The sequence below is a fragment of the Arachis hypogaea genome, chromosome 17 (assembly GCF_003086295.3).
Source record: "Arachis hypogaea cultivar Tifrunner chromosome 17, arahy.Tifrunner.gnm2.J5K5, whole genome shotgun sequence".
NCBI classification, from domain to species: Eukaryota; Viridiplantae; Streptophyta; class Magnoliopsida; order Fabales; family Fabaceae; genus Arachis; species Arachis hypogaea.
Window position 1 is genome coordinate 41,398,806 of NC_092052.1, and position 72,089 is coordinate 41,470,894.

Here is a 72,089-nt window from a genome sequence, read left to right on the forward strand (position 1 = left end):
GAATCAGGGAGTTGTATGGGGATTGCTTTTTAGTGGGTACCCATTTTTTCCTCATGTCCTCTGAAGTCATTTCTCTTAACCAACTGGAAGGAAAGGAAGAAATAGCAAGAACCAACCATCAAGCTAGTGACGCTAAAGAAGTGCTTGTTGGGAGGCAACCCAACGTTAGGTAATTTCTTTTAACTTTTCTTTTCATTTTGCATCATGTTGCATATGTATTTCATGGATTAAGTTTGGTGTTGCTACACCAAATGATGCTTGCATTTCACTGGATACTTGGCCCAGCCTCTCATTGATTGTGTCACACCAAGTTTGGTGTTCTCACACCAAGTTTGGTATTGCCACACTTTACCCATACAAGGTCCACTCCTCCCGTGCTAATACATTAGCAACAGAGTTATTTTGCTTTATTTTGTATTTTCTTTCATTTTGTTTTTAATTTTGTTTATTTTATTTGAATGAGCTTCTACCTTACTTCCTTATTTCCACTAGACAATCATGATTATTCCTATTTCTATCAGCACTATTTTTCTTTGTTGCTTGAGGACAAGCAATCGTTCTAAATTTGGTGTTGGAGGATATACTCTACATAGCCTAAAAGGATGATGAAGATGATGGCAATGAGAACTAAGGTAGTTGAATTCTAATTGCTTCCTTCCTTTTTAATTATATGCATATGTTATCCTATTCTATCCTATATAATGCATTTATGAGTCCTGTTAGTCAAGTGCATATCATTACTTATCCATCACAACCCACAATTATAATTGTGCTTGCTCCTAAATGTGGGTAAGGATCATGTGCTAAGAAATAAAAAGGGCGTGAACATAGAGAGCATGACAATGTAAGTTTGGAAGGCCTAACTAATGAAGAATGTTCAACACAAGTTGAGCTAAATTGTGTGGGGCGTTAGTCTAGAGGATTATTATGGGGTCTTTACACTTGACAAAGTCTTGAAGGAGCAATATGTAATGCATAACAATTAATAAAAATGGGTTGAAAGAGAAGCCAAAGCCTTTGAGTACCATTGACAAAGGATCCGAGTGAAGTGGTTGTGGTGCTTATGTATCAAGCAAAAGCTTGAACACAAATATTTAGAGTCACGGCTAGGCTCAAGGTGAAAAGCACCCTCCCCCTCTCCCTCCAAAAGAAGAGAAAGCCAAAGGCTCTGAGAATTAATGATGGGGAATGTTAAAAGGACATTGTAAGCTCAAAGAGCTCCCCAATCAAGTGCTTGTGGTATTTCTGTGTCGAGCAAAACTTGAGACAAAATATTTAGAGTCACGGCTAGGCTCAAGGTGCAAAGCACCCAATGAAAATAATCTATGAAAGGAAAGTAAATAAGCTTGCTTCAAGGTGATGATTCAAGGAAGGATTCTATAATCTAATCTGGACAGAGGCCTTGAAAGATTATAACGAATTGTGTTGAATTGTGCATAAGTGAAACGGCTAACTAAACTCATTTGAATTGCAACCATTCACCCTTGTATTTTAAGGTTGGAAAGTTTGATGACTAAACCATGATTCTTTGCTTGCTTGAGGACAAGCAAGATCTTAAGTTTGGTGTTGTGATGCATAAGCATCTTAAGTTGTTTTTAGTTATTATTTCATTGAATAAAGTTAGTAATTTTCTTATTTTTATTAAGATTCTTATGCTTTTAATCTATATTTCTTGGAGTTACTTTGAGCTTTGATTTATGTAGAAAAGTGTTGAAAACTTAAAGAAAAGAACAAGGAGGAACTAAGAATTGAAGACAAGTGCAAAGAGAATTCGTAGATGCTGTCAACCCTGACCTCTTCACACTCCAACAAGCATAACTTGCTCTATAGAGGTCCGAATGATGCAATTTTAGCGGCATTAGAAAGCCAACTTCTAGATATTTCTAATGATATATAATAGTCCATAACTTCTCTCTGGCTTCATGGTGCTAAACGTCAAATCGCGTCCCACTCACCATTCCATGCGGGAGGAGCGGCATTGAACGCCAGAAACTGGCGCTAAACGCCAGATCCTGCAGCAAGTAGTGCGTGAATTGCATCAATTGTGGCATTTAGCACCACCAACGCCAGCAACGACCCAAGCCCATGATTACACTGATGTTAAGCGCCGTTTCTAAATCCTTTTGGGGGACCTTCTCTTCTCCCCTTCGTTCCTTTTTCTCGTTACACACAAAATTAGGATTTTTATTTTTTGCACCATGAGCAACTAAACCTCCATTAGGAAGGTTACGAGCTCTATTTATTTTAATGGATTAATACTATTGTTCTTTTATTTTGATTAATTCATTGATTGTTATTCAAGAATTGAGTTTTGTTCTTCATCTTAAGGATGATAGTATATTGAAAAATAACTTTAATCTGATTGAACTCCTCTGAATCTTGGAAAAATTAAAATAATTGGAATTAAGCTTGAGACTCTTTCTCATAATTCTTCAATTGTCTGAAACTAATGTGATAAGTGACATAAAATCAATTAGGATTGGTTCTTGAGAATTGTGTGGCCTTTTAAACCGGAAATTGTATTTAATCTCTTAACATAATTAATTGTTCAGGGAATTGACGGTTGATTATGTTAGGAGAAATTGAATTGCCAAGGGATTGAAGTTCAATTACTTAGGATTTGCTATTAATTATATCTCTGCATGATCAAAGTAGATGATAATAATTATTAATTCAGAAATTTAAATATCTTTGACACCTTAACTTTTCTCTCGTATTATCTCTTTACACATTTACTGTTTACTTTATTCAATTCACTGGTTTATGCTATTTGCTTTTGAAAACCCTTGATTTTGATTGTCTGACTAGAATAATCAGTTGACCATTGCTTGCTTAATCCATTAATCCTCGTGGGAACGATAGCCCACTCCTGTGGTATTACTTGATACAATTCGGTGTACTTGCCGGTAGTTTGTGGTTTTGACAATCCGCATCAGAAAACCATTAATAAGAATGAAGAATAAAGAATAAATAATCTTATTATCCAAATCGAAATCCCATAGTACAACATTTTATGTAGGTTATAATAATTCGAATAAAGAATGAATTATCTTATTATCCATTAAAATCTTACTGATGTTAAGTTAAACATAGAGAAGATTTGACACATATGATTACAAAGAGCCGGCATCATAAGATGATTAAAGATGTTGGTATGTTAGTTGGAAGTGACAAATAAATTAATAATAGGATAGTACCTATATCATAAATACAAATTTTGTAGACGTTATCAGCGAGAAAGGGTTCATCCATGGGGAGAGGAATGTGTCCATCACAATAGCTCAAACTCCTCTTCTCAAGCATCCTAAAATAAAAAAAAAAAGTTGCAAATGTCATGAATGAATATGCGAATAAACAAGAAGGTTCATGCCTCAATACAGAATAATTGTTATGACTTTGTATGAGCATCAATTAGAACATTACATAATGATTTAAAAAATAAAAGAAAAAAAAAATACACAAGGAAGGAGAAAAGGCGAAAAAGAATCAGACACTAGCTTTAACAAAAGTCAATATTAATGCAATCAACTAATCAATACCTCCACTATTTGGGACAGACGAAGATCAGTACATTTCAATATCACTAGTTTAATACTTTCCAGTTCCTCATTTGTTGCTCATAGCATTCAGAGAAGCAGCTGAGAACAGAGAAGGAGTCAAGGCAGCTGGGGCTGCGACGGCTGTAGGACTGAGGAGAAGAATGGAGAGGAATTGAGTCTGAGGACTACAATCATAATTTATCAATTTATCTAATAAGCAAGAATCACTAACAGTCATCTAAATTCATAATCATCAATATATCTAATAAGCATCAATTTATCTAAACCAATTAGCATCAGTGTATCTAAAACTATATTAAAACTGGAAATACTAATGACAGAGAGGAGACGACGATGTGAGGGATGAGCAACGAGGGAGGATTGGATGGAGGTGCTGCAACGGGTTGGAGGGAGGGGATGGGACAGGTTGAGAGAGGGAGACAGCAGCATTGTTAGGGTTGAATGAGTTGAGTGAAAAGATGAGAAGAGCGAGAGGAAAGAGAGTGACGACAAAGGGTAATTAGGGTTTCTGAACACACACACACACACACACACACACACACACACACACACACACACACACATATGGGTAGGAAATGGGTATGCTTTTAAAAGTGACAAAAAAGTCACGCTTTAAAAGCGTGCCAATTGATATCTTTAGGCTATGCTTTTGAAGTGTGGCAATAAAAAGCATGGCGACAGGATTTAAAAAATGTAATCGTAATGTAACTCTATTAGTACGCTTAAAAAGCGTGTCTGTTGCTCTCTATGGCCAGGCTTTTGAAGCGTGGCAAAAAAACATGGCCAAATCTCTAAGCAATCGCCACCCTCATAAAAGCGTGGCCATTGACCCCTTTCCGGCATGCTTTTGAAGTGTGGCAAGAAAAAGCGTGGCCAAATCTCTAATCAATCGCCGCCCTTATAAAAGTGTGGCCATTGACTCCTTTTGGCCACACTTTTAAAGCGTGGCAAGAAAAAAGCATGGCGACAGGCCTTTTTTTTTGTAGTGTACAATTTTTTTTTTTGCTTAAATAAATGAAAGTTGACAAACTTGCTAATGATTCACATGTTTAAACAAATAATTAGAAGCACAATGTTATTATGGAACAAAGAATCAATATTATTAACCCCAGAAGAATGGAGTCATGGAGAAAATATTTGTTATTGCATTAGTAAGCGGGGTTTGAGCTTGCAAGAGGTTGTGGATTTTAGAAAGAACCCTATCACCTGTAATCTAGCAAGCTCATGAGTCCAATAGTTGACTTTTTTGAAGCTTGAGAACTTATTTGTACTCAAACTTTTTACCAATAGGTCATTTTAACAACGTCATAGAAATCTCACTTTTACAACATCCATGTTCAGATAATTTTGTCTCGTTACATGCTTAAATGGATTGGGGGACCTCAATGTCTCATGTTTCAAAGGGTAAGGAATGATTTTATATTTTTCAATATTGAGGGATGAATTTGTCCTCATCTTAAAAAGTTAGGGACGTATATGTCCTTTTCTCAAAATTATTTTATAGAATATATGAGTTTTAAATTATAATTATATTAATGTTCAAATTATTTTTTAAAAATTAACTAGAATATATTTTTTGTATATTTATAGTATTGTTTTACAAATTTTTAATATGTATTTTATATTTTAAAATATATTATATGAATAACTAATTTAATTAGTCTTTTATTTATATAATCTAATAAAAGAAATATACCAATTTAATGCAATATAACTATAACATTAATATCATTTAATTTAGACCTAAATAGTATTTAGAGTAGATATTCTTTTCGGCCTCTGTCCTCTTTAAAAATAGACAAGCAGCTTCCTAATGTTCAGCAAATGATAAATCAACCCCTCTCTATCTCTTTCGTTAGACAATTAGGCCCTTTCATAGCTTTCTCCGTTCATAGTTAATGGAAAAAGCTTACGTGTAACATTATGCTAGTGACGTGGTCTACACACATCTTACGTGGAGACATGCCTATTTGTTGGGACCATTAAGCCCTTGCCTATTCAACTATCTTCCACCCCTCCCCCTTTCTTGAGCCTTAACACAGGCAACAACCATGAGTGATTCAAAGCAATCTTTAACATCTCACAATATAAGCTAAAGTACTATTAAATATATAAAAAAATTACTTTTGAAACTTAAAAAAAGTAGATTGTCTACTTCAATTTGATTATTATTCTAATATACAGCTTTCACACTTCAAAATCAGTGAAATTTGGTAGAATGAAACTTCACTTCTTTTATTTAGTTATGTTGATATAGGATTTAGGTTAATGCTAAGTCATATACATGAGAACATAATTACCATTTATTTTGAATATCTAAAAAGCAATGCCATGTAAAAATATCACAAAACTAGAGCAATACCAAAGCTAATAGAAAATGGGTCTAACCTCCCAATCAAGCATAGCATCTTGGTTGATCCCTTTTCTACCTTGCTTGTAGTACAAAGATGCAACATCATTGGACCCATTCAAGTGCATCCCTCTGGCACTTTGTAATCAAACGAAGGGGAACTCTTCAACGTCTTCCTCTTCCCACCATCCAAATTGGTGTCAGGATGGATTGAAAGAAGGGGAGGAGAGTGACCACTAGCCTCTAAAATGCATGACTCCATTCCCAGTGCCCTCACAATGTTTAAGGAACACTCAAAACCCGCCAAACACTCAGAATTAGAACCCTTGGCTCCACCAACTAGATTCGTCCGATAGTCTTTCTCCAGCCACAACATGTATGAGAGGTTGAAGATTGCTCTGGATCACTTATTATTGTTGCTTGTGTTAGGGTTCAAGAAGGGAGTGGGAGTGGGAGACAGTTCAAAACGCATGTTTCTCTTCCAAAAAAATACGTTGTTTTGCTGAGTTGCAGGGACTTAATGGTCCCAACGAACAAGCAAGTATCCACGTAGATGTGTCTAGGCTATGTTACTTGTTTAACGTTATACATCAGCTTTTTTCGTTAATTCTAAACAGAGAGAGCTACAGAAAGACTTAATTGTCTAACAAAAGAGACAGAAATGAGCCAATTTGTTCTTCTTCAAAATATTAGAAAACGAGTACATGGACTAAAAAAATATTTACTCTATGTTGTGATATAGATGGATGGATGCCCATTTAATAACTTGTGATTTTCTTCAAAGAATGGGCAACTCAATTTTTCTAAAGTGAATGGTTTAAGTTCTCAAAATAAACTACACTTAATGGAGTTTGAAAAAGTAAGCTTTATACGTATATAAATAGAAAAGCATAAGTCTGAGATATACACACCACCAATATATAAAACACTCCTCTTTCTTTCTTTTACATATACACTACTACATATATTAGTAAATGTATTTATGAATCATCTCTACTATATTGAGATAATAATTTGGTGAATATTAATACTAGAGTCCTCTATTTATACTTCTTTATTTTATATTTATTTTTTTTCTTATTTATTTATTTTACAACACGTTATCAGCACGAGGCTCTAATCAAAATTTAGGAAGACTCAAGTAATAAATTTTGATTATGTCAAAGCTCTCTCATCTTGAATTTAATGTTCTTGATATATCTAAAAATAACTACTTATCATAGATATTAGATGCCAAAATTTATCTTGATTCAATGGATCTTGGAGATACCATTAAGGCTGAAAATAAAGCATCCCAGAAGAATAAAGTCAAAGCCATGATCTTCCTTCGTCGTCATCTTGACGAAGGATTGAAAAATGAATATCTCACACTAAAAGATCCTGCAGATATATGGAAAATCTTGATAAAAGGTATAATCATCAAAAGATAGTGATACTTCCTCAAGCCCGATATGAGTGGGTGGATACACTTGCATCTATAGGATTTTAAATCCATAAATGAATACAATTTAGTAATGTTCCAAATTACCTCACGAATGAAATTATATGGGAAAAAGATAACTAATAATGACATGTTAGAGAAAAATTTCTCAACCTTCCATGCCTCAAATGTGCTCCTGCAGTAGCGGTATCGAGAAAAAGAATTTAAAAATATTATGAGCTAATTTCTTGCCTTCTTGTTGCTGAACGTAACAATAAATTGCTCTTAAAAATCATGAATTGTATCCAGCTGGCACTGCCCTATTTCCTGAAGCAAATGCGGCAAATTATAACCCTAGAAGAAGTAAATGGCAAGGCTTTGGTAATAAGAAAAATTATGAAAGGAACAAAAATTATGTTCACAAGAAAGAGTCTCACCAGAAGTGGGATAAAGAAAGAAATAATAGGCAAAATAAATCAATAGAGAATAAATATTTCCGTTGTGGTGGAAAGGGTCATTGGTTATGTACTTGTTGTTCTCCAAGACACTTAGTTGACTTTTATCAAACATCTTAGAAAAAGGATGACAAAGAAAATGAAGCAAATTTTATTTCAAATGATGTTGCTGAAAATTACATTACTCATTATGAAGTATCTGATTTCTTTGAAGATCCTGAAGGAAATATTAGTTATATAATCAATGATGGAAAAGTTTAATATTTTGGTTCGTTAAGTACTTATGTATATAAATAATGTAAGAAACTTCTTGTTAAGTTTTATTTCCTATGTATTTGAATTTCAAGTATGATGTATATAAATAATATTTAATATAATATTAATATTTATGTTTAAGAATTTCAGAATCACTAAATGTGTTAAATTCTATAATAATAATAATAATAATAATAATAATAATAATAATAATAATAATAATAATAATAATAATAATAATAATAATAATAATATTTTTAGTTATAATGTTACTTAGACAAACAGTTCCAATTAGGAATACAATTTTACTGTGTATGTACCTTTATTTATTTTATGATCTTATTATTATTATTTGTCTTTGAAAAAAATGACAATGACATATAATGAAGATGTTTGCCTTGTGGATAGTGCAAGTTTGCATACTATTCGCAAAAGTAATATATATTTACTCATCTTGTACCAAAAGAAAAATGTGTTAATACAATTATTGGCTCAGACAATGTGATAAAAGGCTCCGGAAGAGCTATAATTTTATTTTCTGGAGGAACAAAATTCATAATAAATAATGCATTATTATCTACTAAGCCTTTAAGGAACTCGTTGAGTTTCAAAGATATTTGCCGAAATGGATATCATATTGAAACCATGAATGAGAAAAATCATGAGTACTTATATATCACAACTCATGATTCAAATAAAAAGGTTATATTAGAAAGGTTACCAACACTTTCATCTGGGTTATATTATACTAAACTCAATGCAATTGAATCACATACCATTGTAAACCAAAAGTTTACTAACCCAAATTAATTCATGATCGATTGGGTCATCTCGGAATAACCATGATGCGAAAAATTATTGAAAGTTCTCATAGACATTTACTAAAAAATCAGAAGATTCTTAAATCTAGTGAATTTTGTTATACTGCATGTTCTCAAGGAAAGCTAATTTTAAGACCATCACTAGTAAAGATTGGATTTGAGTCTCCTAAATTCCTAGAAAGGATTCAAGGCGATATATGTGGACTGATTCATTCACCATGTGGATTTTTTAGATATTTTATAGTCTTATAAGACGCATCTTCGAGATGGTCACAGGTGTACTTATTCTCTTCTTGCAAATTGGCGTTTACGAGATTACTTGCTCAAATTATTCGATTAAAAGTATAGTTTCTAGAAAATCCAATCAAAATAATTCGTTTTGATAATGCTGGTGAATTCAGCTCTCAAGCTTTCGATGCTTATTGTACGGCCAATGGTATAAGTGTTGAATATCGAGTAGCTCATGTTCATACACAAATTGGACTAGTAGAGTCACTTATTAAGAGGCTCTAATTGATTGCTAGACCTTTACTTATGAGAACAAATCTCCCAACCTCTGCTTGGGAGCATTCTATTTTACATATCGCAAGACTTATTCGCTTAAGGCCAGCAAGTTACCATCAATTCTCTCCTCTACAATTAGCTTTTGGCCAGTAGCCAAATGTTTCCCATTTAAGAATATTTGGGTGTGCGATATTTGTTCCAATTGCCCCACCTTCTCGCACCAAAATAGGACTCCAAAGAAAATTGGAGATTTATGTGGGATATGATTCTCCCTCTATAGTGAGGTATCTTGAGATACAAATAGGAGATGTGTTTAAAGCTCGATTTGCAGATTGTCATTTTAATGAATCAATGTTTCTATCATTGGGGGAGGGGAGAGGACAAGTCATTTGAGAAAAAACTTAATTGGAATGTATCATCGTTAATGCATCTAGACCCACGATGAGGACAATGTGAACTAGAAGTTCAAAAGATTATATATTTGCAAAGAATAGCAAATGAATAGCCTGATGTATTTTCTGATACGAAAAGGATAACTAAATCCTATATACCAGTTGAAAATTCCCCAACTCGAATTAATGTTCTAGTCGGACAAATGGCCACCGAAACAGATTCACGTCAAAAGCATGATAGGCCTCTCGGTTTTAAAGACAAAAATCGTCGAAAAAGAAAAGAGGTAAATACTATTCCTATTGAAAAAGATAAAGACATAGTAAAGACACCAGCAGTTGTCCAAAATTCTGATATAATTTTAACGCCAGAAGACGTTCAAGTATCTGAAAATTCTGAAAATTGTGAAAATAATGTGATCTCAATAAATTATATCTTTATAGGAGAAAAATGGAACCAAAATAAAATAATTGTCAATGAAATATTTATATATAATGTGATATTACACATCATGCATGAAAGTAAGAATCTTGAGCCAAGAACAATCGAAGAATGTCGACAAAGGAATGATTTGCCAAAATGGGAAGAAGCTATGAAGGTTGAGTTAGACTCACTTGCAAAACGTGAAGTTTTTGAACTTGTAGTCCATACACCAGAAGATGTAAAACTTGTTAGATACAGATGGGTATCTATGGAAAAGCGTAATGAGAAAAATAAAGTTGTATGCTACAAAGCTCGACTTGTGGCACAAGCTTTTTTACAAAGGCCCAGTATAGATTATGAAGAAACATATTCCCCTACAGTAGATGTAATAACATTGCGTTATTTGGTCAGTTTATCCACATACCATAAACTACATATGCATTTAATAGATGTGGTGACAGCCTATTTATATGAATCATTAGATCGTGATATGTATATGAAAATTTCTGAAGGACTAAAGATATCTAAACCATCCAATGAATATTCGCATGGGTTATACTCAATCAAATTGAAAAGATCTTTATATGTTTCAAAGCAATCTCGACGAATGTGGTATATCGTCTTACTGAGTATCTGGCCAAAAACGGATTCAAGAATGATGATATCTGCCCATGTGTTTTCACAAAGAAATCTACATCTAGATTCATTATAATTGCTGTGTACGTTGATGATCTAAATATCATTGGAACTTTTGAAGAGATTTCAACAATTATAAAAGCTCTAAAAGAAGAGTTTGAGATGAAAGATCTTGGAAAGATTAAATTTTATCTCAGCCTGCAGATCGAGTATACAAATAATGGAATTTTTATTCATCAAACAACATACACAGAAAAGATCTTGAAGATATTTTATATAGATAAGTCACATCCATTAAGTATTCCAATGATCGTAAGATCTTTGGATGTGGAAAATGATCAATTCCGTCTTAAAGAAGAAAATGAAGATATCCTTGGTTATGAAGTACCATATCTTAGTGTCAATGGAGCACTAATGTATCTTGCTAATAATATACGACCTGACATATCATTTGCTGTGAATTTACTAGTAAGGTATAGTTTCTCTCCAACCAGAAGACATTGGAATGGAATTAAACAAATCTTTCGACAGTTGATATGGGACTGTCTTATCCATATGAATCCAAGCCACAATTAGTTGGTTATGAAGATGCATGATACTTCTCTGATCCACACAAAGGAAGATCTCAAACAGGATACCTATTCACATATGGTGATATAGCTATATCATGGAGATCCACAAAACAGACGATAGTAGCAACATCCTCTAATCATGCTGAAATACTAGCGATACATGAAGCCAGTCGCGAGTGCTTTTGGCTCAGGAGTTTAATCCAATATATTCTATCATCATGTGGACTGACTAATAGGAAAATAGCTCCAACTATTCTGTTTGAAAATAATACATCATGCATTGCTCAACTTAAAGGTGGATATATCAAAGGTGATAGAACAAAGCATATTTCTCCCAAATTCTTTTTCACTCATGACCTTCAAAATCAATGAACCATTGATGTCCAACAGATCCGCTCAAGCAATAATCTGACAGATTTATTTACAAAGTCACTTCCAAAATCCTCTTTTGAAAGGTTGGTACATCAAATTGGGATGCGCCGATTTTGAGATATTAAATAACGTTGACAAGGGGGGAGACTGTACTCTTTTTCCTTTGGTTAGGTTTTTGTTCTTATTAAGTTTTTCTTGACAAGGTTTTTAAAGAGACAGTCCTCATCACAAATGATATTGTACTCTTTTTCCTTCACTAAAATTTTTTATCCCATTAGATTTTTCTTTAATAAAGTTTTAATGAACCATAATGTTAAATGAACATTTAAGAAGGAGTGCTGTAATATGGATGGATGGATGCCCATTAATAACTTGTGATTTTCTTCAATAAATGAGCAACTCAATTTTGCTAAAATGAATGATTCAAGTTCTCAAAATGAATCGCACTTAATGGAGTTTGAAAAAATAAGTTTTATACGTATAAATAGGAAAGCATAAATCTAAAATATACACACTACTAATATATAAAACACTTTTTTTTCTCTTTTACATATATACAATATACACATTTTTATTTTTAATATTGGATTAACAATGGTGTTTTTTTTAATTGTGATCTACTGTAGTATTTTTCTAAAATGTGGAATGATTTAATTTACGGAGTATAAATCAAACCGTCTGATTTTTAAGTACAAAAACCGGACCGTCCGATTTGTGTTTAAAAAATTAAAAAAATTTGGAGTACACAAATGGGACGGTCCGATTTGGAGTCCGATTTGTGTACTCCAAATATTTTTAATTTTTAAACTCCAAATTCGATTTGTGTACCTTCCATAGTTTTAAAAAACACTAAAAATTACCACACTAAGGTATAACACTCATCTTCCTTCCATATCCAAATTTTTTAGCCTACAATATACTCCTACGTATATTAGTAAATATATATATTTTTTATTTATATTTATTTATTTATTTATTTTACAACAGTACAACACTCTAATATATATTTATTATAATTATACGAAAATTCCAGCGAGTCCTTATCAAAGATATACCAATGCCCAAATTTCATTCAACATCTATCCCTAATTTCTGTCTCATCTGTCCCTGTGGGGACCCAACTCCACTTGACCCCCAACCAGCGGCGCCATTGGTCTTTTACTTAGTTTCCAAGCTTACGCATCTCTCTCTCTCTCTCTCTCTCTCTCTCTCTCCATAAAACCAAAGCAAATAAACATAAACAAATCCAAACAACTCACTCTTACTTTTCACCGCGAAGAGCATTGTGCAATTTTGCCTTGCGAGGTCTCTCTCTTTTATAATCCCTTCTACTCCATTCCCTAACCTTCCCTTCTATTATTCCTGCTCCATACACCATACTTATCTCTAAGCTATCATCAGCAAAAACAAATAAAACTCAAACCACCCTCCAAAACCCAAGCTATTTGCACCAATCATAAACTCTCCTTTGGATCACTTTAAACTTAGTTTATATCAAAAGACGACCCAAAAATCCAAAAGAAGAAAAGAAAAGTAATGAATCACCCAGATCAATAACAGTACCTAAGAAGAATACGGGTTCGAGAAAACGCACCATGTTCTCGAAGCTTCATCAACAGCAGCACACCTTCCAACTCTCCCGAGAATGCCAAACCTCAGAAGACGATGACAGCAGGAGCAGCGGTGGGCCCACTCTCGGCCCGGGCCAAAAGCCAAACGCAACAGACGACGCCACTATCGAAGTCATTAGGCGTCCCAGGGGCCGTCCACCTGGCTCCAAAAACAAGCCCAAGCCTCCTCTCGTAATAACACGGGAGCCCGAGCCCGCCATGAGCCCATACATTCTCGAAATCCCCAGTGGAAACGACGTCGTTGAATCTATAGCTAGCTTCACACGACGCAAGAACTCAGGCCTCTGCATCCTCTCCGGTTCTGGAACCGTTTCCAACGTCACTCTCCGTCAACCGTCCAACGCCACCTCCCCCGGCGCCACTGTTACGTTCCACGGCCGCTTCGAAATACTCTCGATCTCCGCTACTTTTGTCCCTCACGCGCCGCCGCCTCCGGTTCCAAGTTCGTTCTCCATCTCTCTAGCCGGACCTCAGGGCCAGATCGTCGGCGGACTCGTCGCCGGCAAGCTGATCGCCGCCGGGATGGTGTACGTGGTTGCGGCGTCGTTCAGCAAAGCGGCGTACCACAGGCTGCAATCGTCGGAGGAAGAGGTCGCTGGTGGAGGTGGAGGAGGAGAGGTGCAGTCACCGCCGGTTTCTGCTGCGACGGAGAGCGGGAGTGGTGGCGGCGGCGGAGGGGGACACGTGGCGGTTGGAGATCAGTCCTGTGGAGTTGGAATCATGTACAGCGGTCACCTTCCTTCCGATGTGATTTGGGCTCCAACGGCAAGACCACCATTTTGATTTTATACGTCGAAATCACTTTCATTGTGGCTAATTGTCTATTGTGAACTGTTTTAGATTGGACGATTTTTATTTTTCATTTTTTTATGTTTTTACTTTAGTTTAATTGCTAATTGATTTAGTGTTTTTTTTAGCTGGGGTTTTAAATTTCTATTAGAAACAGTTTTTTTTTCTCCTTTTGTGGCTTCTTTTGGTGCACGATCAGATAATCGGTTGAAGTGTTACTTGTTAAATACTCTTTACATCTAACCAGTGATCTTCGAGTTTTCTGCTGAATCCCGAAATAGTTAGATTCTGAGTAGGATTAGTTGAGTGCGAGTATAGTGCTTAATTAATTACTATTACGTAGTATGGAGTTTCTCCTCTTACTCTTATTTGTTATCTGCAGCCTTTTAGGAGCTAAATCTTCGCTTTGTTCTGACGTTTCTATTAAAATAATTCTACTACTGACAAGAAGAAAACGGCACGTTACATGTGCTAAGTTATCATTATTTAAAAATATTTCACGATCGTCTTTCATATTCTATAGTCTATACATATCCTAGTTCATTTAAGATTCTGTAATTTAATGTGAAGTATGTCATGCCAATTGCCGTATTTGGAATGTAGCTTTTTTTAGTTTTATGCTGATATTTCCTAATTTGGCAATCTAAAGATTAATTTTTTACAAATTTAAACTTTATTTAAGAGTATGTTATTTTTTCAACGGATTGTTGCAATTTGCAATTTGCAAATAACATTTTTTTTTTCATATTTAGCTTTTTCTTTTGACAGGTTAAGAAAAGAGATAATAAAATGTTAGACTGTTTTAATTAACTAAATTAAATTATAATTTAAAAAGCAGAAATTGAGCACGGGTTTAATCCAAAACGACTGTGATTCATACATTGATATCGTATTCGTAGCATACTATCATTAATAATTTTGCCTTATTTCCTTCTTTAGATTTTGCTTGCATTGGGTGAAAAGTGAACTGAATAGAAAGTTTTAGCATGCTCATGCCTTAAACATTTAGAGCAAATCTTTCTCCTGGGTATTCCAATGTATTCATATTCTGGTCACAAGCTGGCGACCACAGAGATATTTTGTCATAGTGGGTTTTGTAGTGTAAGGGGCAGAGGGGTAGTTATGGTATGGAGAAAGGCTTCTTTTGCTTTTGCAGAGATCATTGGGACTGAGAATATCTGTAACTACAAGCTAGCATTCCACTGATCAGCCAAGAGTAGTTTTGCTTTTGCTTGTTGACTATGCATACAATTTGCTAGTAGTTGCTAAGTGCTACTATATATGTATATATATAGCTTTCTTGATTTGTATAAAGTGTGTGGCAGTGGAGAACGTGGACGGTGGATGGGGTTGCAATGCAATGTGCTTCCCATTATTATTCTAATTCCTTTTACAGTAGTGTAGCAACATGCCAAATTGCCAACGTGCATTCTATGTATCATCACCATTATTGTTTGTTCAGGACTCATTGGTCTTTATCTCCTGCTATGCTTATGCTTCCTCTGCTGCATTGCGGTATACTTTTGTCCAATAGTCCAATCTCTTCTTGAAAGCTCTTTAATTTAGGGTTTTTAAAGACTCAAAATCCATTTTGGTGTCAAAAGTTTAGTCAATATATTTCAACTATATATTTTTCTTTGGCTTAATCACATTCTTATATGGAAGCAAAAAGGGAAGAGAATACAACAATGACTGTTTGCAAAATAGAGTATAAGAATGTGATAAGATACACTTGCATTGAACACACCATCCGCACGGGAGATTTCTAATTACATTGAGATTTGACCGAAATTATTTTTAATACGGAGATGAAGATGATGTTTTGGTTAAATATTAATATTTGAAGTATATTACAGTATTATAGACGTGCAGAAAATGTTGATACAACATGCAGGGAGCGTGTTATTGCAGTTTGATACATGTACAACACGCACGCATCCTATGTGTTGGTCAGAATGTTGACACATGTTCAACATATACTCTACATACACAGACTTTATGTGTTAATTTTTTACTTATAAAATTTACCAATTTATAATTACATCAAATAATTCTAATTTCAATAAAAATACTAATATCTTTTTCATATAAAAAAAATTAGCCGAAATTTGATCACAAATTTTGAAACCAAATATAATTGCTCTTTTTAAACTAGAAATTAAAGATGACGCTGCCTTTTAACATGTTCTTCCTAAAAAAAAGAACATTTTTAATGCTAGTCTTCTTTTGAAGGATTGATTTGAATCTTCGTATAGTCTAGTTATCGAGAATTATTATAGAATGATTTTTGTATTTTAATAAAGATATAATTTTAGTATTTTAATAATATCGTGAGCATATATATTACAAGCTTACAACTTAGAGACTTTATATTTTGTTTCTCTCTAATAAATACTTGATTATGAAATTCAAAAATAACACGTTCGCACACAAAATTAGATACCAAATTCAGTAAATATGTATTTGTATTTAAATATATATGTTTGTATATTTTATATTTTAACATGTATTATATATAGAATCATCAAAATGTGTTAAATTTATTAGACTAATCCATTTAAATTAGACCCATTTAAATTTCAGTATAAGTCCAAATAATTCAAAAACTAGTGAGTTAAACGGATTAATATGTGGACTACAATAAAATATTTTTAGCCTAAAAACTGAATTTCTTAGCAAAAGTTTTTTGAAAATAAAAAATAAATGGGTCAACCCTTATAATACATTGGGTTAACCATAAACGATCTAAATCTAAAACTGAGGCTTGTAAACAAATAGAAAAACGAGTTAACTTGTATAATCCACAAGTTTAGACAAGCCAAGTTTAAATAGCTCATTTGACAATCCTACTTATATACAAATAACTGATTTTTAGTGTACATGTAATATGATGGTATGAATTTGTTTTTTATTTTTTATAATATTTCCATTTTAACAAGTCAATGATTAATCTATCACGAATTTAAACTTAATTTAAAATCCTGCTTCTAATCGATGAATTGTTACACAGAAAGTCAAATATAAATAGATGTTACAATTTTAGCCAATTGCCATTAATTATGTATAAATTTATTGGACTTTTATGTTTGAGTAACTTTTGTGTAGTTTTTATTTTTAATATGTTAATTAGATAGGTGTAATACGAGAAAATAAGCGTTTAAGCGTATAATACACATATATGGGATTAATAACGGTTTACAAAGAAATCGTGATATACGATTTAAATAAAATCATTATTAACAATCGCATGAGAGAGAAAGAGATAGGGAGAGAGAGAGAAATGAAATGGTGAGATCCATTCCTTGATATTTTTTTTCCTACTTTTAACCCTAACCATACACACTCCTTTCCTCACTCTCACTAACACACCCACACGCACACGGTTCAGAGAAAGAAAAAAAGATCAAAGATCAAGGAGATAATGGAGAAGAGAAAGAAAACGAAGAAGAAGAGAAGAAAAGGGTCGCTAGTACTAGCGATGAGTAAGGATGCTACTGTTAGATTCGAAGAGAGATGAAGGGAAGGATGAGAGGGTGAGAAATGGAGAAAACAGAGGGGAGAGAGAGATACTAACTAGAAGAAGAGAGGAGAGAAGAGAGAAAGGGAAGACGGTGTCGATGACGAGCCCGATCACCGCCATTAGCATCACCGAATCTGAGTAGAGAGAAAGCAAGCAGAAGTGAAAAGATTAAACAAAACACATAGGGAGAAAAAAGAAAGGGAGGTCGTGACGGAGGAAGAGAGCGTCTCTGCCACTGTTGCAGCTGTCGTCGCCATCATCGGAGTCACCAAAGCACGCCGGAGGAGGTCCATCAGAGCTGCTGTTGTTATTGCTCTTGCTCTACTTCGCCATTGTCGCGCTTCCATTTCCCCTGTTCACCAGAACTACTTCTGTCGCTGCCACTGGAGTGGGTTGATGCCGCCGTTACTACTTCTGGAACCACTGTGCTTCTACTTGTCTGAAATTGCTACTAGAGTTTCTGAGAACTGTTGCCAACTCCACCTTGCCACTGCCCCCAGTCCAAATTCTATGTTCTTTTGTTCCATTCTACTTGAACTCTTCACCCTTTAATTTGGCACTCTGAATTTAGTCTCTTCGGTCCTTTAGAACCAAGTTGTGAGTAGACTTTACATTTATAATTGTTTTGTTTTACATCTATAATTATTTTGATATATGCTGCTTTGAATTTATAATTATACTTACAAAATTACTATGTAAGGATTTTAATTTGACCTTAATAACCAATTTATTAGAGAATAAATATTTATTCTTGTGAAATTCATGTTTTCAACCTGCACACGAGACTATATATTTTTATGAGACTATATATTCTTGAAACTAAATATTGATACTTGTTATTTTGAAATTGTGAAATATGTTGGAATCTATCTTTTATGATTTAGCAAGTATGATTGGAAATGATTTCGTGAGAAGTATTATTTGATTTGATTTGATTTGAGATTTTATATATTTGAAAGATTAAATAGCTTGTTATATTTTCAATTATATGAATTGGTTTGGGAGACTCGTATTAGAAATCCATAGTTAATGGCAGTTACGATGTTAATTTAGATGCATCTGGCTCATACCTCAGCTAGCAGGAATGTTGCTAGCCCAACGTCTAGGCCATACGTTGGATCTGTTATTCTGTATAGACACATGAGAGGAAAGGGCTACCCTTAGAGGTAGAGCTGCCCAATGTGGACTATTTGATTTGATTTCTATATGGAATTATGTAACACCCTCACCACCAGAATGTCACGTTTTTAACTATGCTACTTTGATAGCTAGGATATAACGACAACTTCTATATATAACTATAATAAGTAGGAGCCTTTACCTGAAATCCTTATTGACCTTTCTTTAAAACCGGTATGTATTTTTTTTTATACATACAAACATGCATACATATATACATTCAAATCATCACATTTACAAGAATAACTTATACAATTAACATACAAATATATATCATATACATATATAATTACAACTCCTATCCCTCTTTATAAAAATTGAATAACAACAACAACGAGGAAAAACATCTAAGATAATAAAACAAATTCGCTTTACAAATAAACTAATGCACGTCCAAATGCTTAGTAAACTCTTATAGGCTTCCTCATCCGTTTCCTAAAAAATATTGGGTTGTAGGGGGTTGAGAGCCTAACCCGAATGTCTTAGTAAGAGAAGAAAATGCCACAAAATTAATAGAAATACATGCATCTAGTCAACGCACATCTCAAAAAAGTTTATCTTTATGGAAGTTTGCATTCTTTACTTATTTGTTTTGATATCATTTTCACTTAGCTATATATAATTTTATATCCAAAAGCTTAATCATATATATTTTTAAAAAAATCAAAGTAAATCTTTAAATATTTTTCCTAGGGTTCAAAGACTCACCTAAAGATTTTCTACCCAATAAACTACCATCTCTCTTTATCATACATTTAACAATAAACTAGAGTTTAAGGACAAATCATTAAGTCAATCAACCTACATCACCTCTGTACACCAGCAAACACAATCAAATCAGACCATTCAATCACACAAAAGTAAACACATATAAAGCACATAACAAATAGCACATAATAAGATAAATCACATAAGAACACACAACAATAAAATGCACACCCAAACAATTCAAACAAATGCATATGATGCATGTCTATCCTACTGGGCATGGGCTCACGTGTCGGTTATACTTCCAGACCTGACACATCCGGCAGCTAACCCGGATATCGTCTCTCTGATCATGCATCTCCAGGAGAAAAAATATCAGAACTTTCGAGAAGTTTGTAAAGTATAACCAATTCGCGGGAGAGTACCCTTCCACCTTCTCACTGGAGGTAGCGCTATCTGGGATATAGGGTCTGGCCACACTTAAGGATCAGAGAGAATGTGGGTGGAACAAAATCACCATCCCCACATGTCCACCACAAAACTGAGTAAGCGGGACAAAATCACTATCCTTACCAAGCGCGGATATCTCATCGATTACGCAAGAGGGACAAAATCCATGTCCTTGCCAATTCAATAACCATATCTCAACCAAAACCATCAATATCATCATCAAATTCATCATTAACATAATCATAATCATCACTAATCATATAATCAATAACATAATCATCATCCTCAATCATAACATCTTGCACATATCTCAACTTAATCAAGTTCTCATCATAAGTCTCATATAAATCACACTTTTGTCATAAGCCTCGAATCAAATCTAATTTCTCATTCTCGATCTCATAATAAACATAATTCTCACCATGATCATTAACTCAACTCCACTTCCTACTCCGCACACTTTAATATCCACCGGGTTAGGTTTAGATCGTTACATATGGCTTACGGGTATGAGGTTTCTAATACGACACCCTAGACTTGAGGTCAAGATTGCATACCAACTCAAATATAACATAATCATTTATAACCAACGTCAATCTAACTCAAACATGGCATATTTCATTCAATCTCATTATATCATTCTTTAATTTGTCACTATATAGGCTAGTTAAGCCAACTTTCATCATCCTCAAACTCAGATTTAGAACACCACTAAATGTACTTAACACTTATCTCATGATTCTTGAACATTCCAATTTTGACTCCATATTCTTTAAATATATCCTTTTTTTCCTCAACTCTCATATTTAGTTCTATTAAAATTTTATACTCGCACTTCCTAGTCCCAAACCTTTGAGTTGACAAATAATTAACTTTTAAACCTTTAGTTGGTAAAATATTTTCAAGTTAATTTTAATTACTTATTTACACTTTTCATTGTTGATTGAAATCAATTAAGTTAATTCACAAATCAATTTCATAATTAACACAACCACACCACTTATTTTATTTAACCAAGTTAATAGACTAACTTCAATTCTATATTAAGTTTATTTCAATTGTCCCTTACTTTAATTTCATTAAGACTCCTCAAAAAATAATCTTTTAATTAGAATTAATCAAATAAAACTCATTTTTATTTAACCAAATTTTTAAAACTAATTTCAACTTGCCATAGTTGTTGAAGGATCAGAGCAAACAGAAACACCAGAAGAGACTGAGAGCATCAAAGTACACCCTCAGAAGTCACAAAAGGAGATCGAGGGTGAGCAATTCATTCAATTCCTGTGCAATAATATTCCTATTACGAAGGTGTTGGAGAAGGTACCTCCCTATAGGGCCTACGTAAAAATTCTATTGCTCTGGGAAGAAGACCTTGAAAGGAGATGGAACTATGGTCTTTACCAAGGAGAACGAGTCTAAGGAGGTGTATGTTGCTGAGGAATTGAAGGAAGAAAAGGTTCAAGAAGAGATTGAAAGGACATTACTACACGTCCCATTGGTGGCACAGGAGCTTGAAGTACTACACCTTCAGAAGCCCCAAAAGGAGACCAAGGATGAGCACCACTCACAGTCCTTGAAAGTCTCTAAGAAACTACAAATCAATATTTTTTTTACTGAGGTTTTGGAGCAAAGACCTCTCTCTGCTGCACTTATGAAGGGCTTACTCTCTGAAAGGAAGGCCTTAAAGGGAGATGAAATAAAGGTCCTGACTAAGGAGTGCAGTGCACTAATTCAGAATAAGCTGCCAAGAAAGATGCTAGACCCTGGGTGCTTTCAGATTTCATGTACTATTGGAAATATTACTTTTGACAAAGCCTTGTGTGATCTTGGCTCAAGTATAAATCTGATACCTCTGTCTGTAATGAAAAAACAGGGAATCCAAGAAGCACAAGAAACAAGGATAACCCTGCAAATGGCTGACAAGTCTCTGAGGCAAGCATACGGGCTAGTAAGGTTGGAGAGCTATTCCTCCCGACAGACTATGTGATACGTGACAAGGGAGAAGAAACAAATGACTCCCTTGTTGATGTTGATAGAGGAGAAATGGTGCTAAGGTTGCATGAGGATTGGATGGTGTTCAAAGTTTATAAACCTCCACCATCCCCTGACAAAGGAGGTACTTGTATGCAGGATAGAATGCTGAAGCCTCCTCCCTTGGTGAAAACTCATACAGTTCCCCTAGACATCAAATCCAAGTTTGGTGTTGGGCAGTTACCACCCACCAAGGAGGAAGGTCCCAAGAGGAAGATGCCTAGGGGATGGAGGAACAAAAAGATCCCTATTGAAGGCTTCTCACCAGGGATGACGGTGGTATCCACTGCAAGCCCAATCCTGCCTCATACAATGAACAGGATCTTGTCTTTTGAGCATATTGAGCTGATCCATGAGAGCACAGGAAGGAAGCTCCCAGTAAGGGGTGAGGATTTAAGCCTCTATGACTATCTTCCTCCTTGAAGGAGCTGACCATCAAGCTAGTGACGGTAAAGAAGCGCTTGTTGGGAGGCAACCCAACCAGGAGTACCCTTTAGTTTTATCTCAGTTTTCTTTAGTTTGAGTTTCTTTTAGTAAATTTTTATGTCATTGATTTTCGTAGTTTTACTAGCTTTTCTAATGTTTGTCATCATGCACCATACTTAGAATAGGGACAGGAGGACTCAGAAGGAAGAACAGAGTGCCCCAGAGCAGGAAGGCTCTGGTGCTAAATGACAGGCTGGGCGTTTAGCGCCAAAAAAGGGGCAAACAGTCCTGGCGTTTAACGCCAAAAAGGGACCAAGTTTTATTTGCCTAAGGACAAGAAAAATTTTTAAGTTTGGTGTTACAGAGTGAGCTCTAGGTTTATATCATCATCAATAGGCACCAAAGGGAGGTGAATCATCTTCACAGAAAGAACATAGCCTGAGCAGCCACCAGCACTGAGGTGGTTGAGTTTCATTCTCCCTTTCTTTCTGTTTTTTAGTATTTCATTCTATCTTCTGTTTTCCTTTCTAGGCTTGCATGATCACTCTTAGGACTTATTTGCTTTAGTAGTTTATTTTCAAAATTTTTATGGTTAGAAGATGTCTTATGTATTGTCTACTAAGCTTAAAAGAAACTTTTTTTTTTGAAAAAGAAGTAGTAAAATGCATTTGATTTGATTTATATATTATGAGTTATTCTAGTTACCTAAATGTGGTGGCACTATCTCTACTTCTGAATGTATAAATTAATAGTTCATAATTGATATTGGAGTTAAGTATACTGGTTCTTGAGGAATAGGAACTTAGAGAAATATTATTAATTCTCTGAAACAAGAAAAAGATTGATTCTTGAGGCAAAAATAAATAGCAAAAGGAATTGAAAATAAAAGAAAAAGGTCCAAGACCTTGAGCATCAATGGTTAGGAGGGTAAAAATTGATCTAAAGCTCAAAAGAGTGGTTTTTCCCTAACCATATGCTTGTGGTGTGAAAGTGTCAAGTAACTCTTGAGACTGAGCACTTAAAGTCGTGACCCAATGCTGTTACAGAGTATGCCTAAGGCTCTGAGCACCACTATCTGGGAGAAGTAAAAAGAAAAAATTAGAACTCAAAGAGTTCTCCAGTTAAGTGCTTGTGGTGTTTATGTATCGAGTTAAGCTTGAAAACAAAACACTTAGAGTCACGGCTAGGCTCAAAGGTGCAAAGCACCAAGAAAAAGAAAAAGCTATGTTCAAAAATCAATTAGAGTCTAATGAAGAGAATCTATAATAACAACCAAGTTCTAGTTCCAATGGATGCTGATATTTTTTAGCTTCAATGGATAGTGAGATGCCAAAGTTATTCAGAAATAGAGTGTCATAATCCCCAGTCCATAACTAGACCTGAGCTTCATTGACAACTCAAAGCCTTAAGCATTTTCTCTTCTTTGGTCCTATAGTGTTTTGGTTGCTTGAGGACAAGCAACAATTTAAGTTTGGTGTTATGATGTGTGAGCATCTTATACCCCTTTTCTAGCATTTTCTAGTTGTTTTTAGTGAGATTTTATTAAGTTTTATTATATTTTAGTGCAAAAATCCTCTTTGGATGTTACCTTGAGTTGTTTTGGTATTTTTATAATTTTCAGTAAATTTTGGGCGAATTTGGCAGAGTTTTGTGCAACAACGAAGAAAGGATAGTAGATATTGTCAACCCTAACCTCCTTGCATTCCAATGAGCATAACTTGAGCTACAAAGGTTCAATTGAGGCGGTCTTAATGGCGTTAGAAATCAAACTTCCAAAGCTTTCCAACGATATATAATAGTCTATACTTCTTTTCTGGAATCACTGCCAAATCTGGCGCTAAACGCCAAGCCTGGTGTTTAGCACCCAAGAGGGACCAGAAACTTCCCCCTCCCGGCGCTGAACACCCATTTTGGCGCTGAACGCCAGTAGGGGGCCAGAATTAGAATCGTTACACTCCTATTTGGGTGTTCAACACCCAGACTGGTGCTGAACGCCAGCAAGCAGCCCGAATCGCATACTATTTGGCCTCCAAGTGGATTTAACACTTATTAGTTTTATCTTATTTTATCTTTGTATCTTTTATTTTTAAAACAATATCTTTTTTAGGTCTAGCATATATTATTAGATTAGTATTTAAGGAATAAGAGGCACCCTTTCTTGGAGCATGCCTCCGGGAGATCAGATCTTCTTCTTCCACATCTTTAAGAAACCTATTTTCTTTGTAAAGTTATGAGCAACTAAACCTCCTCGTTAAGGTTAGGAGCTCTGTTTATTTCTATGGGTTAAGGTTATTATTTTTCTATTTTAATTAATGTCTAATTCAATTCTAAGGTGTTGTTTTCGTTCTTAATCTTATGAATTTGGGGTGAAATGAGAGTATGACCCCTTATTCTACATGATTTCTTTTGATTCTCGAGAGAGCTTTCTCGCTTGAGCTACAACTTGAAAACACTCCTCCTAAACTGCAAATTACCTAATCTAATTAGATATGTGACATAAAATCCGGTTAGCTTTGGGTAATTGAGGTTTTTGTGGTGCTAAACTGGTTTTCCAAACTTTACCCTCTGATCTGAATTGAATGACCACGATAGTGGCTTTTGATGAAGATTATAGAAGATTAATTCGCTAAGAGATTAGGTTTTAATCATTAATAGTTTGCCATAGAATGAATCACTCATTGTTAAAATAGTTGGTAAGAAGTCTTCATCTAGAAAGATAAAGATCTCCGAGACCTTAACTGTTTTCTCGTCATTGTTTTACTCCAAATATGTTTATTTGCTTTATTTACCTGCTTTTTACTACTTATGCGTTTTACACCAACAACCATCTTTTACTGTTTTCCTGACTAAGTCCAGCAAGATAACTATTGCTTGCTCAATCCAACAATCCTCGTGCGATCGACCCTCACTCACATGAGGTATTACTTGGACGATCTGGTGTACTTGCCGGTGAAGTTGTGCGAGTTCTAATTTCACGTACCAGGGATCGACCACCGTCCTTGCTAAAATTATCACATTCATTGTCTTCTTATCCATTTCATTCTTAATATTATCTCACTATCATAGTTAATCAATATCATCATCGCCATCAATCATATCTCATTCAGCATTATCAATGCCTTATTAATTCAATTATTCACTTTGCAAATCTCCCTCAATATTAATTTAACCCCCTCAATAGGTATGCTCTTATTTTGAAGCCTAAAAACTAGCTATCGAATCTCTAATAGAGTTTACAGAGGTCTGAAAAACCAGAAGAATGGTTGAAAATCCAAAACTACAACTTTGGTAAAACAGGGTGGTCATGCGTACGCATGCCACCCACGTACACATAAGTTCAAAAGTTACAAAAGTCGCATACGCGGACCACCCCGCGTGTGCGAGTGTGTGGGCAGAGAAGGTTTTTTGCGTACGCATGATACATGCCGCGTATGCATGAGTATAAAAATGCAATTATCGCGTACGCAGCCATTGTCCGCGTACGTGAGAGCACTGTGCAGAGCCCTGGACTCGTGTCACGTGACACCTCTGCGTACGCACACTTATCAGTTTTCTTAAGAAGTTGTTTTGCTGGAAAATTCAACTTTTTATACCAAACCTCAAACATGAATAAATTTTTTGTGAAAAATCATTTTTTGTCCGTTCTTTTGAACATTATAAACTCCACGGACCCATATTCATTTGAAATAAGTTTCACTGAATTTGGCGGTTCAGAAACCAAGTTATGGCCCCATTGAAGTTGGTTAAAAAATAAGTTTTCACCAAAATTTGTCAAAGTCTCTAGTTTTCAAAACCCTCAAAACAATTCACTTCCAACATACCAAATCTTAGCTCCTACACACTTCTCTACATTCCCGAGTACTCTCCCATCAATTTTCAACTATCCTATACTTTCAACACCTAGCTATTCAATTTCAACCATTTCCATTCACAATTTTTCAAATCCATCAACATTTCACCAAAATTTTATCACCAAACCCACATTACCACTAATCATTATCACAATCATAATCGTACCACATTAAATCACTTCATTTTATCAACATACCCAAACCTATTCGGTCACGCTCTCCGCCCCAAATTTCACCACAATTTATCATCACAATTATTAATTACACATCAATTTCATTCAACATGCTCAAACCATCTTCTCATACAATTCACCACATACATTTAATCAATCAATGCATCCAATTCAAACCTATCTTAGGGGCTACTAGCCTAAGTTTTATGCAACATTATATATTAACTACAAGAAACTGAAACCATGCCTTGGCCGATTTTCTCCCAAGTTTTAAGGACCACCAACAACCTCTTTTTCACAAGCCTCCAAGTTTCCAATGCACCAATTCAGCTAGTCTCAGTCACCAAGGCTCCAATTCAAGCACTCAAGTTCACCAATTTGACTTCAATCAACATAAAATTCAATCTAATTTTACCATAATCAATACTAGAGTTTACTAGTTCAACAATTCACAAACGTTTAGTGATTTCTTATCTTATTCATTGAGGATTGGGGTGAAACCCAACAATTATCCAATGTTAGAGTACATTTAAACCATCAAAATCATGAAAATCCTCAATATCCACAACCTAAATCATGAAATCAGAATGGTAGAGGGAACTGGATAAGAAATTCAAAGTACCTTGTCACTTTTTTTTAATAGACTTGAAGAGTTTGGCGAGGTAAACGCGTGACTGCAAACGGTGCGACGATCGGAGTTTTGAATTGAAAGTTATGGGCAATAGAAGATTGAATTGAAAAATGGAAGTTAGGATTCTTCACCCAATCTCGCTCTGACCGTGTTTCATTGTGAATAAAGGGGGAAGAGTGGCTGATTGGTGTTATAAGGGTTGGGCCTTAGGCCCAATATGAATTCGATCCAATTGGTCATGTCTATTGGCCCAATTTTGGGGAAAAAGTTTTAAAATTAGGTTTTAATGCGTATTTTAATTATTTTAATTTTTGCAATAATGAATTTTAATTTCTTAACCCTCTTCACTTATAATTAATTGTTTCACTCGCAGTGCCGAACAGATTCAAGACGGTACTGCCGATTAAATTACCAACATGCTTTTTTACTCATTTTTTGCATAAACTTACATTATCTCACTCAAAAAAATTCACTGAATCCAATTGTCATAGTTAAATTTTTTAAATTCCTAAGTCTTGATTTTTGACCCGTCCGAATGCGTTTTAACTATGTTAATTTAAGGATTGATTATCTCATTGATATTTTTGTAATTTTTTCGGATCTTACAATAATTATATTTTAGGGTATTTATTTATAATTTATTTATTATTTTATTATAAAATAATTTTTTTAACTAGACCATAATTGAACCTGTTAAACCAATAAATCAATGACTAAAGTGATTAGATAACTAGTCTGAATTTTAGAACCTTGATAAATATATACTTATCACTTATGTGTACTTTGATTTGTCTCTTTTTTTGGTGTTCTACTATTTCTTAATTCTCTCTCTCCTCTCTCGTCCACACATATCCCCGCTTTTTATTTTTAGTGTTGGAATTTTGGTAGTGTTTTTCAATGATGTGGAGACTTAGTGTATTTTTTTGTGTGAATACCACAAATTTAAAAATCAAATTTGTGATGTTTAATTTTTTTTTTAAAAATACAAATATGAGAATCAGATTTATATTTTAGTATTAAAAAAAAATTAAACACACTAATGGAACCCTCCGATTTGTTTGAGAGCGAAAGAAAATTTATTTTACCATAAATCAGACCCTCCAATTTGTGCACTATAAAAATCTGAGCCTTCGATTTTTTAAATTTGAGGGTCCGATTTGTTATTTAAAATTTTTATTTTAAATCCATATAAAAAAAAACCATACCAATTAACTATAATACTGAATTATACATAATTTTTTTTTCATTTCTAAAAAAATTAGCCAACATGTTCAGGTTTTCAGATTTCCAATTAAAGAAAAAATTAAAATTGAAAAGTAAACTGTAAAAGCAAGGTGTAAATTCCAATTTGAACACTTACCAGTTACCATGACTCTGGTACGCTCTTTATTTCATCATCACGGATGGAATCTTATTCCTTGCAAATTTTTTACAGAGAAATTTCTTTTTTTTTTCTTTTTTTTTTCAGAGCTGTGAAATTCCTGAATGAATAACAGCAATACTTCAAAGGTAAAGATGAATCCATGTTATCTATTGCGTAACACTCTCTTTTGGTTCGGGAATTAAGTAAAGTGGTAAACTGATCTTGTCGAATCGGTGAAGGTAAAATTAAAGAAAAAATTAATCAAAATCTATTTGTGATTGAATTATATAATAAAATAATATATTTATATATAATAGTATATAATCTAAAACAAATGGTCACTTCGACTCATTTACTCATATTTTATACGGGTGAGCATGGATAACGGGTATCCGATTATCCGTCCGAACTAATTAAATTTGTTCTGAAACCAACGAGTAATTGGGTCCAATCCGAACCAAATCGATGATTTTTGTTAATAATTGGTTTAGGTATCGATTTTGGGGGTGCGGAACCCAAATCAACCCGCGAACCCAATCATATATTAATTAAATAAAAAATATATATATGATATTTTCACTAGCCAATGATTATTCATTATTAATATGTTTGGATTTTAATGAGTTTAGTTTTTAATATATTTGATGTTTAACATGTTTGGATTATTTCTATTGATGTTACATGTTTATTGTACTTGTTGAATTTTTAAGATAAAAATTTGTTTTTTTTTTTTTATGAATTTCAAAGTCATCAGATACCCAATTATCCGAACCGAACCAATCCGTTCTTAATCGGTTTGATTTGGTTCAGGTACATATACAAAAAAATACAAATTCAAACCAAATTGAACCAATTACATTTTAATCGGTTCGATTCTAATTTTACGATAAACTCGAACCAAACCGACCCGTGATCACCCCTAATATTTCAATCAACTTTTTCGATTGTTAACTGATTCGTCGATAATCGATTTTATTATGAACCGAATCGTTTTGGTTCGGTCAACTTGGACGATTTTGTCCATTTTTTAAAATTATGGTTGGATATATTTATAATTGAGATTATTTTCTGTTGAACTAAATTATTAATTTTTAATATAAAAATCAAGTGTTAATAATTTTAACCTTAAACATATAAACTAACTGTATATTTATTAAATATTGGATTAGTTCGACAAATACCAAAATATAGATAGTTTGTAGTGTTGTTTTCTCGAATTTTTGTTTTAATTTTATCAAACTAATTCAATTTTATTTATGATTATCGAATAAATGTACATCTTTTATAGTGATAACTTTTAGCAATCAGATTTTTCATAATAAAAAATAATAATTTACTCTTTTATCTTGTTAATACTTTATGTGTGATAGAAATCAAGAGAAGAGATAATATAAAATGGTATGTGTATTTTAATATGTATTTTGTGTTTTATATATGTTTTTTTTGTCCTTTTTGTGTTTCATATGATACAAAACCAAGGTTGCAAAAACCGGACCGGTCAATAAACCGGTGAGATGACTGGTTCACTGGTTTATTAGTTCGACCAGGGTTCAACCAGGATTCAACCGGTTTAATTAAATATTAAATAAAATTATCAAAAATTTAATATATAATTTTAAATATTTAAATTTCAATAAAATTTAACTTAATAAAAAATAAAATTTAAAATTTAAAATTTTAATTTATAACCTAAAAATCAAAACTAACAAACAAATCAGTAATAACCACTAACCATTAAATTTGCAAACATAATCATAATTTAAATTTGGAACAAACATAATCATAATCTGAAACAAATAAACAAACTATGAAATCAAATTGCAGTAACAAATTAAAAATAGAACAAAAACAGAATTTAAAATTTACAAAAACAGAATCACAAAAACCTGATTAATTCATTTAATTAACAAAATAAAAAAAAGGCTAAAAAGCAGAAGACAGCAATCAACATATAACAATTAACCCAGACAAAGAAGCAACAATCAACATAATCAAATCCCAAAAAACAGCAATTAATTTCCAAAAATGATAAGTGAAGCAGGGTAGGGATCTGTTTACAAACTCAGACATTCATAAACTCAAGCTAAACAGAAATTAGCAAACTCAGAATCAGAAATCAGAAACCAAATAAAAGTACAAATACAAGCAAAATTAAATTGAAGACTGGCAGCCGCGAAGGAGGAATCTAAGTGACGGTGATGGAAGAGGGGAAGTGAGCTCGGGCTCAGAGGGGATTGAAGACAGGCTTGATGTGTGAGAGAGAACCTGGAGGAAGTGACCTCATCAAGAAACTTAGCAGAAAAAGAGAGAACCTGGAGAAATAAGGGAAGAAGCTCGACTGCTCGAGCGTTCCACAGAGGTGAAAGAAAGGTCCCGGTGAGAGGAGGTGACGGCTGAGCAGTGGAACAGAGGTGACGATGGAGAGACGTTCGCGGTGAGAGTGAGACGAGACGCGACGGCGGGAGAAGAGCTCCGCAACGGCCGAGCAATGGAACAGAGGTGACGACGGAGAGACGTTCGCGGTGAGAGTGAGACGAGACGCGACGGCGAGGAGAAGAGCTCTGCGACGGCGAGGAGAAGAGCTCTGCTGGCGTTAACGCTGCTGCTGGTTGTTGCTGCTGAAGTGTTGAAGATTGAATTTGGGGTTTGGCTTCATTACTTCTGATTTAGGGTTAAATGGGTTAAAATAGGGTTGAGATTGAGAGAGGGGGATTGGGAATCTGTTTCCTTTATATTAAAAAAAAAAAACTAAATGGGTAAAATGGCGCCGTTTGGGAGGAGTAGGCAAATAAGAAAAACTGCAAAAAAACCGATCGGTCCAAACAGTTCACCAGTTAACTGTCGGTTCAACCAATTTTTTGACCGATTTTTTGTCAATCGATTTTTGAGCATAACCGGACCGGTCTAGTGACCGATTTCCGATTAATCCGGTTGAACCGACCGGTCCAGTTCGATTTTCAGAACAATGTACAAAACAGAACTTATTTTATTAGTTGTTAAACAAATAAAAAATTGAACTAGAAACAAAAAAAAAATTATACGCACACAAAAAGTTTACCATTGCATGCATATTTGGATATTATATTTGTTGTTAAACTCATTTATGATATATACTTTATATTCTAATTTTCATACATATATTTAATTTAGTAGTTGATCAAATCAATTAGATTATTGATTTAATTACTGATTTATTGGTTCAATTAATAAGTCATTGCTTGAATTGACAGAACTAGTCCTACGTAAATAAAAAATATAAAATAGTTAAAAATTTAAAATTAAAATTTAAAATATATATTTTTTCTAATATTTTAAAAAAATCAAATTTTAACAAATTATATTTATTATATTATTATATACTATATGTATTTATTAAAAAATAATACTAATAAATATCATATAATTATAAAAAAATAATTATATTGTAATTAATAAAATATTTGACATTTTTTATTTATACATGTTTAATAATACTTATATTAATAATTATGAATAATAAAAATATAATTAATTTAAATATAAGTGAGTATAAAATTAAAATAATATCTAAAAGTTTATTGTACATTTTTACTATATAATTAATATTAGCATATAAAATAAGGGTAAAAAATGTAAATAAGCCAAGGGAGCTCAGAAATTACGCAAATGCGCAAAACTGAAAATTGCTTCATGAATGAGCCAAAGCACTTCTCTATGCAATTCGAACCAGCTTAGTTCGATTTGTACTTGTATATAATTCGAACCGAATCAGTTCGAATTGTTTAGCAAAATTAAGAGTAATTCGAACCAGCTTGGTTCGAACTAAGAACACACGTAATTCGAACAAGATGAGTTCGAATTATATAGGAGGAGGCTTCTCAAAGTAATTCGAACCAGGTTAGTTCGAATTACATACACAGCACGCGTTTCCAAGTAATTCGAATTTGACTGTTAAAAAATTAATAATTTATTAAAAAAATTTTATTAAAAAATTTATTAAAAAAATTAATAATTTAAAAATTAAAAAATATATATATTTTATTTCATACATTAAAAAAAAGTTAACAAAATATTTAATTACGAGACTTCTTTAAAATATTTGTGATCTATCAATTCGAATTCCATACAATACTCTTTTGTCCATTTTTAATAGCTCATGAATATTTTTTAATAAAATTTTTTAATAAATTTATTTAAATTATACTACAAAAAATATTTTATCCTATGCAAAATAATTTAAAAAGAATGGCTTAAAAAATGTTAGGAGTACTATAAAAATTTGTAATGTTCTAATAACTTAGGTAAATACATGCATGTACTCAAATTTTAAATAAAATACTCTACATAGTCAATAATAATTTAAAAATGAAAGAAAATATTTTATTTCATACAAAATAATTAAAAAATATATTTTATGAGAATAAAATATATTTCATAACATCTTTTAAGCCATTTTTTTTAAAAGAATGGCTTAAAAATGGCTTAAAAGATATTATAAAATATTTTGTATTAGAATAAAATATATCTTTTAAGCCATTTTCATAACATCTTTTAAGCCCTTTTTTTAAAAAATGGCTTAAAAAATGGCATAAAATTATTTTGTATTAGAATGAAATATATTTTTTTTAAAAATAGCTTAAAAATGTTATGAAATATATTTTATTCTCATAACATCTTTTAAGCCATTTTTTTAAAAAAATGGCTTAAAAATGGCTTAAAAGATGTTATGAAATATTTTGTATTAGAATAAAATATATCTTTTAAGCCATTTTCATAACATCTTTTAAAAAAATGGCTTAAAAGATGTTATGAAATATATTTTATTCTCACAAAATATATTTTTTAATTGTTTTGTATGGAATAAAATATTTTCTTTCATTTCTAAATTATTATTGACTATGTAGAGTATTTTATTTAAAATTTGAGTACATGCATGTATTTACCTAAGTTATTAGAACATTACAAATTTTTATAGTACTCCTAACATTTTTTAAGCCATTCTTTTTAAATTATTTTGCATAGGATAAAATATTTTTTGTAGTATAATTTAAATAAATTTATTAAAAAATTTTATTAAAAAATATTCATGAGCTATTAAAAATGGACAAAAGAGTATTGTATGGAATTCGAGTTGATAGATCACAAATATTTTAAAGAAGTCTCGTAATTAAATATTTTGTTAGCTTTTTTTTTTAATGTATGAAATAAAATATATATTTTTTAATTTTTAAATTATTAATTTTTTAATAAATTTTTTTAATAAAATTTTTTTAATAAATTATTAATTTTTTAACAGTCAAATTCGAATTACTTGGAAACGCGTGCTGTGTATGTAATTCGAACTAACCTGGTTCGAATTACTTTGAGAAGCCTCTTCCTATATAATTCGAACTCATCTTGTTCGAATTATGTGTGTTCTTAGTTCGAACCAAGCTGGTTCGAATTACTCTTAATTTTGCTAAACAATTCGAACTGATTCGGTTCGAATTATATACAAGTACAAATCGAACTAAGCTGGTTCGAATTACATAGAGAAGTGTTTTGGCTCATTCATGAAGCAATTTTCAGTTTGGCGTATTTGCGTAATTTCTGAGCTCCCTTGGCTTATTTACGTTTTTTACCCATAAAATAACAAGGAACAACATAACTTAGTGGTAAGGGGAGCATGCAGTCATAAGGAAGACCCAGATTGAAACTACATATTCATCAATTTTAGAATTTTCTCTCAAGCGGTTTGGTTGGACCAGTTTTCATCGGTTTTTATCGACTTTGATCGGTTTTTATCGGTTTTTGTCCTTAAGGCTCTATTTGGTTTGTGTATGTATTAAGAGATAGACATTAAAACATAGACACTTGAGACATAGATATAAAATATTTGTATTTATGTATGATATTTGGATATAGTAAACATGACATTAGTGTAGTGTCTAATATTATGTTTGGTTAATAAAACACAAGAACACTACGTAATTAAAATAACTATTTTACCCTCATAATTTAAATTGAAAATTCAATAATTTTAAAGTTAAACAAAGACCATAAAGGCAGAGACCCCAAATTGATTCGAGGGTTTCTTCCCCTCACCCCAAGCACCCAAAAATCTCCTTTCTCTCTAGTTGGCCTCCTCCTTTTTCGCTATTCTTTGTCTTCGTCTTAATTGTTACGAGTGTGTTTGCAGGTTCAGTTAACTAAAGAGTGTTCACAGAGCATTGCTCATCGATGGAAAGCTTCGTGTGTTGAATTAGCGTCGAAGAAGAAGCTAGTGTCAAGAAGCGTCTCCTCCGCGTTTGGCAGGTATCTACCATACCTATTCCTAATATTTACAGCTTAAACTATTTCTCTTACTGTTTAATAAGATTTTGCAATTTAGGGTTTAAGGTTTACCGCATTGCCACCTTTTCCTCGTCCAAACTCTAAAAGGTTGCCTTCAATTTTGGATTCTGCACAAATTTTTTTGCAATTTGCACGATTTTCATTGTGGAAACCAAGACTCTTCAACGTTCGGCGAAGATTCACTTACTCATTAATCCCAGACATTGTATTGGCTAGTACTTGCACATGCTTTCCTTGATCCTGAACTGCAGCCTTAAAAGTCTTAGCCATGTTTGATAGGATTGTAGCATTGTAGCATTTTTTAGTTGCAGTTTGACGTCTTTGATTTCTCTCACTTGATGAAGCAAAAGTGGTCGAAAAGATATTGGATAATTCGCTCTCAACAGCTGCTAAATCCTCCCTGTTAACATCCTCTCCATCTAAACCCAAGCCACCAGCTGTGGCTGCAGCAAATGTAGAGCCCGAAGTGACATCTTCTTCAGCATCTTTTCCACTGCATGCTTCAAGACCGGTACTCTATCCTTGCCAAAAATGTTCCCAAGACGTTCAAACAACAGAAATGGCTTGACTGGAGTGTAGAACGTCACATTGCAACCTTATACCATATAACAAAATATACATTAACAAATGCATATACATACACTTACATGAAAATTAAAATGTACTTGTAAAAACTAGAATTTAAAGTGCGAAAAAACACACCTTTCTCCAAGCTTCCAATACTTGTTTACTATCCACTTCAACACACATCTTTTGAGAATTCCATCCAAAGCCACTACAACCCAACACCTCATCCACATACATATATTTTTCTTTTAGGCGCTTGTGTTTATTTCTGATGTGCTTCACAGTGAGACCACATTCATGAAACTTTTCAATCATCTTGTCTGCTAGCTTTTGAAATGCCCCTGATTTAAATTGACCGGCATCCGCCCTCTTGCCTTCAATAACCAATTCCTCCATGAGGACCACAAATTGTTCATTTTTTAGCTCAGTCCACTGGCGTGGTGTGGAGGCCATTTGCTGCTGGATAATATATATGCACAATAACGAAAAAGAGCACCATATAGTAGAATTATTTTTAGGATTACACAAAAATTGCTTTGACAATGACAACAAATTTACTAGCACAATTATAGCAGAATTTTCATCAAATTACTAGTAGATTTATAGCAAATTATCACTCACAGCAAACTAATACCTACTAACACATTTGCAGCAAAAAAGTACTACTTACGTAATGGGATGTGATAGGACTATTAAAATAAATAATCACCAGCACAATATCAACATACTTCAACATTTTTAATAAAATTATAGGCATTTAACATCTTTTGAAACAATTAGAACAAACTCTTGTCTAGTTGTATCTTTAATTAGAATACAAGTCATCAAACCGAATTGGCAAATACATATGCCACAAGGAAAAAAAACTCAAATGAATTCAAATATAATAATAGTATAGGACAATTGCATATATAGTAAAACTAGCAAAAATAAAACCTCTACCCGCCATGTTCTCCTCTCCATATTTTATACATTTTGGTTGCTAGGTCCTCACGCCATTAAGTTCACTCGTGGCTACTTTTCACAACATCAATTGTGTTGCCTTCATCAACTATAGTATCATCTCCTATGAGTATGTATTCCGGTAAAAGAGTTGCATCTTCTTTGGGATCAACATCCATGTTCATACAAATAAAATTTTGTAACAAACAACAAGCGATAATAATGTGGCTTTGAATCCTAATAGGGTAGAACGACGGACTTCGTAGAACTTTCCATCTTTTCTTAAGCAATCCAAAGCATCGCTCAATCACATTCCTAGCCAAAGAGTGCTTCTTATTAAATAACTCTAGATGATTTTGTGGTGCACGGTGACCTTGAACCCACTCATTCATATGATAGCGAACATTTCTATAAGGAGATAAAAATCCTCTACCATTGGTATAGCCAGCATCCACTAAATAATAAGACCCTAAAACGGAAGGATGGAAAAAAATATAAGAAATACGTTGTAATTCTTTCATAAATAGTTAATGCTCTTATCGAAAGATTAATTTAGACATACCAACAGGTAATTTCAAGCCATTATGTCGAGTAATTGCATCCCTAAGTACCCTTGAATCAGATGCTGATCCTTCCCAACCGCTAAGGACATAGACGAAATTGATATTCCGATTGCAAACTTCTAAGACATTGGTGGATATTCTAGATTTTCTTATCCGATATCTAGATTTATCATTCTTTAGGACCGTGACATCTATGTAAATTTCATCTAATGCTCCTAGACAACCCTATCAAATGTTAAAAAAACAGTTATTACACACTAGATAAACTTGACCAGTAAAAATTTGAGCTATATACAAGACCTATCTTAAACCATTTTCATATAGGATCTATACAATCTTCTGGTACAGGATCTGCCGTTGCAAATAATATACTTTGAACACGCAAAACCGAACACAATACCTTGTAAAAATACCTACTTATAGTTTCATCAGACCTATATAACCTAACTTGTACACTACGATTTTTGGTATCGTGAGCTAATATGATTAAAAAAGTAGCTTCTTGCTCGCCTATGCCAACTTGATCATCTTCGTCCAACCCATCCTAAACTTGTAGCAATTCACACAAATTGGCAAATGCATTCAAACTCATTTTTAACTCTCATATGCAATTTCTATCTCCACCCGCCCTAATGATATTATCTAATGCATCTCGCTTTAATGGCAATGTGTTCACTCTTCGACAAATCGAAGAATGACTCTGCCTTCTATTCCTAATATACATATATAAAGGAACTAAAAAAATAACATTAACGTGTCAAATTGCATTCTCATAATCCAGTAATATCCAACACATGGCTTAATTTTTTCGGAATGATCCATCATCACTTTCTAACAAATAATAAAAAGTAAATGTATAAAAATAAATAAATAATAAATATCCAGCACCAAAACATTCAAATAAGCTTTAGATAGTGACCATAACAAATCCAAAAAAAAAAACAGAGCTAGCAATACTAGAGTGGGCTGGGATCGAATTGACATCCAAGAAATTTAATATCTACTACCCTACAGTTATCATCAAAGACTTTTTTCACAAACTAATGCTCTAAATTATAAAAAATAAAATAAAAAACTTGAATTCAATACTTTAAACTTCTAACTCCACAAAATAAAAGATCCATGACCCACACCAAATTTCATTCTTATATAAAAGCCTTTGAATTTTTTCATTAATATCTCAAAATTTTCAAATTCAGAAAACACAATAGCTTAAAATTTAAATCTAATGTAGTTTTAAGTCCAAACTCATAAATTCTTTTGGTAAAGATTAGTGGCAGAGCTTTATTGAGGCAATGGGGGCCATGGTTCCCCCAAAGCTTTTGTAAAAATATTAGTAGTTCTACTTAAAAAAAAAAATAAAGTTAGCTCATTTGATTAAATTGATATACTTTCAATCTATGTGAGTTCGATACCTATCTTCACCATTCTTTAAATCAACATTACAAATTAAATATCATTATAAAAGTAACACTAAATTATATTTGGCTTCTCATATATTTTCATGCATTATTTTATTTTTAGAATAACAAAAATTATAATATAACTAGTAGTAATATCAGTTATTCATAAAAAGTCATTATTTTATTTTTAATCAATTTTACAAATTTAATGTCATTATAGTATCAACATTGTTTACATTAATAAATTTTGATATTTTTATTTTATCAGAAATTTAAGATTTTATTTTGTTGTATTATTTGAATTGTAATAAAAATAATAACAAAACTAATTAATTTTAAAACTTTTGAAAGATAAATATTATCAAAGATAAAATTGATTTTTAAAAATGTTACGAAATAATTTATAAGTTATAATTGATTTTATATAATTTAAATAAAAAATCAGTTTTTTGAAAAGAAAAATCAGTTTTTAGATAAAAAAATTATTTTTCTAAATAAAAATAGGTTTTTATGTGCAAAAACTAATTTTTTTCATATAAAAACTGATTTTTTTTAAAATTGATTTTTTGTTTAAAATTAATTTGGCTTATTAACCTAAACGAAATTTTTTACTAATCAAAATCAGAATTACTTTTTGGTTAATCTTAACCATATGTAATCCTATATATTAATAATAAATTTAAAAATAAAATAATTATATTTATAAATTTTATTTTAATATAAATACTATTATATAATTTTTTATTAAGATTTCTGGCCCCTCTAAAAAAATTTTTCAAGCTCCGTCACTAGTAAAGTTGAAAGAAATCTAAATTATGTGCTTTTCATAAAATAATCCGTTGCAAAAATTGCTTGCCCCTTATACAACATAAATAATTTTTTTACTGTTTGAAAATAGAAGAAAGACAACCAAATCATGACAAATATTATTGAGTTATTGGTTGAATTTTTATAGGCATTCCTCGTACCAACCCTAACAATAGTCAAATAATAGCTCCAAATATTAACTAAACAACAATAAAGCCCACGATACTTCTAATTTGCTCATTATCCTGCTTTAATTCCCAAAACAAACTTCAGCATTCACAATACTTATATTCCCTTATTTGATTCATAGCCTAGTAGTATTATTTGTTCCTCTATTCACACACCACTATTTTTTTTAAAATAAAATGTATTAAAGTTCATCGCAACAGAGCAAGAAAAAATAAAAGTTGAAAACTTGAGATAATAATAGAGAGGAATAACATAATTTCAAACTAGTGGAGTTTTCAAGAACATAGAAAGGATAAAGAAGCTCCACAAAAACAGCCAACAATGAGAAAGCTCCACAAAATATTTTGAGACTTATTAGGTTTTGTCAAAGGTAGAAGAAGAAGTCTGGAAGTTGAAATTTTAATAAGGGTAAAATAGTAAACAAAATAATTCAGATCAATGTCCATCACTCTTCGTTCGTGTCTCATCATTTCATTGAGACATGAAATATGTGTATTATGTGTACCCGTGTGTGTAAGTGTGTCTTTCATTTTTTGTGTCTCATAAACTAAACAAGAGACATGTTCTACTGTTTCTGTGTCTTGGCCTGACATACACACAAACCAAACAGAGTGTAAGCGATCTTGGAACTGGACCGGACTAGTTGGGAATTTAATCTAATTTTTACAACTATGCGTTGACCTCCCCTAATTTTATTTTTTCTCCCCTTCTAAAGTTATATTTTTTATATTGGCCCCTCTAAATAATTACTCTAGCTCCGTTTCTGATTACGTGTATATTTAAAATCAGCTTCCAATTCAATTTTATTTTTTCTCTCCTTCTAAAGTTATATTTTTTATATTGGCCTCTTCTAAAAAATTACTCTAGCTCCGTCCCTGGTTACGTGTATATTTAAAATCAGCTTCCAATTTAGCTCTCATCCTATAAAGAATACGTTAAAATACAAAATACAAATTAAAAATAAATTAAATAATATATATTTATACACAAATACATAGTTTCTAATTTTTATATATACATAATATTTTTTATTCTAATACATCCACGTAGAAATGTGACTTCCAAAATAAATAAATAAATAAATAATGGTTAGATTAAAATGTATTAACCCGTATTATAAAATTATTATAGTTATATTCATGGGAGTAGTTATAAAATTGAAAATTGATTTGTGAAAAAATCCGAACTCTCATATTCCATGTTACTGTATAACAGTTTATTTGTTTCCGTGGAAGAGGGGATTAAATTTGTTTTCCTTCCCAGGGTCAATTGGGGTTGGCACAACTTGTTTAGATTTAAAATTTACATGTCTTTTGTAAGATTGTTTAATGTTGTTTTGTTGGCCCGATTTGATCTGTATTGTTGAGTACAAAAATTCTACTTTCCATTTGTGATCGAGTATTTTAGAGGAGTACTACACATACAGGTCATTTGGTTTACAAGTCATCATACAAGTTGGAATAAACTTAACAAAAAACACGCTGACCCATATGACCCATATACGATTTTCATGACGTGCTCCTCCTTCTCCTTCTCCTCTTCCTTCTTCTTCTCCTTCTCCTTCTTCTTCTTCTCCTCTTCCTTCTTCTTCTCCTTCTTCTTCTCCTACTCTTCTTCTTCTTCTTTCATGAAAACAAATTTCTTGTCAAATTTGATCTCCTTTGTGCGTTCTCTCTTTGTCTTTTCATTCGTTGTTTTATCAGTGTTTATCACTGGTATTCTTGCTTCGTTTTTTTTTTCGATTTTCATGATTTCTGAAATCAAGCTTTGAAATCGTTTTGAAGATAATGGAACTTCAGAAATACACCCAAACGATTACAGAAATACACCCGAACAATTACATAAATACACCCAAAGAATTATAGAAATACACCCAAATGGTTACAGGAATTCACCCAAACGATTATAAAAATACACCCAAAGGATTACAGAAATACACCCAACGGATTACGAAAATACACCCAAAGGATTTAAGAAATACACCAAAAATTTGTTGAAGTACACCTTATGCAGAACTCTTTCTCTTTCTCCTCCTCATCTTCTGCTGCTTCTTCTTCTTCAAAAACGATTTTAGAGTTTGATGTCAAAAAACAATGGACATCGAGAATAACAAAGAAAGAAAACAGAGAAAAAAGCACGTAAATGAAGAAGGAGAAAGAGAAGGTAAGAAAAGAAAGAAAAGAAGAAGAAGAAGAAGAAGAAGAAGAAGAAGAAGAAGAAGAAGAAGAAGAAGAAGAAGAAGAAGAAGAAGAAGAAGAAGAAGAGGCACGGAAAAAGAAGAAGAAGGAGAAGAAAAAGAGGAGGCATGAAGAAAGAAAAAGAAGAAGAAATAAATGACTTGTATGACTTGTATGTGAAAAGACTTGTATGTGGAGAATTTCTCTTTAATTAAAGCATCACAAAAAAAGTTAGTTGTAACTCTCTGCACTCCGTAGAAAGATTTATTTTCTCTGAGAAACAATCCCCTTCACGCCGTCTCGTATTGAAAATAAAAAATATTATGTATATATTAAAATTTAGTCAGCAAATTTGTTATTATGTATTTTATGTATAAATATATATTTTTTAGTTTATTTTTCATGCATATTTTATATTTTAACATATATTATATATGAGTAGCTGATTAAGTGTGTATATAAATATAGCATAGTTGATTCTAAATTTGTATCTAAATTATTTTTTCGCATTTATTATCGTAATTAGTTGAATGAGTCGTAGACGAAGAATTTGCATCTTCTATCTTCAATGAATCTAATCATGCAAAAAATTTTATAATCTTATTTAAATGGTCAAGGATCTAAAATGATATTTACTCTATGTTTTTTTTGGTCTCTGATAATTTATTCGAAAGACAAAAAACACCCTTTATAATTCAAAAATATCTAAATGATTCCTAACCATCCAAATAACTAGTATAAATGGTCTTTGTAAATAGTCATCTACTAATGCATCAGGGACTACTCAGATTAATTATAGGAGTCGTTTAGACTAGTAACAAAAATTGCTTAAATCAATTATTTAAACGATTGAAAATCAATTGGTGATTTTCGAATGATGGAAGAGCGCTTTATCCTTTGGATAAATAATCAGATAGTGAGATATTTTCTGAATATATAAACTATTGAAAATGTAAAACTAAAAGATAATGTGGCATCTAAAAAAAACTATGTTTCATGAACGTTAGTGGGTTTATGAGACACCAACATCAGCCATGATGAGTAAAAGGCTAAAGAAGGACTCCTTTTTTCGTCTTTCGAATGTAATATTGTCTTTTATTTTCACATATGCAATAGTTTATATATCTATATTAGATTGTGAAGGGTATTATACCAGTAAAATAAAGGTTGTTTTTGCTTAATAAGTTTTGTGATAAAGTCACACTTTGTGCTAGTAATACTCACACAAATCATAGCCTCTTATAGTCCTACAAGGGAACTGAAAAATAGCAACCGTTTTTTTGGAATTGCAATAGTTTTAAACCACCGCAAAATGACATGCCAGCAGTTCCATAAGCATTGCAGTTTAGGGTGTGACTATATGATGTTGCAGCAGTTTTTACGAATCACTGGCGCAACTGCCGTAAAATCAAAATATAGCGTCGGTTGATTTAGCGACTGTTTAAAACAGCGACTATTTGACGATTCTTATTTTCGAATTTATTTACCGATGGTCATGAACCGCCACTATTTAAGAGCTATTATTTTTTTAAATTTATTTGGCAGTAGTTAGAAACCGCCACTATCTGATAAAGCATAATTTTAAAATTTTTTTTTGGCTGTTTTGTAACCGCCGCCATTTTTCTGGCTAAACTGCCGCAAAAAATACTGTATTTTGCACTGCAAATCGACATTGCTTTTAATTCAAATGTACTAGATATTAATTTTTGGTTTTTTAATTTTTAGGATTTTTTTAATATTAGAAATATTAATTATTGTCTCTGAAAAAATAAATTGAAAGTAAAGCGGCATTAAAAAAAATTTCGAAATGAATTTATATATTTATATAAACATCAATGAAGTATATCAATTACAAAGAGTTGCATAGTCAGCTTTAAAAAGGTGTATATTAAAAAAATATCTAATCCTAGGATCTACTTTCTATTCTGTCCCTCCAAGGAAATTATCCATGCAGCGATATCATGTGGCAGCTCCCCCACCTTGCTCTTGAATTAGACATCCCAGAGCACTTTCCATTGCTTGTATCTTTATCTTCCCGGCCACTACTTCATCCTCAACTGTTTGCCTTTTTGTCTTCTCGGCTGCTACCTCCTCCTCTACTGCCTTCCTTTTTAATTTCTCGGCCGCCACTTGTAGTTCAAGAAGCACCCTTTGGGTCTCCTCTCTTTGAGCTCCATCGCTCGACTGATGGGAAGTCGTACCAAAGAGTTGACTAGAAGTCGGTCCAAAACCCACGCCACGTACTCTATCTGGGTGCTCTTTTCCAAGAGCTTGAGCAAGCAAATTATTTTGAGACAACAGTCTAAAGGATTCATCATGTTGCTCAATCTCCTCAATCCTTTCCTATACACATAGATAAGCAAATATAAACATTTACGTGCTAGTTGCTAACCGCATAGACTTTCAACATAATTTTTTATAAATTAAACCTACAAAAGACAACTTAATGATTCTCAATGTATTACTTACACTAATGGTCCGAGCTTCTGGATGGATATAGGAGGCATTACGTCGTTTGTGCGTTAAGATCCATAACTCTCCTCTACTAAGTCTCCTCCCTTGGAGTTCCGACTGTAACAATATAGTTTAAAAAGTGAATATGTAGATGAAGATATGGTTCAAAAAGTGAACCCAAACGTAAAATACCTTTTCTTCTCCACACCTTGCCAAGATTTTCAAACCGCCAGTGTGAGTGTATAGTTGCTTCGATCGATTCTTAGCATTTTTCCTACACTTCTCCTATCATGTCATCAAAAGTAAGAGTTACTAGAGACCATTTTTGACCAACTCAATGCAACATAAATAGACTTTTAAATTATGTTATGAATTAAAAATATATTACCGTTGTGTCTTCACTATTACGATAATCAAAAAACATCTCCAATGATCCGCAATAATTCTCAGTGGGCGGCCTTCAATATTTGTTCAATTGTCTTTTCTGAGTCATAATAGGCATGGTACAACCTGTTCCTTGTTTCCTTCCAAGACCTCCCTATACTATGTAATATTGTACGCTTGATAATTCCTCTACTATCTTCATCAAAATGGAACATTTCCTGCAACAGTAAATTTAAATTGTTAGTAAATGTCAAATTAAGATTCTCTAATCCTACAACACTACAGGTTTTTGTCTTTACACATTCATTATAGATCTTGTCCTTGGAGCTAATATTTCTCTAGTATTTCTTGCATATTGGGAATTTGTTATAGTTAGCCTTAGTAGTCTGAGAAAATCACACAGTATACCAGCTTAATTTCCAATTTGTTGCAGATTCTCGTTGAACCTGAGCACAATCTTTCTACCGTTAGGCGGCTTCATAGCTTCCCTCACACTCAATTTAGCTTGTTTGATTGTGCCATCAAATTTTATAAAAAATAGTAAGTCTGAGTGAGTAACCATTGTGGTCAAGATGCGATGAAGTCATAAAAAATAGAGCATATATAAAATTTGAGTATAAAAGATTAAAGACTTATATACCAATTATTTTAACATCCCAAAATTCAGTGGTCTTGCGTCCCTTGTGCTTCTGAGCCAAATAGATTGTCAATGTATTGCACAAAAGAATCTACCCCATCTGCCTCTGGATCTAAGTCTTCATCGCCCGGCTCTGAGTTTTTGAACACCATTTGTGCAAGGCAGTAGTTCGCTACCGGACGGATGAAAGGGGCATAAAGATGAGGCTGCAGGGGCACCACCACCACTGGACGGGGGAATTGGGTAGTCCACTTGATGAGAGGATGAAGCCGCAGCAGATCTTATTTGAGGTTGATGACATGCTTTGTCTAACTTTGATTTCTTCGTGTAATGACCTATCCTGGGCATCTTAATAAACTAGGTACCACCAAAGTTATCACTTATACTATTATCAAAATGAAAAAAAGTAATAAAAATTTTATAGCATTAAATATTAACATAACAGTAAACCCAAACCAAAAAAATAGAGAAACATCAAATCAGCTCGCTAGATGGAAGAATTTAAAAACCTTACGTAGTGCAAAGCACTTCCAAGAATGCTGCTAGAAGTAGTTTATTTGGTTAAATATAACATTGATAACTTTAGTTTAAAGTAGCCAATTTATTGGTTGAGACATGAAAATTAGATGATTAATCTCATGTTTTTAGATAGCATTCGGATCATGACAAAAGAAGCAAGCATTTGAATATTTTTTGTCATAGAGAAATGCATCGATACATAAAATAAAATATCCTGAGTGCCAACATTTTTCTTATCAAATTTTGGCTAGTATTTTATCAATACAAACTTTACATTGTGTTAATTTATATAAATAAATTGTGTTAATTTATATGTGTAAATTTTAGTATATAAGTGCAAACTATATGTACATTTTTTTTATAGATATTAGCGGAACAGTAAATCCAAACCAAAAAATAGAGAAACATCAAATCATTGATTCAATAACAGGTTAAAGGCAAAAGAAAAAGCAGCAGTATAAAGAAAAAAGAAGAAGAACTACTCATCAATATTCTTTCTTTAACTATACACCAAATACAAGAAAAGAAACCTCTTTATGTGATTTGCTGCATATATGTATGTAACTGATTGTATAAAATTATACATAAATTTAAGGCGATGGGTCGGGATCAGCTTTATGAGGAAATTAAACTTCTTAATTATTAGATTTATATTAATTGGGAGATCATATTTGTTGCTCATTTTCACTTGGTTTATATCTATCCAAAGCTAGCTTGGCACCTAATTATTAATTAAAGGATAATGAAGTAAAAATTAACTTTATCATGGCTTGGACCTTATAGTGGCTTAGATTTGGTGATCTTCTTTTTTGACCTGGTTAATCACGCTTTTTATTATTATAATCTACACATATATTGAGTAACTAAGACTTAAAGCTAAATTCACATTACATGTTATGGTTTGCAATTGACTCATATAAATCAAGATGGTGCTTTTAGAGTATGTTCTGTGCCTTTTTCTTTTTGGAATATACAAAATCCAGATTTCAGCTTTGGTTTGCTTTTCTCAATAATTTCATTAATCAGCAACCATAATCTATACCTCGGCAACAAAATTCATAGATAAGAATTTTTTTTTGCAATAATCTGCAACAAAGTTAGCGTACCTAACAAATGTTGTTTAGGATACAATATTACTGCAATTAAAAACACATTCAAAAAGTCCATAAACCCTAATTCAGAACTCCATCAACAAACTAACTCAACAAAAAAGGTAATAAGAATCATGCATGTCAACTATCAATCAATAATGATCACACTTTCTTTAAGGAAATTAGCAACCACACAAATTGAACTAGTAATGCTTACCGGTAGTGGGAAGAAGGGTACTGACGGTAAGAGACGAAGGTTTGTGCCTCGAACAGAGAGAGAAAGAGCTCGAAGACAAATGCTTGATGAGTGGATAGAGACGTCGATTCTGGACCATTGAAAACGAGGACGAATTCTGGCTTGAGGACTACGACCAAAACTGCAATGCCACCGCTTTGAACGTGACTTGGAGTAGAAGGCCAGAGCCGACGGCAATCGTTGGAGGGGCTGAGTGTGGAAGGGTTTAGCAGTGAGAATAATAAGGATTAGGGAAGTGATGGTGGTTTATGGGTTTTGAACAACGAAAGAGTGAAATAGAGAGTCTTCAAAAAATAATAATAATAACAATAATAATAAACTAGCGGTGTTAGCCTAAAAAAAATAATAACAATAACAATATTAACATAATAATAATAATAATAATAATAATAATAATAATAATAATAATAATAATAATAATAATAATAATAATAATAAATCATAAACCAGTAGGAAAAAAGAATATAATAATAATAATAAGAAGAATCACCAGAACAAAATAATGGTGATTTAGAAAAGGACAAGCACGTTTATATATATTTTAAATTTTTAAAATAATAAAAGTACTTTTGTTCATAATTATTTAATTTAAAAATAATATAAATAAATTGACTTTTTGTTTAAAATTACTAATTTTAAACAGTTAATTTTTTATAAATCGAGTAAACATAATTAATGGTAAAAAAGACAGCAATTTGTTGTCTCAAATAAGTTGAAGTCACGATAAAAGACAGCAATTGTTAAGCAGTTTCACTAAATAAGGGGTATATATTTATATTCCATATACCATAATTACATAATAAAAAAATTTAAAATAGAAAAAAGCCTTGGCTATAAGAGAATCTTGTCTTCCAACCATTTCAAGTTACAAAGGACTAATTGGGGTATATGAAGTCAACATTATTTCAATATCCAACAAGTTTATTGCTATTTCATTAACTTCAACACCAAATATAAAGTCACATCATTCATTAAGTTGAATTAAATCCCAATTTTTCAATAAACAAGTCCAATCAAGGTCCATCAGAATATCAAACAATTGGTATTTAAAAACCAAGACAAAATATCAAACAAACAACATGAGTCAAAAGACCTCATTCTTTTCTGGTGTTTTATTGAGGTCAAAAGTTAGCATGGACGTATTGTGCCTAGTAGAAACAATGTAACACCCTAACTTTTAGCACCTTATGATCGTATTAAAAGTTTAGGCGTTACTTACCTCTAAACATTTTTATTTTATACTATTTTTATTTAATATCGAGCCTTTATGGATACGAACTGAAATTTTAATTAAGAAAATGAAAGGTCTTTACTTTAAACCTCTTAATCACAAAAAATTATATATACTCACATAGCAATATATACATAAACTTATTCAAAGATCCTCAAATACAAGTCCTACCCCTCTAAAACTAAAATAATAAATGATGAGGAAAAAATAAAATCTAAAAACTCAACTTGTAAACGAATCTTCTATGCACCTGTAGCTCTGCACTAAACCTTCACACCTGTAGCTGAAAGGGGTGAAAATAGGAGGGTACGAACTGGGAAATTTTTAGTAGGGTCGGGGTGAATATTTAGGTTAATTATCCAAATTTAAAACTTATAATTGTTTTATATAAAATTTTGTACAAAACAGCACTCCATACATTTCACCGCTTACTAAGAAACCATTTTAATCAAAACTTACCCACTGATCCTACCAATCACGACCTCCGGCCCAACTCAAATTAACTCGGCCTCTGCCCCAAATTAAATCAACATCAAAATTCAGTCACAAAACAGAATCAATCACAAGCACAAACAATGCAAGATAAACACAATCAGAGAGCAATTATAGCAAGTATAACAAATAACAATTAGACAGAAATCATCAGATAGGCAAACCAAAAAACTTAAGCATACCTAGACAAAGAAAACAAATGCAGTATGATGCATGCCTAGCCTATTGGCCGTGAGCTCAAGTGTCGATTACTTTGCCAGAACCTGACACACCCGGTAGCTAACCCTGATATTGTCTGTAACACCCTAACTACCAAAGCTCGCACTTCCGGCTGTGCGACTCTGATAGCTCGGACATTACGACGACACTTATATTATTTAATACTAAAATATGAGCCTGTTTAAAACTTTAAACCGCAATACCGCTCCCAAAGATACTTTCGTTCGATAACGTACATCCATAAATACCATTCAACTTACAACAACTCATAAAGAGTACATCCATATATATATACATAAATATATATAAATAATATTACAAACATAATCCAATACAATTCCTATCCCTCTTACAGATTATATCAAGATAAAGGCGAGGGTGCAGTAAACCATAACTAAAACAATACAGAGCATCACAACAACAATTAAATAAGCTCTTCGTAACTTCTGCGCCCATATCCTGAAAGGGGAAAAATGTAGGGGGTGAGAACATCATCCTCGAAAGGGTTCTCAGTAGAGGGTTTTTGGGAATTACTGTAATAGGATACATGAAGATAAACCGTACCAATGATTAATAACCATCTTATGCCTCTTTTCAAAAACAACCGTTTACAATAAAAGAGAAATCTGAAATCCTTTTTCTGAAAGAAGAAACTGTTCATTTAAAACAATATTCAAAAGCATTTCAGAAGGTTTATCTATGCTGAACCAAATTAGCCTTTCACGCATTTCCAAACCATAACCACAATACCGAAACCAACCAACGGTCCATCTCAATTCAACCACGGCCCTAGGCCCAAACAATCCAACCAACAACCAATCACCGCAATCCAACAGAGTCCCAGATGCAAACACAGGAAGGAAGTTCAAGCACAAACAAACAGTTATTACAAGTAGAACAGTTAGCAATTAATCACATAGGCAAACCAGGTATAATATGCACACCCAACCAATGTCACACAAATGCATATGATGCATGCCTGTCCCTAGTGGCTGATGATATCATCTGTCGGTTATAGAGCCAACCCGACAAGTCTTGGTAGCTAACCATTAGACTGTCCCTCTGTCGTGCATCCCCAACTCGAGTTATACTCATCATAAACTTGATCATAATCATGATCCATATCCATCACCCTCACTGGTGAATATTTATCCATCACCATCACTGGTGAATATTTATGGGGGCGAGCTCATCCGGGCCTTTCACAGTGCCCGGCCACACTTACGACATTGGGTTAACAGAGCTTCGAGTATCAACCTGGAGCACATGGTGGCTAGCCATTGCTACTACCCAGGGAAACCCTCATCTCCAATAGTGGAAGTGCAAAAATCACAATTATCAATAATTCAGCATCTACATGCATTCATTCTCATCCATGGATCAACATCCATCTCAGCCATCCGGCTTACGGTTCAGTCCAGAACTAGCCAATATTGATAATCACACACAGCCATTCCGGCTCACGGTTCAATCCAGAACCAGTCAGTATTCATAATCATACATAGCCATTCCGGCTCATAATAAAACAGCACTTCCACATTCAAAATCATCAAATTCATGAAATCGGCATTTAAGCCATAAATCATTTTCTCAATTCATTTCACTTTGAAATCAAGTTTCAACTCTTTTCGGCCTTGGCTTTAAAGATCTCATTTCTCAAATTATCTCAGGCTCATAAGCCAATTTTACTCAAGGAAAATTCCCTTTTTGAAATAAGCCACTCTCGGCTTCCTCTTTCCAAAACTTCCAAAACCATGGAAAGTTAAAGATTTATTTCAAAGTATTCAAAATCACCCATACAACAATGGGATTTCATAACAAAAGTTTCTCGGCAGAGTCCCAAGTCTTTAGGGGAGAATAACATAACTCATTTCGCCAAATTCATTTAAAATCATTAAAACATTGGCTTTCTGATTTGAGTAAGCAAATAGGATCTAAGCCAAACCGAGTCATGTAATCATTTACTTCTTTCAAAGCCGCTTCCTTTACTTAGGCAAAACCAACTTCAACCCCCATAATAAATTCTAGAACGTTTCAACTGTTCAAAATTGTTTTAGTCTTGCAAGAATTCAGAATTCAAAGAGTACTTAAAACCTTTCTCAAAACATTTCAAAATGAAACTTGTCAATAGACATTCAGGTTCTTTCAAAGTCATTGAAACTTCTTTAATTGAAACCCCCAAGTCAAATTCAAAGGCATAAACCCTTTTCACATCCAAACAGCTTTAAAACACAAGTTTCATCTAAATAACCTTCTCCTGAAAGAGATACAATGCCTTTCTTAAGAAGCAAGACTAAATCACAATTTCCTCTTTATTAATTCATTTCGAAAGCATGAATCATCCTTTTCTCGATAATTCAAATTAAATAGTAGAAGTCTTTAACTCATCATTTTCCAAACAACATTTCAATAAAGACTCGGATTTTATAGAAATTTCGGCAGCACCTCCCCTAAAACTTGGACTTTTGCCACCCGGTTCGGGTCCCAACTAAACCGTTTCTCATTTCTTTTCAACAGCTCAAAACCATAAATCAATTCAAAAGCAAGCTAAATCCAACAGTCGCCTCAATGGCATACCTCAAGGAAACCATTTCAAAAATCAACTCAATATCAACCGATTTAACTCATTTATAAAGCTTTAAAGAATCGGTTCAGCAATAAATCATTTATCAAAACCAAAGCAATTAAAACAACCCAGGCTGGATTTCAAGAGCATTCTATCGTTCACATCATCAAAATAATTGACTCAATTCAAACCAATCCTCAATGGATTAAACTCATTTCAAATATTTAAAGAATCAACTTCAAACATTACATTTCACAAGCCACACAACAATTCAGCCAAGCCAACATCCATAATCATTCGAGTCAATCAAATAATACATAAGGCAGATACAATCACTAATTACACCATATCTCACATCAGTATCCATATGTAATAATTCCAATAATAAACTGTAGTTTTCGGAAAGCGCCCCTACCTCAAAATGCAAATTCCATAACTCAAAGGCATCACAGCGTCCTTTCTGCCTCGACCCGAAATCAACAATCAAAATCCCGGCCACCAAAACCTCAGCTCCAAACTGTTTTCTCAGCAACCACAACGACTCTAATCGCAATATATAATAACCGAGATTAACTCTTATAACAACAAATGCTACAATTCCTCAACGTATAATAGAGCAGTAACTAGAGGGCTTTCAGATCGAAACGCTTACCGAACCAAAGGAACGGCTGAACCGAAACAGCGACGGTCTCCGAACCGGCTCGGCAGCAGCCCGGCAGTCAGCCCCAAGCAGCAGCGGCGATCTGAACCACACGCAGCGACAATGAAGTTCCAGGAAACTCAATAGAAGGGAAACTCAACTTAAAAGCCTTACCGCCAGTGGAGCTCGGTGGCGGCAGCGGCATTCCCAGCGGTTAAGGCTCGGCCAGAAGCTCCGGCGGAGGCGGCGCCGGCGACGCGAGCGCGACTGGACACGGTGGCTGAACCCCAACTCAGCCTCAGGCCTCTCTGTCTCTCCTCAGGCCTTCTCCGATTTCTCTCTCCCTCTGTGCTTGCCGGCAGTGGTAAGGTGGCGGTGGCAAAGGAATTCCGGCGGCATGAACCCCTTCTCTGACGCGGCAGCTCAATGGCGGATCGGTTTCCCCTCCATCGCGTTCTGTCCTTCCCGCACTACACTCTCCTCGCCGACGACAGGCACGGCGGTGCGGCTCCAGACGGCAGAGGTGATAGGGAGCACTGTGGGTTTAGCAAACAACGGCGGCTGGGCTCATCAGCACGGTGGCGAGGCGACGCTCATACTCGTGACGGCGTCCTCCATTAACGGCGATGGTGAGGACCTCAACGGCGGTGACGAAGGCGCAGCGGCCCCCAAGCCTGCGACAACCATCACTCGCGGACCAACCCTCTCCTCGGTTCCGCTCTCCCTGGTGATGGCGCAGATGGTGCGGCGGTGGCGAGCTGAACTGAAGCGCGATCGGCGGCTCGTGGTGAGTTCCCTCCCCCTGGCCGACACACTCTCACTTCTCTCCATTTTCTGCTTCTGTTTCTTTTCTCTTCTGAAGCTGTTGTGTTGCAGGTCTGCTGAAGGGAAGAAGAAAGGGTGGCGGCTGCTAGGCTTGGGAATAAGGGTTTTTCTCATTTGGAAAACTAGGGTTTTTTGTCAAGCTAGGGGTAGTTTAGGTAATTTCAAATAAAAGTAGAGATAATATAGTAATTAAAACCAAATTAAATCCAACACTATTTGTACATAGAAAATACTATTCGCTCATCAATTTCACAAATTATTTTCAATAAAATGCCCAAATCTAAAAATTAGAAATAATATAATTAAATCCCTTATTTTCCAAAGTAGCAGTATTAATATTGAAAATATTACTTATTTAATTCAAATCATATGGAAATCCTTATTATTTCACAATTACCAACTTTATACTCTGAATATAGAAAATAATCCAATAATTGTGAAATTGGATAATAATTATAACTTATCTCAAATCCAATAAATCAAAACTTGCCTTAATTATCTTTAGTAAAATAATCTCTGAAATTAAGGCTATAAATAACTGTAGAATTTGAGACTTGATCATAATAAGACTTTTCAAATATTCTGGGTCTTACATTCTACCCACCTTATAAAAATTTTCGCCCTCGAAAATTGCTACAAAACGAAAGAAATTTCATAACAGTTCACTCTTAAACACATTTAAGGGAGAAGCAAAAATATCTCATCATATAAAGATATATACGATTTTCAAATACTTTGATTGTCATGAGAATAAAGATGTAAAGGTAGGAGTGTGATTGCAAAGCAAACGTTACAAGGTAGGCTCAATGCAAAAGATAACATGGGTCAATCATGTGATAGAAGGGCAAGGCATCAAAGGCTATCAAACAGGATGGGGTTAAAACGACATGCTCAACATCCGCACACTAATCTCATATCAACCTCAAAGCTTCAACTTTCCAACTCCATCAAGCACTTTACATTCCCCATATCCGATCACAAGCCTGACAGCTGCACCCGTTTGCAAGGAACAAAACACCCACAACTCCTAACGTTGTACACCTACCGTTTCAACTTTCGTATGCACATATCACGTCTTAAAGAACTAACGCATCGCGTTACTACATCTACAGATCGCACGTGATATCAAAACAATTCTCGAGTCTACTCAGAAGGATACCAGATTTAGAACGGAGAGACAATTGTCAAGGGTAATACTCATAAATTCAAGGAAATGTATCCAATTTCCAGACAAACAAAGACGCGCAAGCAATGAAGTTTGCTAGAAATAAATCAATTGACAACTTCAAAGATAACCCTTGGATCAAAGAGGTTCAACATGATCAATAGGAAGAAAACCAGCGCATCAGTTTGAAACAAACTCAAGCTGAGTCGAGGAAGCATGAGGTTTACAGAAGAGAATATTTCAAACCCAAGACAAGGCTCACAGAACTCAAGAGCATAATTAAAATACTTCCGAATACATTGTTCTTAAAAGAATCGAAAACTTGTAAAAATATCACTTCGTAGTCTAAAAGAGAAGTTAAACAACAAACACCCTTCAAGGGAGTAACAAAAGCATAAACGTGGCTTTACTTCAATACAACTTCATGTTGAAGTATATTTTGTAGAGTTCCAAAAACAAAATGCACACAACTTTGGCTAAGAGCTAAAATATTCCTCAAATATTTTAGAAAGATAATTAGATGCACAACTTAACCAAAAGCAGTTCATAAAGACTCGGAAGTAATCAAATGCTTGCTCAAAAATTCTAAAAATTCATATTCAAACAAGTGTGTATAACATTTATAGCAAGTACGAAAGAGGAAGTTAAACTCTTTCTAGAAAAGAAACTCCGAAATAAAAATTTGCTCACAATTTGGTAAAGAAAATAAGTAGTGCGTTACAAACGAACCGATTTCCACTAAACAAGGAGGTTCTCCAAAGCCTCATTTAAAATAGCGCATGCCGATTTTTAAATTAACTTCATCAAAATTGAACAATGGTTTCAATCTGAATCAAGCAACAGAAAATAAATTCCGTTTAAAACTTCTTACAAGAGAATTCAAAACTTCTTTAAAAAGGTTCAAAACAAGACTCTAAAAGTATTCTTGAAATCACCATCTCAGAAGAACATTCAAGAAGTTTAAGATGTACTAAAAAGGAGTCAAGCCTTGCAAGAAAAGATCTTAATTTAAAGTAGTTCAACAAGATCCACTAGGCATGAGTCATTAAACAAGCTTTCAAATTGATTCAAAAGAATACAAAAGTCATAGGAAAAGACAACTCAATCATTAGTAATCTCTCAAGGATAAATCTTTGACTAAAAACTCTTATAGAGATAACGGGAGAATAAACGATGCACTAACTTGAAACGAATCAAACTGACTCATATACGAATGAGATTCACAAAAAGGAAAAACCAAGATCAATGGCAATATTCACAAGATGTAAAAGATCAGTTAAAAACAAGGTCAAACATGACATTCATGGAGATGGAAGATTTAATAGAGAATTTAGTCCGTTCATAGGAAGAAAGCTACGAGTCCAACATTTTCAAAAGAACAACAATGGCATAAACCATATAGCATGCTATATCAAACTCCAATAAAAATGAATTAAGTGAAGTTTACCAAACGAAACTCAACCTAAGTAAAAGCGAAAAAATCATTTCTTTCCGGGATCTTGAAGAATAACCAAATACATAATCAAATGAAGATGTCCATTGGAACTATAGTAAAGTTACTAGAAAGTCAACTTGTATTTTAAGTAGGTGCAGTTCTATAAACCAGTAAAAGTACGGTCGAGATATTAGGAGTAAATAATTGTTAAACTGTATAAGAAATCTTCAAAGTTCATATATAGATAAGTATGTAGCTAATCAATAGCAACTTTTATAAAAATCTCAAAATTAGCTGTAATCACTGTCAAATAAGAGGAAAACAGAATCAACAAGTTCTCTAAGAATGAACTCGGAACCCAGAGTTAAAAGTCACAGCACATTAAGACAAGTTCAAGACTATATCAAAGAATACTTGAATCAAGAAGAACTCAAACAGAGGAAGAGAGATGCAACAAGGATTTCAAACAAGCATATGCACTTAAGATCATTCAAGAAGGCATATGAATAGAAGAATAGAGTTGAGAAAATCAAACTACTTTTCAAGAGGATTAGCAAACAAGAACTTCAGGTTATGGTATAAAAGAACAGATCGACTCGAATAAAATTCAAGACACACAACTGAATAGCCTCGAGAAATAGTTTTTAACGTTCCCAAAGCCCGCGATTCGCTTTACTCAAAACTTGTATTTCATCTATGATAACCCATCAGTGCTTTCATATACATAATTCACTAGTATTAAACCGGCCAAACTTAATACCAAGAAGTATGCAATGCGAGACTAACATCGTTAATCAATAGACCGTCATGTGCATAAAGCTCTAATTCTCGTCATTCGACAAGGCCTAATACATGACAAACACTCAGAGTATGCAACTGAAGCATAGTCGGTCCATTCCTCAGGCTCTACAGGAAGGACTGCTCTGATACCATAATGTAACACCCTAACTACCAAAGCTCGCACTTCCGGCTGTGCGACTCTGATAGCTCGGACATTACGACGACACTTATATTATTTAATACTAAAATATGAGCCTGTTTAAAACTTTAAACCGCAATACCGCTCCCAAAGATACTTTCGTTCGATAACGTACATCCATAAATACCATTCAACTTACAACAACTCATAAAGAGTACATCCATATATATATACATAAATATATATAAATAATATTACAAACATAATCCAATACAATTCCTATCCCTCTTACAGATTATATCAAGATAAAGGCGAGGGTGCAGTAAACCATAACTAAAACAATACAGAGCATCACAACAACAATTAAATAAGCTCTTCGTAACTTCTGCGCCCATATCCTGAAAGGGAAAAAATGTAGGGGGTGAGAACATCATCCTCGAAAGGGTTCTCAGTAGAGGGTTTTTGGGAATTACTGTAATAGGATACATGAAGATAAACCGTACCAATGATTAATAACCATCTTATGCCTCTTTTCAAAAACAACCGTTTACAATAAAAGAGAAATCTGAAATCCTTTTTCTGAAAGAAGAAACTGTTCATTTAAAACAATATTCAAAAGCATTTCAGAAGGTTTATCTATGCTGAACCAAATTAGCCTTTCACGCATTTCCAAACCATAACCACAATACCGAAACCAACCATCGGTCCATCTCAATTCAACCACGGCCCTAGGCCCAAACAATCCAACCAACAACCAATCACGACAATCCAACAGAGTCCCAGATGCAAACACAGGAAGGAAGTTCAAGCACAAACAAACAGTTATTACAAGTAGAACAGTTAGCAATTAATCACATAGGCAAACCAGGTATAATATGCACACCCAACCAATGTCACACAAATGCATATGATGCATGCCTGTCCCTAGTGGCTGATGATATCATCTGTCGGTTATAGAGCCAACCCGACAAGTCCTGGTAGCTAACCATTGGACTGTCCCTCTGTCGTGCATCCCCAACTCGAGTTATACTCATCATAAACTTGATCATAATCATGATCCATATCCATCACCCTCACTGGTGAATATTTATCCATCACCATCACTGGTGAATATTTATGGGGGCGAGCTCATCCGGGCCTTTCACAGTGCCCGGCCACACTTACGACATTGGGTTAACAGAGCTTCGAGTCTCAACCTGGAGCACATGGTGGCTAGCCATTGCTACTACCCAGGGAAACCCTCATCTCCAATAGTGGAAGTGCAAAAATCACAATTATCAATAATTCAGCATCTACATGCATTCATTCTCATCCATGGATCAACATCCATCTCAGCCATCCGGCTTACGGTTCAGTCCAGAACCAGCCAATATTGATAATCACACACAGCCATTCCGGCTCACGGTTCAATCCAGAACCAGTCAATATTCATAATCATACATAGCCATTCCGGCTCATAATAAAACATCACTTCCACATTCAAAATCATCAAATTCATGAAATCGGCATTTAAGCCATAAATCATTTTCTCAATTCATTTCACTTTGAAATCAAGTTTCAACTCTTTTCAGCCTTGGTTTTAAAGATCTCATTTCTCAAATTATCTCAGGCTCATAAGCCAATTTTACTCAAGGAAAATTCCCTTTTTGAAATAAGCCACTCTCGGCTTCCTCTTTCCAAAACTTCCAAAACCATGGAAAGTTAAAGATTTATTTCAAAGTATTCAAAATCACCCATACAACAATGGGATTTCATAACAAAAGTTTCTCGGCAGAGTCCCAAGTCTTTAGGGGAGAATAACATAACTCATTTCGCCAAATTCATTTAAAATCATTAAAACATTGGCTTTCTGATTTGAGTAAGCAAATAGGATCTAAGCCAAACCGAGTCATGTAATCATTTACTTCTTTTAAAGCCGCTTCCTTTACTTAGGCAAAACCAACTTCAACCCCCATGATAAATTCTAGAACGTTTCAACTGTTCAAAATTGTTTTAGTCTTGCAAGAATTCAGAATTCAAAGAGTACTTAAAACCTTTCTCAAAACATTTCAAAATGAAACTTGTCAATAGACATTCAGGTTCTTTCAAAGTCATTGAAACTTCTTTAATTGAAACCCCCAAGTCAAATTCAAAGGCATAAACCCTTTTCACATCCAAACAGCTTTAAAACACAAGTTTCATCTAAATAACCTTCTCCTGAAAGAGATACAATGCCTTTCTTAAGAAGCAAGACTAAATCACAATTTCCTCTTTATTAATTCATTTCGAAAGCATGAATCATCCTTTTCTCGATAATTCAAATAAAATAGTAGAAGTCTTTAACTCATCATTTTCCAAACAACATTTCAATAAAGACTCGGATTTTATAGAAATTTCGGCAGCACCTCCCCTAAAACTTGGACTTTTGCCACCCGGTTCGGGTCCCAACTAAACCGTTTCTCATTTCTTTTCAACAGCTCAAAACCATAAATCAATTCAAAAGCAAGCTAAATCCAACAGTCGCCTCAATGGCATACCTCAAGGAAACCATTTCAAAAATCAACTCAATATCAACCGATTTAACTCATTTATAAAGCTTTAAAGAATCGGTTCAGCAATAAATCATTTATCAAAACCAAAGCAATTAAAGCAACCCAGGCTGGATTTCAAGAGCATTCTATCGTTCACATCATCAAAATAATTGACTCAATTCAAACCAATCCTCAATGGATTAAACTCATTTCAAATATTTAAAGAATCAACTTCAAACATTACATTTCACAAGCCACACAACAATTCAGCCAAGCCAACATCCATAATCATTCGAGTCAATCAAATAATACATAAGGCAGATACAATCACTAATTACACCATATCTCACATCAGTATCCATATGTAATAATTCCAATAATAAACTGTAGTTTTCGGAAAGCGCCCCTACCTCAAAATGCAAATTCCATAACTCAAAGGCATCACAGCGTCCTTTCTGCCTCGACCCGAAATCAACAATCAAAATCCCGGCCACCAAAACCTCAGCTCCAAACTGTTTTCTCAGCAACCACAACGACTCTAATCGCAATATATAATAACCGAGATTAACTCTCATAACAACAAATGCTACAACTCCTCAACGTATAATAGAGCAGTAACTAGAAGGCTTTCAGATCGAAACGCTTACCGAACCAAAGGAACGGCTGAACCGAAACAGCAGCGGTCTCCGAACCGGCTCGGCAGCAGCCCGGCAGTCAGCCCCAAGCAGCAGCGGCGATCTGAACCACACGCAGCGACAATGAAGTTCCAGGAAACTCAATAGAAGGGAAACTCAACTTAAAAGCCTTACCGCCAGTGGAGCTCGGTGGCGGCAGCGGCATTCCCAGCGGTTAAGGCTCGGCCAGAAGCTCCGGCGGAGGCGGCGCCGGCGACGCGAGCGCGACTGGACATGGTGGCTGAACCCCAACTCAGCCTCAGGCCTCTCTGTCTCTCCTCAGGCCTTCTCCGATTTCTCTCTCCCTCTGTGCTTGCCGGCAGTGGTAAGGTGGCGGCGGCAAAGGAATTCCGGCGGCATGAACCCTTTCTCTGACGCGGCAGCTCAATGGCGGATCGGTTTCCCCTTCATCGCGTTCTGTCCTTCCCGCACTACACTCTCCTCGCCGACGACAGGCACGGCGGTGCGGCTCCAGACGGCAGAGGTGATAGGGAGCACTGTGGGTTTAGCAAACAGCGGCGGCTGGGCTCATCAGCACGGCGGCGAGGCGACGCTCATCCTCGCGACGGCGTCCTCCATTAATGGCGATGGTGAGGACCTCAACGGCGGTGACGAAGGCGCAGCGGCCCCCAAGCCTGCGACAACCATCACTCGCGGACCAACCCTCTCCTCGGTTCCGCTCTCCCTGGTGACGGCGCAGATGGTGCGGCGATGGCGAGCTGAACTGAGGCACGATCGGCGGCTCGTGATGAGTTCCCTCCCCCTGGCCGACACACTCTCACTTCTCTCCATTTTCTGCTTCTGTTTCTTTTCTCTTCTGAAGCTGTTGTGTTGCAGGTCTGCTGAAGGGAAGAAGAAAGGGTGGCGGCTGCTAGTCTTGGGAATAAGGGTTTTCCTCATTTGGAAAACTAGGGTTTTTTGTCAAGCTAGGGGTAGTTTAGGTAATTTCAAATAAAAGTAGAGATAATATAGTAATTGAAACCAAATTAAATCCAACACTATTTGTACATAGAAAATACTATTCGCTCATCAATTTCACAAATTATTTTCAATAAAATGCCCAAATCTAAAAATTAGAAATAATATAATTAAATCCCTTATTTTCCAAAGTAACAGTATTAATATTGAAAATATTACTTATTTAATTCAAATCATATGGAAATCCTTATTATTTCACAATTACCAACTTTATACTCTGAATATAGAAAATAATCCAATAATTGTGAAATTGGATAATAATCATAACTTATCTCAAATCCAATAAATCAAAACTTGCCTTAATTATCTTTAGTAAAATAATCTCTGAAATTAAGGCTATAAATAACTGTAGAATTTGAGACTTGATCATAATAAGACTTTTCAAATATTCTGGGTCTTACATTGTCTCTCTAACATGCATCCACACTCTTGGGATATAGTGCCCACCACACTCTTGGGATATAGTGCCTGCCACACTCATAGGATATAGTTCCCGCCACATTTCCTGGGATAAGGTGTTTCCACACTCTTGGGATATAGCGCCCACCACGCTCTTAGGATATAGTGCCCGTCACACTCATGGGATATAGTGCCCGAACACTTTTCAATGTAAGGTGCTCCCACACTCTTGGGTTATAGTGCCCACCACACTCTTGGGATATAGTGCCCAACACACTCATGGGATATAGTGCCTGACATACCTAACAATAGAGAGAAAACTTAAACATACTCACCACTAATCATCCTCATTCGTACGTCATTCATCATATTCATTTAATCATCAATCATATTTCGATAACAATTCATCATTTCTATTAATCGGGATCATTTCAGCCTCATACATCTCAAACTCAGCCTTCTACACTTTCTCAGCTCATTTAGTATCAACTTAACTCCACAATCAAGAAAAATCACTTTTCAAATCGCTTCCAATAAATCAAATCAATTCAAACAGCAAAAATTATTTCTTTAATAATTCAAAATCAGTTAATATAATTCTTAAAAATTTTGAAAATTTATTTTGACCCCCTTTTAGAAATTACACTTTAATCACTAAACTTCTAAAAACTCCGTTTTAACCTCCAAACTTTCTTTTATTTCACTTTTACCCTTAAAACTCTTTCTTAATTATATTTTAGCCACAAAATAATCAAAACAAAAGGGTTTTGTGTATTTCAAAAAAATAAATCAAACTCATCCAAAGTTCATCAACATTACTTGATTTTTAACTAGTTTTTCAACGGGTCCGATAACCATTTTTCACAGAATTCACTTTAATCTCGTGGCCTTTAAATTTCATCAAATTTATCTCAAAATACCGTATCATAACAGTCTCAAAATCATTAAAACAAATACAACTGAGCTGTTCTTCATAACCAAACCAACAAATCACAAACAACAACAAAAATTCAACATAAACTTAATCAAACTCAAATAATAATCAATCAAATCAACATTCACTTATCAAATTCATATTTCATTATTATAAAATTACTAAAACTCTACCTCTGTACGAAATCAAAACAATGGAAATTTCAGAAAAACTTTCTGACTGAGCTGTTGAAGAGAAAAATGTCAGAAATCGTATGTGCCTCCTAAAACTCCAATTGGCCAAACTCAAGGGGAAGAGGAGTTACGTCTCCACCAACTTCTACTGGACAAAAGTAACGCTAATATGTAGAAGAAGAAGATACGAACACTTTTATCGAATTAAATTTTTTATTGGAGTTACGGATCTCAAGAAATCGAAACCAGAAATTGAGGTTCCATGGTTTCTCTCTTCCTCACCCACGGTCTCTCTCTTTCTTTCTCAAATTCCATTCGGTTAAATGAATGGATGAAGCCTAAGTAAGTGATATATATACATGCCACGTTTCAATTTTCTTTTCTTTGAGAATATATATATATATATATATATATATATATATATATATATATATATATATATATATATATATATATATATATATAAATAAGTCACGTTTTGGCTTTCTTTCTTTTAATTCCTTTTAAGGCTTCAGCTAAGAAAAATAATGATAATATAGTAATAATAATAATGATAACAATGATAAAATAATAATAGTAATAACAATAATAATGATAATAGTATAATAATCATAATGATAATAATAATATTAATAATAATAACAATGAAAATCAATTTATTTTTTTTCTTATCAAATTATTTTTTGATAAATAATTCAAATTTAATAGAATAAGTAATAATTAAATTAAACTTCAATAATCATAAAATTTTATTTAATTATTTTTGTGAAAAATAGTTTTCTTAAAAACTACATCTCAATATAATATAATAACTTATAAATAGCTAATTATTTAATTTTTAAAAATTTGGAGTCTTACAAACTTATAAATAGCTAATTATTTATAATAACTTATAAATAGCTATCGTTTGGCGAGCATTGAATCTTGAACTAGCTCCCTTGTTTCTTTTTAAGTCTCTTGAATCTTGTCTTGAGATAAATCTAAAAGTTACATCATAGCTGACTAAATCCAATATATTACAAATTATACAAAAAAAAATATGGTTAAGCTTAAAACTGTAGACATCTTGTTTGGCTTACATTCCCAAAGTCGTGCAAGCTTTCTTTGTAAACCCCGCTAAAATCAGTAAATAATTAGTCAATAAATTGAATTTTAATTAGAAAAATTAAAAATGTAAAACTAATATCAAAATAGGATAGATCTCTTCAAAACGAGAATTTTCATACCAATTTCGATAAATTTGGCCCAAAATTAGATCGGATAGGCCGAACCGGTTGAACTAGACCCAAACCGGACCCATAACTTAAAATGGGCAGAGGCTTCTTCCTCCCCATTCAGCAACAAAATCGCTGAATAGATTTGGGAGAGAGGAGAGCTCTTAAACCCTCACAATTCTTCCATCCACCATAACTTCCCGATTTGAGCTACGATCGCCGCACCGTTTGCGGCCACGCGTCCGGTGCGTCGAGCTCTACATTTTCATCGGATCAATTTCACGGGTAAGCCTCAGTTCCATCTCAAATTCTTTACCCCCTTTCTATTTGTGAAATTGAGCCCTTGTGATGGAATCTTGCCAAATTCGGTGTTTTAGGTTCGATTTAGCTTCCGGAGCTTATCGGGTTTGAGTTGCTATGCGCGTGGGTGCGGTAAGGATCACCTAAACCTTAGTCAAATCTTGTATTTATGTGAAATCTGAAATTGAAGTATACATGTGTATTAGGTGTGAATTATATATATATATATATATATATATATATATATATATATATATATATATATATATATATATATATATATATATATATGCATTAGAGTTGAATGGTGGACAATTGGAGGCTTAGTGGAAAATTGGTGCTAAAACTTTGGTTGATTTCTCAAGCTTAAGGGGCTATGTATGTGACTAGTGTGGTTACCTTGGACTAAACATAGTGATCGGCCAAGGTATGGTTTAGGTTTCGCACGTTTAATATATAAGGTTTTGTGAAAACTTAGGCTAGAAGACTATAGGATAAGTTGAAGTGATTGGTCGTTATGATGATATTGAGGGATTGGTTGATGTGGGCATGTGTTGGGTAATTGATAATGTTGGTTGAATGTAAATATATTTATATATGCTACTATGATGATCATGAATAAAGGATTTGTGATTATGGCAATGTAATGATATGGGTGGGCAATTGAGTGGTGTTTATTTGAATTTGTTGGTATTGTTATAATGAATAATGTTGTGACGATGGTTGAAGAATTTTATGATGATGATAATATGTATTTGGAATGATATGTTAGTTGTGAGTAAAACTTGTAAAGTTGGATTGAATTGAGGTGTTATTGAGCAAAGGAAATGCAAGGGTTGTAAGAATTGTTGTGTTATGGTGAAGGGTAAGTTGTATTGATGATTATGGTATGTTGAACTGAATGAGAATGAGTCTTAAAAAGGAAACGTGATTTTTGGGTAAAAATGGGGTTTGGCATGTTTTGGTAAACTTTGATTTTTGATGAACTTTGGTAGTCCATAACTTGCTCCTCAAATTTTGAATGAAAATGAGGTTTGTTTCAAATTAAAGAAGGTTTTAAAAGCTTAAAAATGATATAAGGTTTGCGAAAAACCGAAATCTGTAGAGGAAGTTATGGACGCCGAAAATCCAGTGCTAAAAACTAAAATTCTGAAAGTCGCAGCAGAATCAGGAATTCTGGTGTGTGGCCACGCACACAGCTGTGCGCACGCACCCAGCAGTAGCAGAAACCTATCTGTGCATACGCACGCCTTTGTGCGCACGCACACCTAGTGTTCTTTAGAAAGTGTGCGTATGCACACCCTTGTGCGCAGGCACGCACCAGGGTATGATTTTTGCTGGTGGCGCTCGCACAGGTGAGGCGCACGCACATCAAGTAGCTTCTGATTGGTGTGCTCACGCACACATCTGTGCACACACACACACGTTATATTTTCTTTTTATGCTGTGCGCACGCACACACTCTGTGTTTCAGCACCTGTATTTTTATGATCTAAACATGGTTTTGAACCCCTAAACCCTTATTTTTGCCCATTTAACTTTAAATTTTACTGGTAAGGTTAGTAATTAGCCGAAGTTAGGAATTTAAGGAAACTTGAGGGTGAAGTAAGCGGAAAAATGATGAGTTATACGAAGGAGATATGGATGTTAAATGAGGTTATAATGCTATGGCTTTGATGAATGATTAAATAATGATTATGAATATGAAATGGCTTATGAATTATGATATCTGAGATATGAGTTTTCTTGGGTAACAGAATTGTGGCTTGCCACCACGTGTTCCAGGTTGAAACTCGATACTCTGTTGACCCTACGTCGTAAGGGTGACCGGGCACGTGTAAATTCCCGGGTATGGATATCCCCCATTGAGTGATATATAAATGAATGATTAAATGGTGAATGAATGTGAAATCTATGAATAGACTCATGGGGATGCGTGACGAGGGACAGTCTAAGGTTTTTGGACTTGTCAGGTTGGCTGGATAACCGACAGATGAGCCTTATCAGCCATAGGATAGGTATGCATCATATGCATCTTGTTTGTTTGTCTTTTGTGCATTACTTGGGATTGCCTAACTGAACATATATTCTGCTAGTTGTTATATTTGTTATCTGTACTATCTGCTTCCTACTTGTGCGTGAACTTGTTTGGTTGTTTGTCTCTGCTGAATCATGGATGATGGAGGAGTGGAGGAAGGGCGGATTGGTTAGGTGTTAGATGTTAGGTTTTAAAGTAAGTTTAGGATATCTAGGTCATCTACCCCCTTTTTATGGCTTCGGCTTAGAGTTGAAGTTTTATAACTGTATGTTGGAGTTCTAGGATTGCCTCTGGCATTTCCAAGACCTTATATATTATATGCATGACACCTTTACCATGCTGAGAACCTCCGGTTCTCACCCCATACTGTGTTGTTGTTTTCAGATGCAGGTCGAGAGGCTCCTCGCTAGGCGTCTGGATCCCTGAAGAGGAGTAGTCCATGGGTTATTTTGGGTTTTTAGTTTGTATATATATGTACATATGTACTTAGCTTGCTCTCCAAAAAACTTAATTATTTTATTCCTCATAAAGGTTGAGGGAGAGTTAGGGTCTGATTTATGTATTTTGAGTATTTTGGGACACCTGTATATGTATGTATATATTCTCCGGCCAGCCTTGGTTTTGTAGGCTGAGTCATGAGCTAGTTTTGTTGTATTCTTGGCTCTCTACTCACTCTTTCACTTGTTCATATCTATAATTGTTAGGTTTTTTAGCACACAAGTAATTCTGTTTCCGGAGCGTTGCGCTTTTTATTTGGCGATTTTGTTTTATCCGTTTTTAAAAGCTCCTAGTATATTATATCTTTCCACTATTATATGTAAATATTTTATGATTAGAGGTCCGTAACACCACACTACCTCTGTTCTACGACTTTAGCATAAAACTCTGTGTAGTAGGGTGTTACATTATGGTATCAGAACAATTTGTTCCTATAGAGCCTGAGGATGGACTGATTGTGCTTCTGTGCATTCTCTGAGTATGTGTCTATGTGCTATTAGGATATCTAACTGATATATGTGGCATAAACATTCGTGAGCATGCATTTGGGACTTAAAGCACTGGACTTGCAATATTGAGACTGATCAACTTGATATCACTTGTTTGGTGTGTATAGAGACCAGATGCCGACTTGCAAACGCGGACGCGGGTGAGGTAGAGCCAGACTAGGCAATGCTATGCCGAAAGTGACGGGGAATAATCTTAACCAGGTAGACTTCATGGCTGCTCTAGGGAATATGGCCGCAGTGATGCAAGCAACAGTCGAAGCCCTAGGAAACCAAATAAATAATGGGAATAATGGCAACAATGGTGATAATGGTCCTATGACGCTTTCCTCTTTCCTGAAGGTTCATCCTTTGACCTTCAGAGGAACTTCGAACCCTACCGATGCAGATAATTGGATTCAAGCCATTGAGTGAGCATTATAGGCTCAGCAGGTTCCTAAAGAACAGTGGGTTGGGTTTGGAACCTACCTGCTGCAAGGTGAGGCTCAGCATTGGTGGCAAGGCATGATGCGTATTCTGCAGCTTGATGGGATTGTAATCTCTTGGGAGTTATTCCGAATAGAATTTTATAAGAAGTACTTTCCCAGTTCAGTCAGAAATGCCAAGGAACTTAAACTGCTTCAGCTGAAATAGGGCCAGATGACCATTACTGAGTACACTAGCAGATGTGAGGAGTTGTGCCATTTTTCACGGATTTGTCAGGGGGCTCCTGAGGACTTTGCTGAGTGGAAATGCATCAAGTATGAGGGAGTCTCCCGAGCGATATTCAGAGCTTTGTAGCACCTATGGAGATCCGGGTGTTCTCTGAACTCGTAAATAAGAGCAGGTGGCTGAGGAGTGTGTTAGAAAGGCTGCAGCAGAAAAGGGAAGTATGAGGATGCCTTTCCAGAGGACTTCAGGGAAGAATTTTGCACCTAGGGGCAGACAATTCAAGCGTGGCGGCTTTATCCCTCAGAATAATCATGGGCAAGGCAACTTCAGTAGGCCAAATGGCAATGTTAATTAGGGAAGAAGAAATGGGAAGCAGCCATAGCAGGACTGGAGTTGTCACAAATGCGGGAAGTACTATTCAGGACCGTGCAGGTTTGGGACTGGAGTATGCTATTCCTGTGGACAGCCGGGACACTTGGCCAATAATTGCCCAGAGGAGAAGCGGTATGATGTAACGACCCAATTTCTGGTACGTCATGATCATACTAGGAACTGAGCGCTAACAACTTGTCGACCTAATTATTATCTATTATTTATTATATGAGCCTGATTCGTTGTTAAAAGCGTAGTTATTTTACGAGGTACCTTTTTTTTTTTAAAAACATTTGGATTAAAAACAAAATCATTTATAATCAATCCACAAATAATAATAGATAAAACGGTTATAAACAACCACACATAAATACATCTCAAGCAGTTGATAGCATTCCGTGATCCAGCTTTATTAGAGTATAGCCTTTTAGTTAGAACACCCATAGATATAGCTAAATAATATATATATATATACAACATCCCAGGCCCTGACCTGTTCAAGAAGTCCCTAAGCTGGCACCTAGGCTAGCCTAGACTCTATACTCACCTAGTCCCTCTAAACTACTAAAGCGAGGGAAAGTATGTTCTAAGTCTTCAAAACTCAAGTCAGGTGGAACGTCATCAAAAGGTGGAACATCATCTTCTACTCCTCTGCACGATCAGATATTGCCATATGACATCACTCCAGTACCTCATCAAGTAGCCACATAACAAGAGTCTCATACATAGGATTTAGGATAAAGTTCGCGTACAAACGGGGTGCAGACATTGGCTGGTCTCACCGTATATACATATGAACAGAGAACGGGATTCACCCTAGACTCAGAAGACTACCTAGAGCAGAATCCTCTTTGTGAACGGTCATCAGCGAACTACGGAAGTGTACCCAAGCTTCCATCTGAAGGGGGAAGGGAGAGAGAAGGGGTAAGAACTTGGGAGTTCTTAGTAGGGTCGGGGTTATTAGTTAAGTTCATTAATTCCGTGTTGTTTAGTAGACAAATAGCAGAATACAAGAAGCAGTAAATAGAAGATACATATAAATAGAGGAAATAAAGAAAATAGAAAACAGAACACAACCAGAAAAATACAAGAAAATACAACACAGACACAGATAATAGAATACAAACAAGGAAAGCATACATTCATACAATAATCATAACAGAGAAAAATGCACAGCCAAGTATGATGCATGTCTAGCCCTAGTGCAGGTAATGAGCTCATTTGTCGGTTACATACCCGCTCCCGATGTTACCCAGCAACCTCTGTCTGGATAAGGCTTTCCTGTTGGCAATATCCACTGCAAGCAACCTTTGTCTTACAGGGTATCCACTGCAAGCAACCTTTGTCTTGCAGGACGGCACTTATTAGCCGATATACGCCCAATAGACTCACTATAAGCAACCTCTATCTTACAGGAACAACAACATACTCACTGTAAGCAACCTCTGTCTTACAGGAGCAACAACACATTCACTGTAAGCAACCTCTGTCTTACATGAGCAACAACACACTCACTGTAAGCAACCTCTGTCTTACAGGAGCACACTCATCTCGATACCTCTGTAAGCAACCTCTGTCTTACAGCAAAGCATTATAGCAAGGTATCCCAGGAAAGCGTTCTCAGTGGTCGTACCACCATCTATCTAACTGCTTCTCTGCAGCAGATTCTTACATAATCATTCTCATTATCATCATTCATTAACATTCTCATTATTCATCATCACTTTCACATTCTTATGCAGTACTTCTTTCTTTCTCTGTTCAATCATGCTATACAAACTCTACAGCTTTTACTTTTACAACATCTTAATTCAAACCATTTCTCTTTATCACATTACTCTTTTCTCTTTGTCTTTTTACTTTGCTCTGATGACTCTTTTCTCTGTATCCCTTTATTCTGCTCTGGTTACTCTGTTCTCTGTGTTTCTTTACTCTGCTTTGATTTCTCTGTTTAACGTATGTATTTAAAGCTTATGTAAATTTCGGTATGAATAGTTAGTCTGTCCCAAGTATAGGTTCATTAAGTCTATACTGAAACAGTTTAACTTTTCATATAATACCTAACCCTATTCACAATTCCAGGACTAACTATGTTGCCCTAGTTCGTTCACTAGTCTCTGTCTGTTTTTCTGTCATTAAAACTTTACAGACTTTTTCTTCGATTTTTATCTTTTCTTCAACTTTTTATCTTTTATTTATCTTTGCCTCACTAATATGTTTTTACCACTCCCTAAGTGTTTTATGAAAGTAATTATGAGATTCCGTGCTTAAAGTTGTCTTTCTAAAGCTTTTACAGAAAACTGCCTTTTCTGTATTATTTTATTATTTTTTTATTATTTTATCATTAAATTTTCGAAAATTAACTTACTTTTACTTTAACCTTTAAAATTCACTTTTTACCACCCGTAACTTTTAATATTTCTACTTTTACCACCCTAACTTTCAGAAATTACCAAATAACCCCCAAACACCAAATTAATTACTTCCTTGCCCTTTTATGAATCAAAAAGGTGTTCTTCATTGTTCTTCATCACACTCAAAGTGTTCTTCATGTTCTTCAAAAATTCTTCAGATTCCTTCTCTGTTTTTACCCGTTTTTTAGTCTTTTCAGCAACCGATTTTTACTATAATTCATAATAAATTAGCAGCCACTAAAACCCCATCTTTTCTACATGATTTCAACACAAATTGAACCTCAATTTAAGCTTAGGGTTTCATTTTTCCAGCTGCCCAAGAACATGAACTTTAAAGCTTGAATTTCATCAAATTTCATCAAAATTTCACCAAAATTTCACCAAGAATCAATCATATATGCAACCAATTTTTAGCACAGCCAATTTATACAACATTCACACAACTCAAACACAAATAATCAAGATTAATTTCGTGACACCCTACCTGGTTTTGCTGCTCCTAATTCAATTAAACTTTCAGGTGGTCCTTAAGCACTTTTTCCTCCTAAATCACATCAAGAAAACACATATTTAACCATGTTTCCTTGAAACTGAATCAAAAGAGAGATGGTGCAGCCAACTCACCTTGATTTCAGCCTTGATAAGTCATATGATCATGTAGAGAAAGAAGAGAGGATCATTTTGGTCAGATTGGAATTTTGATTTGAGTTTTAGTTCAGCTGAAATCAAGCTTTGAAGAATAGGAACTAAGAACTTTTCTCTCTTTTTCTCTCTACCTATTTTCGGCCACAAAGTGAAAATGAGCCAGCCTTGAGGGTTTTGGGGGTGTAGGGTGAGTTGTGATTGGTTGGCTTGGAGGTGGATTAAAATAATATTAAAATATCTCAGGTGTATAACTACTAAAACTAGATGTATCAGAACACTTGCAAAAACAGCTCTAAAAATTATTTTCTAAGCTACTAGCATAAATGACACTAGTAACATGTTTATTATGAGAATAAAACATGAATAATGAGGCCTTAGCATTGCTAAAGTCATCAGAGAGTGGTGGTGCTAAGCTGCACCAGTAAATTGTGAACCCGGTTAAACCGGTTTTCTGTTTTTAACTAAAACTAATCAGGTAACCTTATAATATCATTCAAGAAGCTTCTAATACTAATATAATGATATTATCATCCTATTATCTCTCTTCTCTCATAAATCGGGTCCAGTTTGTCAAACTGAGACTATTTACGAAAAACCGAATCAAAACTCCTAACCGATACGGTTCAAAAACTAGGTTCTTCGTGACTGCGTTATTGAGCTTGCCTCATAAAAGGTTATATCTTAAATATGACATAATGACAATGAGGATTGAGATACTTGATGATATATTAGAGATTCTCCCCTTACTGATCTTCTGGAGGATTCCGTGCCTTCGAAAAAGATCTCGTATACTCGAAAATCAGGGTTGTTACATTCTACCCTCCTAAAAGAAAATTTTGCCCTCAAAATTTAACATACGCATAAGAAGTTATAGTATTATCTAGCACAAACAAAACCATAGTGTGATACTCACCTCGAGTGGATGAATTATGTGCATTAGTGTTGCCAGCAGTTACGGTAAAAACCCTTCCTTGTTGTTGTGGCCTAGCTGGATTTCGAACAAACCTTTTTGGGCAATTCCTCGATATATGTCCATACTCTCCGCAAGAGAAACAAGTGTGTGTCCCATATCTACAAGCTCTATTACCATGATCCTTCCCACACCTTGAGCATACTGAAATATCCTGAGTTTGCTGAGATTGACCTCCTTCTTCCTCTCCCAAATTATAGTTGTCGTGGTTGCCATTGTTACGAGCAAGAAAGTTACCATTCTGTTTATTTCCATTTTGGCGCTGGAACTGACCATTGACCTTAAAGTTACGACCTTCAGGGGCTAGATCATGAATAAAGTCTCTTTTGGAGGCCTCCCTACGATTTGCTCGAGCTATCGCCACCTTCTTCGAACATTCTTCCACTAGTTTACTTTTATTCACTAGTTCAGCAAAATTTCTTATCTCTAGCGGAACAACGGAGTTCATTAGTTCTTCTCGGAGTCCTCCTTCAAATTTCAAACACTTCCATTCCTTAAAGTCAGCAG

General features: G+C 34.3%; 2 protein-coding genes across 3 annotated transcripts; one reads left to right on the top strand and one right to left on the bottom strand.

Annotated features, from left to right (window-relative positions):
• The first annotated feature begins 12,696 nt into the window (after positions 1-12,696).
• LOC112765778 (AT-hook motif nuclear-localized protein 17-like) lies at positions 12,697-14,347 on the top strand. The gene has a single exon (XM_025811633.3). It carries the CDS (start codon positions 13,354-13,356, stop codon positions 14,170-14,172), a length of 819 nt encoding a protein of 272 aa, XP_025667418.1. The 5' UTR covers positions 12,697-13,353; the 3' UTR covers positions 14,173-14,347.
• A 28,916-nt stretch (positions 14,348-43,263) lies between these two features.
• Positions 43,264-47,051, bottom strand: LOC112762471 (uncharacterized). Of its 2 annotated transcripts, none has more exons than XM_029294379.2 (6): positions 46,776-47,051; positions 44,720-45,305; positions 44,316-44,529; positions 44,120-44,212; positions 43,943-44,044; positions 43,264-43,816 (listed from the first exon to the last, which is right to left on the bottom strand). In XM_029294379.2, the coding sequence occupies exons 3-6, from the start codon at positions 44,349-44,351 to the stop codon at positions 43,433-43,435; spliced, it is 615 nt and encodes a 204-aa protein (XP_029150212.1). In that variant the 5' UTR covers positions 44,352-44,529; positions 44,720-45,305; positions 46,776-47,051; the 3' UTR covers positions 43,264-43,432. The 2 variants fall into 2 exon arrangements, with proteins under 2 accessions (XP_029150212.1, XP_025664094.1); XM_025808309.3 differs by having other exon boundaries at positions 44,952-45,305; positions 46,776-47,045.
• Between the last annotated feature and the right edge of the window lie 25,038 nt (positions 47,052-72,089).

Bases quoted from the DNA above. Each gene is read 5' to 3' on its own strand.
- LOC112765778 (XM_025811633.3), top strand. From the start codon at position 13,354: ATGTTCTCGAAGCTTCATCAACAGCAGCACACCTTCCAACTCTCCCGA.
- LOC112762471 (XM_029294379.2), bottom strand. From the start codon at position 44,351: ATGTTTTTTGATTATCGTAATAGTGAAGACACAACG. The intron at 44,213-44,315 runs GTAATATATTTT...ATGACATGATAG, and splicing joins GTAATAGTGAAGACACAACG to GAGAAGTGTAGGAAAAATGC. The intron at 44,045-44,119 runs GTATTTTACGTT...ATATTGTTACAG, and splicing joins CAAGGTGTGGAGAAGAAAAG to TCGGAACTCCAAGGGAGGAG.